This window comes from Trachinotus anak, unplaced genomic scaffold, assembly GCF_046630095.1.
Source record: "Trachinotus anak isolate AG129_WGS33_773 ecotype Australia unplaced genomic scaffold, CSIRO_AGI_Tana_v1 ptg000016l, whole genome shotgun sequence".
Classification (NCBI taxonomy): Eukaryota; Metazoa; Chordata; class Actinopteri; order Carangiformes; family Carangidae; genus Trachinotus; species Trachinotus anak.
In genome coordinates, this window is record NW_027273867.1 from 10,976,292 (window position 1) to 11,031,964 (window position 55,673).

General features: G+C 41.8%; 1 protein-coding gene across 3 annotated transcripts; it reads left to right on the forward strand.

Annotated features, from left to right (window-relative positions):
* Nucleotides 1–742: 742 nt before the first annotated feature.
* On the forward strand, nucleotides 743–46,438 carry kcnh8 (potassium voltage-gated channel, subfamily H (eag-related), member 8). Of its 3 annotated transcripts, none has more exons than XM_071500873.1 (16): nucleotides 743–860; nucleotides 10,236–10,469; nucleotides 13,291–13,422; nucleotides 16,373–16,500; nucleotides 17,672–17,909; nucleotides 18,097–18,254; nucleotides 21,980–22,184; nucleotides 25,682–25,891; nucleotides 27,220–27,419; nucleotides 29,553–29,802; nucleotides 35,048–35,262; nucleotides 36,533–36,571; nucleotides 37,625–37,905; nucleotides 38,882–38,997; nucleotides 39,272–39,351; nucleotides 44,198–46,438. In XM_071500873.1, exons 2-16 carry the CDS (start codon nucleotides 10,340–10,342, stop codon nucleotides 44,765–44,767), a joined length of 2,952 nt encoding a protein of 983 aa, XP_071356974.1. In that variant the 5' UTR covers nucleotides 743–860; nucleotides 10,236–10,339; the 3' UTR covers nucleotides 44,768–46,438. The 3 variants fall into 3 exon arrangements, with proteins under 3 accessions (XP_071356974.1, XP_071356973.1, XP_071356975.1); XM_071500872.1 differs by lacking the exon at nucleotides 743–860 and adding an exon at nucleotides 1,082–1,274; XM_071500874.1 differs by lacking the exons at nucleotides 743–860; nucleotides 10,236–10,469 and adding an exon at nucleotides 11,050–11,983.
* Nucleotides 46,439–55,673: the final 9,235 nt, after the last annotated feature.

Sequence of the window (55,673 nt, forward strand, 5' to 3'; positions counted from 1 at the left end):
GCTGTATTTAGCTTTTTGCTGCTCATTAGAATCACATATTGCCACTCAACTTACATTATATTATAGCAAACACAAAATCATGTTTTGTTTTGTTTTTCTTATGAAATACATGTTACTTTTACTTCTCCAAGCTACCAAAAATAATACCAGAAATGGGTCGTTGAAGGTGTGTTATCATTTTGATAACAAATTAAATTAAAGGTAGATGTTTGTTCTCATTTTGTATGCATGCAAGTCTAATCTTTTTAATTCAGTTCCTTCAGAATCGGCACCTAGAGTGTAGTTCATAAATGGTTATGTCACTAGATTAAACTGTAAAGGAGCTTTCTGTAAGATTTGCTACTGATACATAGCCAACATTAGCATTAACAGCTGTTTACTTACCAGTCTTGCCAATACCTTCAGCAATTGTCCTATTTACAGTACAAGAGGCTACTTCTACCAGGCAAACTAGACGCTACAGTGAAGGTGCTATTAGAGAGTGACTAGAAGTTAGCAACACCATGGCTCCCTCCACAAGGGGCCGATGGGATTTTTCTATTGGCTTTTAGATTATTGCTAAAAACGGCTTATGTGACAAAAAAAAGTTGATAATACATACACGTTTTGTTCGTCAAGATAATCTTAACAAATTAACACGATTTTTTAAATCTTAAACACAATCGCCAAAAGTGAAAAATTACGTAAGGTTTTAGAGAACTACACCACAAGTCACATGATTTCAACGTCACTGCCACTAAGCCTCCAACTTGTGCGATTTAGCGTACTCACCCTTTTTACACAAGCCCACCCTCTCAGAAAGTTAGTAAGAGTGTGAAAGAGCACAGAGACAAATACAACGAGGCTGTTAACGCCGACAGGTGAGTGCATCAGTTTCTCTGCCTCTGAGTCGCATTCAGCCACTTGTTAGCAACCAGTCTTTTTCTAAGACATGTAAAGCTTTAAAAAAAATAAGGAGTGGGTATTTACTGGTGTGTTTTACGTCGTAGAATAAAACGTGATATATATCCTTAGCTTGTGTTAACCACAGGTCCTTGTTTCAGGCATCCCATCAACTTTGGGATGAGGGAACCGGAAGTGCAAAAATGCCAACTTATTTCCGGTTGTCAGGTCTCATTCGTGCAGCTCTCAAGCAGCAGGCAGTTTGGTGGTAAAGTTGTTAGGGGGCCGTGTAAAGTCTCCCAGTGAGTGCTGGTGGCCCCCATCCTGCACCTTTCTTCTAGATCGCTATTTTCCAGCTCTCAGCGCACACTGACTCCACCTCCACTAGGCAGGTAATTACTGTCACAGCCACTGACATACAGACTTGGAACAGCTGTGTGTTGAGTCAGTACAGGGCGGCAGTGGTACCGTTTAAGTGTGTGTGTGTGTGTGAGAGAGAGAGAGAGAGAGAGAGAGAGTAACAGAGAGAGGAAGGGAGAGAGAGTCTGTAAAGAGAGATGAAGACATAAGAGAAAGTGAGCAAGAAGAAAAGGGAAAGTGTGGAGCATTCTCTGCACTTTGCCGGATTGTGTCCCATAACTTTATGTGTGAATGTGTGTGTAAGTGTGAAGCTCTGTCTGTGTGTGTTCAGCTGTGTCTGTCTTTGAACATAAGGGTAGTAAAAGCAGAAGTTCCCTCTCCACTGTAACTGCAGTAGCCTACATCTAATTAAGCTGTTAAAAAGCGGCTGTGGGATCCCAGGTCGTGAGTACCACTTGCTGCCAGGTGAATGTTTAAAAACTCATCGCAGTATCGCACAGAAGCTATCACTATCAGATTCTGCTGTCCAGAGACGACTCAGAATATGTTGCTGCTTGTCCCAATCGCTCAGTCTCATGAGCGACCTAATGACCTGCAGTAAGAGCTCGGGAGCTAATTACTGTTTTTGAAAGACCGCAGGCCACAAGCGTGCGCATAAATGTTTCAATAAGGTTTATTCAAATTGAGATAACCTGGATTATTTGTTGGGAAGACATCAGCAACTGTTTAATTTCCCTAAATAGATGCTTGATAAATTGTTATCTTACAATATGATTATGCCAACCTGTGAAAAGGCAGGGCTGATGTTGTCCTCAGCCAGAGGAAGACTGTGAAAGAAGTAATGAGTGCAGTTATGAGACTGTGAGGGAGTAATCAATCATCATTGACTGTAGTGCTGCAGGGTGCAGAGGGGCTCTCACTTACTGGCGGTGGATTGGCACTGCTGTTCCCATTTTCTCCAAAGCCCACTTAATATGGAGACGGTTTTATTTTAGGGTAAAAATAAACAGAAAGGATGGTGCTGTGTCCTAGTGAACAGTGTATAATATAGGGGGCCTTTTTTCCCCCCATGAAATCATACTGATGTACTGCCATAGCGCCCACTAATACAAGAAATCAGCACAATGAAATTGATTCATGTATCTTTGTGAAGTAGGTGGCGCTAAAGGTTTGTTAATATAGTGACTATTTTCAGGGCTGCAAGCTATGGCTGGCAAGCTTTAATCAGTGACATGTCAAGTATAGTAAGATACATAACCAAGCTAACTGGCTCGCTGCCATCTAGCTACCTGTTGATAAGATAGCTAACTCACCAGCTAGTTGTTGTACCGTTAACATTTGTTCTATTAATTCTAATTTTTCTATCATTAAAGTCTGTGTGATTCTTTGCCATTTGGTGTTGGTGCAACAAGCTGTAAACACAACATTCACACATTTTCTGCTTTTAAGTTGTTAAAGTGAACATGTTAGCAAACAGCTGCCTATTTACACAGCAAGCAGAGGCGAATAACATTTGCATTCGTTTGAAGTGTCTTGAAGTGACCTGACGAATCTAAGTGCAAGATTCACTGTCTCTCTAGCTCTTTGAGTTTCCACCAACTCTTAAGAAAAATATCTGGCGCTGTAAATGCTTCACCAGCTAGCCGCTTTTCTGTGTGCTGTTTGCCTCTCGGCAGGTAGCGTACATGGGGTTTATCAGAGTTGGTTTTTTTGCTGAAAATAGCTGCGTGCAGCTTCACTGCATATACTTTGTAAGAACAATTATGTGCCCCAAGACAACATGTTTTAACTTGTATTAATCAGACATAGGCTGTTTCCTGCAGCATCATCAGTTGCATGTCCTGTTAAATGCAACAAGATCCTGAGCGTCTGCCTTACTCATTCATTGTAAATCATCATGGCTCAAGGCATCAACTAAGTGTGGAAAATGTTAAATCAGTTTTGAATTAATAGCGACCTAGCAGTATCCACTGGCTTTAACAAGGCTTTGACAAAGTGTGCAGTTAAGAGGGCACAGCCACTATCATCAGTACAGACTCAGCAGGCAAACACTGTCCTCACGCTAAGGTCACTAGACTTGATTATTACTGTCTACTTAAAAAGGGCAAACACCTCGTCTGTTCCACCAAACTTCTAGGGACGTCTGCATGAGAGCTTTCCTCGTCACCGTGGCTGTTCTGCCTTGTTAACTCACCTAATGAGTGAGATTCCTCTCCTAATCACCGTCTCTAATGGACTGTCCAAAACGATCGACAAACGGGGTTTCACCAACGGAAGTCTGGGCCAAGTCGGCCATTTTTAGACTCAATTAATTTTTCAAATTAGAGCATTGGGCTTTGTTTGAAAGAGAGAGGGTATGACAGAAATTTTGAGGAAGCAGAGTTGGAGGCAGACAATTGGAGGGTGAAAGAGATATTGACCATGAGAGATAGAGAAAGAAAAGCAGAGAGGTGGGCTGGGAAATTAGAGGAATGTAATGACTGGTGTAATGTTTCAGTTGGTGAGAGCCTGGGGGAGGGCTGTATGATAAAGAGCACAGAAGTGATTAAGGCTGTGGATTTTCTAATGATTTTCTGTCTCCAGTTATACAGTGTGAGGGGATTACCACTGTTGGCTTGGCTGCATGAGTGCGAGCATGCACATATTGTGTGTGTGTGTGTGTGTGTGTGCATGTTTATTGATGTGTGTATGCTCTGACTTGATATTGATTAACACAACTTGCACTTAGTACATGAATTCATGTGACGAATCTCATAATCCCATGTGTTGACGAGATTCAGAATCTATTTCTAAGAAGAACTGTACAGTTGTAACCTTGGTTGCCATGGTGTGTGTCATTGGTAACTATGGCAACTCTAGAGGAACTTTATTGTGGCTACTTTATTGAGGCTGCTCTGTAGCAAGAGGCCTGTGTGAATTTTGGCAAAAAACAAGGTGAGGAGGTCTTTCCATCCATCTCTCCAGTCTCCTACCAATTTTTTACAACACTACATCTCCATCTTTCATCATTCCACCTCTCACAGCTCCATCTCACTTACTTTCAACTTTTCACATCACCTTTTTGCCCTCCGTCCCTTTCCCACCCTCATCTGTCTGCCTCGGTGTATTTCTCAGCCTCCCCTTCTCTTCCCCTTACCTGTCCACATCCCCCTCATCTTTCACTTTCTCTCCTGCCTCGTCATCCATCTTTTTCTCTGCCTGCTGTGTCTCTGTTAGTTTCCGCTTCTCTCGTTTTCTCCCTCTTTCTCGCTGCGTGCCTCCGTTGCTTCCTCATGCTTGCTCACCCATCATAGGAGTTGGGCCTGAAATAGCTCTGGGGTTGCTCTGCGTGGGGGCACGGGGCTGTCGAGGAGCTGGTGAGGGGCGCTTAGTTTGTTTAAAACCAGAAATCTGGGACAAGGCGGTGTGTAGACAACATTAACACAAACACACACTCCGCTTCCCCAACGCCATTTGCTTAGGAGAGTGTACTGAAAGGATGCATCCTCAGAAATTTTGACCTGGTGATGGAAGAGGGAAATGTACGGAAGGACCAAACTTTTTACAATTCAACCTGTTTGGAGGAATGTCTAAACCAAATTTAATGACAGTCCATCCAGTAGTTACTGATGTGTTTCACTGCCAGGGGAAAAGTTTAGGGATCACCATTGTCATCTGGGGACTGTGAATGTCTGTACCTAAATTTCATGGCAATACATCACTAGCTGCTGAGATATTTCAGTCTGAACCAAAGTCCAACCAGCCACACTGCTAGATTGGCTAGCAGTTTTTTTAATCTAAAACTAGATTAAGGTTAAAAAAACTGGTTATAAAAGAAAGCAGTGTTTCCTGTTTGTAGAGGATAGCATGCCATGTGTGATGCTATAACCAGTTCAGCTCAGGAGGTAGAGTAGAGCGTCCACAAGGTTGATGGTTTGATTCCCCGCTCCTCCAGTCTGCATGTATAAGTGTACTTGGGCAAGATACTGAACCAAAACTTGCCCCTGATGTACAATTAGTGTATGAGTGAATGTGTGATCAAGATGCGTGTGTGTGAATGTGTCTTGTACTGCAAAGCACTTCGAATGGTCGACAACACTAGAAAACTGCCATGTAAGTGCGGCCCATTTATCATTTACTGTAACAATTTTACTTCCACCTTTGCTTAAAACACTATTTGTGTGATCACAAGCGGTAGTTTGTCAGGAAAATGCTGTTTGAGAAGAGGAAACAACTTTATTACGCTGATGGCATGATGACACTCACAAGTATCTTTTATTAATAGCTCACACATGCTTGACAAATCATTCATTCACCAACAATTACAAGGCACTCCACTTGACTTCTATTGCATAAGAAGGCGCCGTAACCATCTCTCTTCTTCCGTCTTGCTCTCTTTCTTCTCTCCCTGCCCTCTTTTCTCTTTTGCCCTCCCCCTCTCTTTCTTTGTCTCAGTCTTTCCTCCCCTCTCTCCTCTATGTGTCCCTGTGGGGTTTCTCCAGCAGCTGTCATGCAGTAGCGTGAGCATGAAGGGAGATGATCTATGGGCTTCTACATCGAAGCAATTAGCCAAAAGAAATTCAGAATGGAGTGCGAGATACAGAAGAGAAATGGGAGGTGATGAAGAGGTTGAGAGTGGAAGAGTTGAAAGTAAAGGAACAAAAGAAAGACAAAGGGGAGGTGGGGAGGAGGGAAAAGAGAGAGATGAAATCTAAAAAGGAGATGAGGAGATGATTCCTTTAGCAGAGGAAAGATAGTAACAGAAGACAGATGATGTTCTTGTACAGGTGAGGGAGAAAAGGTGAATGTGTGCAAAGAGTGAAGGAAATTAATGAATTGGGGAAAAGAGGGATGGTCAGGCAGAATTCCAAGGGCAGAGAGGAAGATGAAGAGTAATTAGGCGGAAATCCAAAACGGTAGGAGGGACATAAAGAACAGCTGGGAGGAAACAAAGGAGGGAGCGAAGGTCAGTAGGGATAGAGCTAAGGGCAGTGGGAGAGATTGAGGGAAAAGGGAGATATTAAGAGAGAGAGGGAACAAAGGTAGGAAAATTAGAGGGTGGAGGGAGGCAAGAACAGGAGCGTGATGCTGGTGCTTTTGCAACAGAGGGAGGGAAGGAGCCAGGAAAAGTAGGACAGTAGGAGGGAGGTAAAGATGGAAAGGAATGGGAAAATGAGGAAATTTGGTGGAAAGGGCAAAGCAAAAAAAAACAAAAAAAAAAACAGGATAAAGGTTACGTAAATGGTCATCATGTTCTGTGTCAGCCTAAAATGAGTGTCAACCACTGACAGTAGTAGTAGCCAAGACTGCATGTGAAAAATGAATATACACAGTTCCAGTCAAAAGTTACTATTCACTTGAATGAGAATATGTGTCCAAACGTTTGACTGGTACTGTATCCTAACAAACACAGGGTGCCCCCCCCCCCCCCCTTAGATTATGAAAAAAGTGACAAAGACCAACAACAACAACAATTACAGCTCATAAAATTTTTCTGTGCTGAAATCTTTCATGTGAAATAACCAAAATTGGGTTCATACAGGGCCTAATCACTTGTAGTAAGATGCTGAGTGAGAAAATAGCTTTTCAGGGCCTTTAATGTGGCCAATGGTCACACTGGCCATTCTCAAAATATTTGTTTTTCTTGGTTACTTTGGATACTTGGATGCCACCTGTGCATAATTCTGAAAAAAAAAAAAACAGACTCCCACTATCTTGTTGTCCGTCTTTAATTTCTTAAAATTTGGTTTCAACACATGGGACCATGTTGGTGTGTAAAAACTTTCATGAACGAGGGATAGGTTAAACTGTTACACAATAATCTGCAGTATGGAAACATATCTATACAGCGAGTGCAGTGTGTCTTATTATGAGGACAGTGTCTTTTGCTTGAGTGTCCATTTGTGCAGCTTGCATACATCGTCCAGCGACATGCAACCAATAGACATCATATCTGCCAATTCTATTAAATCCACTCTCAGACGTAATATAGTGAGTGTTGCATGGTAAAGATAAGTTTTCTGTCAGCACCGTCCTCTCGTGCTCTGGGAGCTGCCACAAGACAAGCTGTAGACCTTTGCTTCGGGTCCCTGAGAAGCCAGCAGTCCTGTCACTCTCTCTCTCTTTTTTACTTACCACTGAGCCTGAGGGGTCTCACATCTGACAGCCGGTCCCAACGCTCAGACCCGCTCTGTCCATCTGTCTGGGCCACCAAGTCAGAGCATGACTGCTGACAAGAGATGTTCTCTGGGTGTTTTTCTCCTGCATGAGTGGGTATCACTGTCACTGCGCTTTATTTATCCATGTTGACCATCAGCTCATTGTATCTTGTCCATCATCTCAGTTGGTAATAGTAAGACCGTGCTAACCAGGTTCATTGCTGAGACAAACTTCTTTTGAAGATTCAGATTAAGATCAGGTTTCAGGATTTTATCCCCAAATAAAGGTGGATAATATGGATAAACTGTTTACAAGGCTTGTTTACAACATGTGTTTTTTTTCTCTATGTAGGGGTATTACTGTCCAGCATGTACAGCATGTAATAACCTATAGAATTAATATTCAAAAAGTAAAAAAATTTATAATAAACTGAATTTACCTTTTTTTTTAGGATAAAGTCTGGTGTTTATCTATATATTTTTTTTCCACATCTCAGCAAATACAACCCCAGAATTGTTCTATATTTACTATTACATAATCTTAGGGTTCCCTCCATATTCTTGAAAGAGACAAGAATCACAGTTTTTTAGCGAGTGCCAGCAGAAGCAGTTGCTGATTGGTGAATGGGTTTATATAGCGGTGCATGTTGCTCATTCCTCTTGACGGATGAATACAGGGGTTTTGTTCTGCGCTGTTGTATTCCCAGTTCAAATCGGAGGTGGTTTCCCTCAACAAAGCTTGACGTGCAACATAAAACAATTAAACATTGGGGTTGGTGGAAAAAGGAATTATCGATGCAGAAAATAGATTTTTGTAATGAAATGTAATTGAAACAAGTCACTTTGCAGGATGTCTCGAACAGTGATTATAAACACGCTCGACGTCACTATGTGTGTATGAGTGTGTGGCTTAACGTGTGTGTGTGTGTGTATTATTTACTGTTATAGGAATGTATGGGTATGATTTGTTAAAGCTACATTTACATGTATATGTGTGTATGAGGTTTGAGATTTGCATTTTATTATGCAACTTGGAGGCTAGTTTGAACAGGTTTGACTGCTTATCAAATTACAGCCACACTCACACACACACATTTTAGAATCTGCCAAACCGCCCTAGTCCATTGTCTCGTATAATAGGCATTGCACTGTAAACATTAGCTGTCTATCAGCAAAGCTCAGCATCATTCTGCACCACGTTGGCACTGTGGGTGTTTGTTTGTGTGGATGGGTGTTGTGTTTGTGTGCCATAATAGATGGATTCAGGTATAAACAGCTGGTCCACTTCAACTGGGTATTTAGAGCTCGGCACAAATAGGCTAATTAATTGTGATAGACTTCAGCACTAATGCGATTCTGTTTTCACTGTCATCACTCGAGCACAATCCCCACCGATCCCCCACTCTTGCTTCTTCTCTCACTGTTTCCTTTACTAAAATCTCCCCTTGACAAATAACCTCTCTTTACTGCAGCTCTCACTGAAAGGATTATGAATTCAGGGTCAGTTTCTCGACACTAGGGAATGAGTTTCAGGAGTAGCTCTTCAGTGTGCAGATAAATCAGTCATTTATTGAGGTAAACGACCTTCATATCGCAGCCCACACAGGCCTTCATCTACCTGAGGTGAGGATCCCATCAGTCTTTGTATCTGTGTGGTAAACGTTACATTTTGGCTTGTGTGCAGCAATTCAGTTAAACACCCAGAGTGGCACTCCTTGACCAGTTGAATTTGTTTCCATTTTTAATACCTGAAGTTTCAAGAGTGGGAGCTGAGAGGTTATAGTGGGGGTCTCACAACCAGAGTGTTGGTGATACAACATCCTAGATGAGCTGGTTAAATTTCAGCTGACTGTATTAATAAAGTCCAGTGTCTACATTGCTTTAAAAAATCTTTAAAGCTGCTCTTAATGATATTTATGATTACAATGGATGGATGTGTTATGTGAAGGGTGTCTCTAATACTGACCAAACCAAAGAGAATTAACACCTGTCTCTGCTCTTCCCCTCAGTTTTATAGAGCATTATAGCATATTTCAGGTCACTGTGTTTGGTTTTACAGCCCAAAAATTTACAGTTTGCTTCGCCCTAACTTCTCTCATTAGATTCAGCCATAGCAGACAGATGGTTTCTGCAAAAAGCACAGATAAACCCACTGTATGCTACCAGCTCAGCAGGAACAAAGACACAAAGACAGGAAAGTTTAGTGACAAGCTAGTGAACATGGTGGAGCATTAAGCAGCGAAAGATTGAGACATTTTTCCTCAGGAGCTGGTAGAGACCAAAAACAGAGCAGCTTGTTACACAGCTCCCAAGTGGCCATAACAAAAATATCAATCATTGCATGTTTCACTCAAGTTTACAAACTCAACCTCTCTTGATAATGTTTATATATATTACCAGTGTTAATTAATGATATTTATATTTTATTATTTGAGGTGCTGGTTGTGAAGGGATTGGTTTTGGAAACTCCAGGGATCCGTGAAGGAGCAAAATAATGAGTGGTTTATAACTATAGTTTGGTCTGTGGGAAGCTTTACCGTTTTTTTTCCTTTCAGCCTAGGGTCAGAAAAACACACTGGATGTTATTTTTCATGTCACTACATTCAGTGTGAAGATATGTTAAACAGCCTTTTTTAACAGCGCATTTCCTATTTTGTGATAGGAGCTGGGAATTGAACTAAGGTAGGCCAAACTCACTGCTCATTATTTCTTCAAATTAAATTGAGAAACATCAAAAAGACATCAATTAGTCTAAGTCTGGAGAATATTACAACTCCACCACAGCTCCAACCCCCTCACAACCTTAGCTCCTCATCCCTCTGCTCAACTCGCCTCTCCCTGCTCTTTCTCCTGCAGACAGCAACTTCATCCTGGCCAATGCTCAGGTGTCGAAGGGCTTCCCCATCGTCTACTGCTCTGATGGCTTCTGCGAGCTCACAGGATATTCCCGGGCCGAGGTCATGCAGAAGAGCTGTGCCTGTAAATTCCTTTACGGGCCTGAGACCAGCGAAAGCATCATCCTTAGCATCGACGACGCCTTGGAGGAACGCAAGGAGTTTAAGGATGAGATCATGTTCTACAAAAAGACAGGTGGGCCTTGGAGAGTGATTGGGAACGGGCAGATTTTAGTTTTGTTGCCGGTTGGGTGGTTGTCATCTTTGTCTCTTCATTTATCATTTAGTTTTGCTGCTCTTTTTGTGCTCATGCCTGGTCATGTTACCATAAAACAAGAACTCTGTGCCCCCCTCTAACATTTACCAATTAAGTGCTGGAACCAAGGCAAGCAGACGAGCACAGAAAGCCATTAGAGAGGGCACAGACAGAGTGATTACCATGTGGCACTTTTCCTGTATATTTCCATAAATGGATGGCAATTCTCTGCAGCTATTTCTAAAGAAGCTTCATTTAAATTGGCATAGATGGAACCATGGATAGATGAAGTGATGACTGGAGGAATGGATGGATAACTTTTTTTTCTTTTTTTTATTGGTCCATTCTCATTAAAAGGTGATTAAACCAAGAAATCCATCACAGAAGTCTCAGTTATTACTTAACACTGAGACACATTAAACTTTCGTAGCTGTCAGCTGGTGACTCTCTAACCCTGTCTCCTTCAAATACACTGAGCCTGATCGCTGGCTGTGGTGTGGTGTGGTTTGGTGTGTGCCTCACTGATTAGCCAGCTGGCCAGTGAGCAAAATGGAGTCAAAAATAATGAGCACATCCAGGCATCAGTGGATACTTGCTGGCTGTGATGTGGGATGGTGCCATGTGCCCTGGCATGTATTTATTACAGGGTTTCTTACTTTCATGCCTCTTGTTTTTGTTGTTTCTTGCAGTAGCTTAAGTTGTCTGCATCTACAAAAAAAATTATAATATATATATTTTTATTTTAATTATTTGTGGTAATGTGTGTTTGGTGTGGGTTTCTCACGAAACAGTTACATCAGTTCATGCATAAACTGTCCAGACTACCCATTTGTAGAGGTTTGGATTAAACATCTATTCTTGAGCTTGGAAACAAAACACTCTCACTGCAAGCTCCATTTAGTTGTGGTTCTGGAGCTTTTGATTGCAGTACATAATGAAGTTTGTCAGTTGTCATAAAAATATAGACATTTAAGTTTCCATTTTTCTGATCTTTTTTTTAAGTTGTTTTTTTTTTTTTTTGGCCATGATATGCCTTTATTATCTGATAGGACAAGTGTAGAGAGACAGGAAATGGGACAGGGACAAGGGGACACATGCTCAGAGCATTTGAGCCCTAGTAGCAACCACTGGGCTATCAGGTCCCCGTGTTTCTGATCATTTTAAAGTCTTCTCATCCAAAGCCAGCTGAGACAATGAGAGTAATGTTGATACCTGATTTTTGAAGGGTTTTTTTCCCTAACTATTTGTGATGTACGCTGACGTATCTGACATAATTTTCAGCTGACGTCGAGAGCGGTGGCTAGCAACAGTTAGCATTTTTCACATTGATCAAAGGAACACGTCGATTTACGAGTTGCCATTTCACAGTTGTGCAGCTGTGTTTATCTCATTCACTCTTGTCATCATTAGTTTTGTCACTATATTGCTGCTTCCTAGCTTCGTGAACAAGATGGGTAAGAAGGTTCTCATTCTTGATCCCACATAATACTCTGATTGTTCAATTGCTTCTCTAAAACCTGTGTGATAGGATTTAAAGCTCCAGAGCAGCCGTTAAATGCACCTTGTGGTGATATTGTTGTGACAACAATTGTAAGGATTGTTTATGATGCTCTTCATTTCTATACTCTTTTTCTTCGACTGATTCACAAAGCAGATTTAGCAGGCAGCCCAGTGAAGTTTGCACAGACACAGCTTTGCTAATACCACCACAGATGTGACTGTGTACGCCACTCTGTCTCTCGCTTGGTTGTCTTTTCTGTTATACTCCCCCCTTTCTCCTCTTCCCTTCTGTTCTCGTTTGCTGTCCCTTTAGGTACCTTTCACCTCCCTCCTGTCTTTCTCACAGCAATGCCATTTTATTTCCTCCCTCCTCTTTTACCATTTCTGCCCGTCTCCCGTGCTTATCTCGCTCCTCCTTTCCCTGCCTCAGCCTTTTTTTGTGTTGTCTTATTCCTCTCTTTGCGTCTGTCACAGCAGAGTCCTGAAAGTTAAGCGTAGCTGATTGACTCGGTTTGCCCTCCGCCTGTCTGCCTGAGAGAAGGGAAAGCTGCATGTTCGCAATCAGGGACGCTCTTTCTCTCACTGTGTGTGCTTGATAGTGCCGCCTTGTCTCGCGCGCACGCGCATATTCGCACGCACACAGACACACACTCACGCACAACCAGACAAAAACACTGTAATTGAGTCATCACCAGGCAAGGAAGATGTGGTGCGTGGGAGTGATGGGAGGGAACTCCGTGGGAAATCCCTCTTAATCAGCAATTCATTTGTACTCACTGAATAGACAAGAATGAGGGAGATTAAATTTTGAGGTTCCCCAATGTACAAAATTATAGTATACTTGGGCATTTTTTAAGCCAACACATAATCCTGTTTCTCCTATTACATGTTTTTGATAAACCCAATTTGAACAGAAGCACACTAACTCTGGTGCAGAAACTCACATGCTCACAGATGCTGACCTGCAGTTCCTCTGAAAAGCAATCTATTTAGCAGGAGATGGGGCCTCAGAGATGGGTTCATCTCTTGCTGTGCTTGGGAAAAAGGAGACTTGGTCTGTTTAAAGGCTCTGCTTCTCCTGAGGGACTTCCAGCTGTAGATAGGCTCACTAATAAGTCTGGGGTTCTGTCAGTCTGTTGCTCTATGCGCACTTATACACACTGGTATACACACACACACGCACACACACTTTGTGAATCCATTCTGACTATAATCAAAGATGGTGTTTAATAGTGTTAATAAGAGTGTCTTTCCCTTCTAGCGGTGCTGTTCTGGTGCCTGCTGGACATTGTGCCAATTAAGAACGAGAAGGGAGACGTGGTGCTCTTTCTGGCTTCGTTTAAAGACATCACCGACACTAAGGCTAAGGCCATCCAAGAGGACAAGAAGGAAGGTCAGTGTGTGTATGTGTGGGTGTTGGGGATGCCACTGAAATTCCACCATTCTCAAGGCCAAATTCGATACCATGCTGCACACACACCCCTCTATGTAGTGTGTGTGCAAGCAGTAGCTTAAATCAAATCAAAATCAAATCAAAGTACTTTAATGATCCCAAACTGGGAAATTGTCGAACTAATATGGTGACAGACCTACAGTGTTTAAAAAGTCAGGGTTATAATTTGACAGACTGAACAGTAATGACAGTTATGAGCACCCAGCTCATGTTATGTCAGCCTAAACAAGATGTTAGCCTTTGAGAACATTGCCTGTGGAGCATTGGATGCCAGATGTTAAAACTCGCAAACAATAACAGTAACATTTCAGGACACAAACATCTTGACAACATGTTTTTAATATAAAGTAACTCACAGAATTCAGTGCACAGATACAGATCCGTGTCTTTGAAGAGCTCAGATAAGTTTGTGGTGTTTCCTCCTTTCATTTGAAATGCTCTGTGGCACTGTTTGCATACTAGCTTTTGGTTGTCTACAACTTCTCCCTGATAGAACGCGTTAAGGGTCAATTAGTCCGGTGTTGTAAATGTTTACCATTCATTTAGCATGTGGATTTTTCTTTAAGCCGGTGGCTAACTGAAGTATTTGTCATTCATCCATCAAACCAAACTTCCAGTAACATGACACCTGCTTTTACGGTGTAAACAAATCCTCGACTTACGTTGTAAAGCAAAATGTGTATGATTGTGTTGAAGGTGAGCGCAAGTTTGTTTCCTCCAGTAAAAGGTGGCGAGATCATTATACCATCCCTTTTATTCACCCTTCAAGTTATTTTGGCACCACGGTTCAGTATGAAACCAGTGCCCACACGCTATAGGTATATAGGTCAACATGGGTGGAGGACTGCAGAGTACCGAACATATAGACTGGGAGTTAGGTTTTGACAACAAAAACACTTTGAAGACTCCAGCTCACTAATGACCCCGACACCTTTGTCAGGACTTCACCTCATGTTTGCCCTTCCTTAAATGATATTCATCATCGTAAATACGAACAACAACTAAAGGAAACAAAGTTGCAAATTTCGCTCTCAAAATTATTTTCCTCAAAGGATTAGCTTAAGGGCAACATCTAAGCTAAGGCTAAAGGCAACCTACAAAGCAAGAGAGAAGGTCAGTGTGTGTCTGTGAAGTCAGCAAAGTGACTTGTCTCATCTCAGGCCTGCCTCCCATGGAGTTGCCTAATTACTCTTATTACTGTAAATAAGAGAGAACAGGAAGCAGAAAGCACAGTTATTTTTGCTCACATAATGAAATGCTTTTCATAGAGAGGGAAAGAGGCTGATGCAGCATGCTGTCACACAGAGACAAACACCTCACTATAATGGGCTCGGGTCTGACAAGCTCGTTTAAATGAGAATATGCCCGGTGAGCCTCACAGAACATTTGCATTTTGCCATTCTCAGTGCAAACGTAGCAGGGGTGCGCTTGTTTTTGCGTGTTTAAGCCCGTGCAGAGGAGTTGGTGAGTTAACATGAGTGTAAGTAAACTTGGTTTGTTTAAGAGAATGGGAGAGAACAATAATGATTACAGGCAAAAATCAAATTGTTAAAAGTGTTTTAAAAAGAGAAATATTAACAACCAGGAGATACACACACACACACACACACACACTGTGACATCAGAGGGGTTTTTCCATCCATGCCGAGGAAGCCTTTACAAAGACGGACAGACACTTTGGATGTGACCCAGTTAGCTCTCTGTCCTGCACGCCGACTGGACAATGTGTGCAAAAGAGGGAAACCCAGTCTCTGGCGTCAACAGTCTCCTCTCTCCTCACCTTCTCTATTTTTTGCTTTTCTATTTTAAATTTTCACCCTTGGTAAAAATCGCACTTGTTTCTATCTTTCTGGTGTCCTTTCCTCACCCTTCTCTCCCCATCACTTCTATTTTCGCATCTATTCCACAAACTATTACAGTATTCCCACCTCCCCTATCTGCCCTACATGGCACCCCCCCCCCTTATACACGACACCCACCCCCTCCCACCTATACTCCCCCTCTACCCCTCACATGAATGGCTATAAAAGCGCAGGGAAATTCATTAGATCTAAAAATAAGCATGTCTCTGTCTCTGTGCTCCTGCCGTGTCGCGTCCCCCAAGGCTGCACCGTGTTATGGATGGGCCCTGTCTGTTCGCCTCGTCTGGGGTCCGCGCGCACACTCGCAACACACACCACACAGCACACACATTCTCCAAAGGACACTCAGAAGCAGCTATCACTTCTATTCTCCAGCTTTGTTATTACCGTTATCTGCCCTCGAGCCAATCTGGCTTTAGTCCTTTCCTGTGGGTTCACAGCAATGAGAGTGGGGCTCAGAGCCCATGAGCAATAAAGTGCCTTCTCCTATTACTTGACTCCTTAATCTGAGCACATCACTCCTGCACTGCAGATCTACTTTATCTACTACTACAATAAACTTGGAAGGAGCACAAATATAAGCGCACCTGCAAGTGCACAAACCTACTGCTGTAACAATCTACCATAACAAATCTACCACACTATATTTAACTACCTCTCTGGCCTAGTACTGACTTATCAAAGCTGAAAATTACAGTATTTCTTTTAGAGATAGTGTGCACACAATAAGACTTCCTCATCCAATATTTATGGCTGAATAATGTGAATCAAAGCAGGTAACAAATGTCTGACATTTACAAAAGCAAAATGACAGTAAATACCCAGGTTTTTTTTTTTTAACTTCACTCATTGTGCAGTTTGCTCCGAAATGACACATGTTGCATATTCATTTTCTGAACAGGACAGAATGTTATGTATTTCATCAAGCATAATGACTGATTCAGTCATCAGGAGATAACCTTAGGGGGTAAAGTATTGTAAGGGGGGTGTGTGTACTAATTTTTGTGTGTCTGTGTGTATATTTACAGAGCGACGGCGCGGCAGGGTGAAAACAGGCTCTCCATTCAGCTCAGCTCGTCTGCGGAGCAGTACAGTGCTCTACCACATCTCTGGTCACCTCCACAGCAGAGAGAAGAGCAAGATTAAACTCAACAAGGTATCATCGGACACTTCAAACAACGGGGCAGGATGTAACATGATGCAGGGTCTTTCAAAAGTGGCTGGGGGTGGACTGTAAAACATGGGGAGTGAGATGATAACTGCTGTTGCTGAAGCACAGGAGACAAAATCAAAGGGCAGGGAGCTGAAGAGATATATTGTCTCCAGGTGGAGAGTGGCTCTCCAGTAAACAAATCTCTCAGTAAACACTGTGTTGCATTAGCTGATGCTCTGCTTCACAGATTACTTTGGATGAACAAGAGTATTATTTATTTGTAGCATCAATTTAGTCCCTGCTAATCTAAGCACGAGCATCATGCTTTGTCAAAGATCAGAAGAAAAGCAGACATTACATAAGGCTCAGAACAATTGTCTTTGTATAGTGTTTTGAAGACATAATGATTCCAGCTGGTGAGCTAACCAGTGTTACTCACCACTAACTTAAGACAACCAGTATCTTAAATCTGTATTAACTGATTAGCAAGATTAGCAACGAACTCTGAACACAGCATTTCTACATTATTATTATAGTTGTTTATTTATCAATAGTTGTCTATTTACGCATCCAGAGGACAAGTGAACATGCTCATGTTTTTGTGGAACAGTGAACGGAATTTATCCATTTGCAACTAATGACCATGAATGCACCACCAGAAGGTGGCAGTTATAATGAAAAATAAAGTCAGCACAGAAGTGCTAAAAACTGCAGTTCTTCAAATGGCTGCTTGAGTCTGGCTCCAGAAGAAAGTCAATCCCCATAGACTCCAGTGTTAAAATGCCCAACTTTACAGCAGAAATAAACATGTTTACAGCCTGGTACAAAACACGGTTTCGGTCTCTATATGTAATTTCCTCCTTCATGACAACTGCACAGGAATTTTTATATAATTCACCTGTTTAAGTTTAATCAAGGCTTAAAGTTCAGTTCAGTAATTGAGGGAGTGCCGCTTTGAGTGACAGGTGGGTGAGCATATGGTCACCAAAAACCAACATGCACAAAATCTTGGTTTCACACACACCCCACCTCTTTGCCTAATTCTGTTTTCCATGTAATGGTCCCATCTTGATTTAGCCTGCACATACAAGCACCATGGTTAGTTGGTCAAACGTGGAAGTAACAGGTTGTTGCTACTGTTATCATGTCTGCCCTCTTATCCTGTTCTGTCCAGAATGTGTTTGGCGACCCGCCCGCTCTGCCAGAGTACAAGGTAGCAGATGCCAAGAAGTCCAAATTCATATTACTGCACTACAGCACCTTCAAGGCCGGCTGGGATTGGTTGATTCTTCTTGCCACTTTCTACGTTGCTGTGACAGTGCCATACAACGTGTGTTTCATCGGTGATGATGATGACCTGACCCGCAGCACGACTGTCAGTGACATCGCAGTGGAGATACTGTTCATTATAGGTTTGTTGTACAGTTGGTGGGAGTGGCTGCAAGAACAGTTTCTATGACACCAATCAATAGAAAAGAACATAAAAGTGAAACAAAATCTCTACTAATTGATTTAAATTAAAATTTGTGAATGAGTGCACCAGCGTTTACAACAAGCAAACTTCCAACTCAACTTTGTGTTTTTCTTTCTATTTTTCAGACATTGTTTTCAATTTTCGCACCACTTATGTCAGCAAGTCGGGCCAGGTGATCTTTGACGCTCGACAGATCTGCATCCACTACCTGACCACATGGTTCATCATTGACCTGGTGGCCGCATTGCCCTTTGACCTGCTCTACGCCTTCAAAGTCAGCGTGGTGAGTAGCCATTGGCTTGTTTCTTTACCGGCCCCCTTTTTGAGGTTTAAAATGGAACATAATCAATGATCTACTGTTTGTCTACATTGTAAATTGTTAGTTTTTGTTTGTCACTCATGCTGTTGACTTTCAAGAAATCTTTAATATAGAATATAACTTTTAATGATCAAATAAAAATGTTGGGTTCAAACAATATTTTATATCTAATACCACAACAGAATAATTATATGAAAAGATAAATAAATACAGAAAATAAAGATGAAAAAATAAAAAGAAACATGGAAGGATGGGAAAATTGGTGATATAGACTCAAACTAATAGAACATGACTTTGAATGCTATTGTAAAAATCTAATTTTCATGATTGATGTCTAGTAGTGGAAACCCTGTGTGTAATCCTGTCACCACAGCGGTGCACTGTGGAAGTGCAACACCTGCAGCACATTTGACATTTCATAAGAATAGATCACATGGATTGTTTCCAGCGCTGCTCCAGTGCTTCTTTGTTTCTGTGTATTGATTACACAAACTGTACAAGTGCTGGGAAAACAATCAAACCCGTATCATTAAAACCTTTTCCTGTTCTGCTTGAGTCGAATACATGACCCCCTTAAGAATAGTTGAGTGGAGGAGGAAACAGAGATCTGGAGCAATTAGGTAGACTGTCTTGTCTTGTCTCTGGCTGAATGATATCACCCATAGGAAGCGCTGCACTAAAGGGAGGCTTTGATTGGTTGCTTATGGAAGTTTTTTGCTTTCTGGCTTTTGATTTAGAGAAAGAGATGCTTTGACTGCTGTTTATTCTTTCTCAACCACTTTTACCTGAATCAAAAGGTGCAGTATACAATATGGGATGGATGCATAGTGGGGTTCATTGTAAGTTGACTGTGAAGGGAAAACAAAGAAAGGATGCATGTAAGGTAATATAATAAAAAAAAATATTACAAGATGAGATATTGTGAGGAAAGCTGTGTGAGCAAAAAAAAAAGACTAGATGTCTTTTATACTGTGAAGGGGAGGGGTGGTGGAGGGGTGGGCACAGCTCCAGGCGAAGGTGCCTGCTTGGTTCCAGACTCTATTAATGGAAATACCACACGCTCCCAGTAGGTTGGGATTTAGGTGTGGGCTACTGGGCCACAAGTTCCCCCGCTGCCGTTGGGGAGAGCAGGAATGGCCGGTAATTGCAGAGCGTTCTGCGTGATGTCCCCTCTAAGGACGGAGCATTCAGGCTGATGTCCCCTTTGAGCACCAAGGCCATCTTTCACCAGAATGAGCCAGGGGGCCTCAGCAGTGTCCCTCCCTGGTGTTGTCCTTTCTTTCGTTTTTGTCAAGTGTCTCCAGTTGTTCCAGCTTTTTTGGCTTGTTTGATAGTCTGTCAAATGTCTCTATTACACACCGACTTTTCTTTTCTTTTCTTTTCTTTTCTTTTCTTTTCTTTTTTTCTTTTCTTTTCTTTTTTCTTTTCTTTTCTTTTCTTTTCTTCATACTGTTCTTCATACTTTTTTCATTTTCTTGGAGTATGTTCTTGATTTCCTTTATATTTTCCTATTTCCCACGATCATCCACTCTACACTTGATGATCACCTCTCTCAGGTTTCTTCCTTTTTGTGTGAACAGCTGCACAAAAATGATCCAAGGGCTGATTTGAACAAATATATCCCTTTGACAAAAATTTAAGAAAACCAAAAATACTCAACATCGATTGTTTGTTTTGTTTATGGTGCTGAAGATGATGACATGAGCCTCTGCTGGTGATAGTATCTTTACACCATCACGAAGACAGCAATTTGTTATTACTACTTTACTGCTACAGTTATTATTAAAACTCCTGGGCTTCTGTGTTTCCTGAGCCTGGAGGTCTAGATGGTATTGGAGAATCGCATTATTCTCGCCCATTGGCCCGATACTGCTGCATCAATAAAACTACACATGGCTAGTCATGCTGTTGTGATTGGCTTGTAGGGCTAAAGGCGTGGCTGCAGGAAGAAACACTGAGCATTTCTGTTTATTATAGTTATAGTCTAATGTGCACAAATGCAGCAGCAAAGTAAGCAATCAGGCAGCTAAATGTAAATTTCACACCTGAAGAGCAGAGGAAATGAAGCTGTGAATGGCGAGTGGGAGAGGGAAAAGTTAAAGGGGAAAGTGGCAGGAGGTGGGTATGCATTGTTGGGTACATTGTATTGCTTACTGTTCATGCTGCTGGAGGAGAATGGGATGTGGCGCAGCCTGCTCTCTCCATAGGTGGGATGCAGGGTGGTGATAGATGATGGAGAAGAGATGGAGCTTCTCCCCAGGGCTCGGTAGGAGGCTTCATTACCACTCGTGCTGCACCAGTTCTCTATTTCTCACAGCAAGTGAGTGTGGAAAAACCACCATAAAACATACTGGCGAGACATGCAGGAGCAGCTCTGATAGGGACTGGCCACACATCTCCTCTTACTGTAGCTTGTAAAAACACTCTGATCTTAAAATTCTCTCTCTCTCTCTTGCACACACCCATTTTCTCTCTCTTCTTTTTTCACCAATCCTTTGTTGCTTATGTCCCACGTCCTCCATGAGTCCTGCATTATATATATATATATATATATATATATATATATATATATATATATATCTGACCCACTTTGTCAGTCTGCACCCTTCCCCAGTCACCCCCCTACACACACACATCCAACATACATCCTCACAGAAAGGCTACATATGTCCTCCTTGACCTATATCCTTCTAAATAATAGTTTGTGTGTGTGTGTGTGTGTGTGTGTGTGTGTGTGTGTCTCCAATGGGCAGCAATGCCCAAATGATAGACTGCTGGTGGAGATTGCCTGAGGAGCAGGTGCACAATGGATGACATTCACATCACATCTACAGCACACGAGTGTGGGAAAGGTGTGAGAGGAACTTAACACTGTGTGTGTAAGTCAGTAGAGGCAGGCAGACGCCTTGTGGCAAAGGTAGTTTAGTTTGTGAGGGATTGATGGAGTGACAGAGCAAAAGACAGAAAATAAGAAAAGCTGTTGCAGAGAAATACTGTATGGTGATGGTGAGGATTGGAGGTTAAAAAACAACAACAGCAGCACAACAAACACACCTGCCAACAAGCGCCTGATTGCTCTAGTTGGTAGTTTTATATTCAAGGATCCTTCATCAGGAAACATTCATATAGATCATATTGTTGGCGTGTTTACAAGCGTTTGTCATGTGCTAATTATAGACTATGAGAGTGTTTGAGCAGCCTCTAATGTTTGAGAGGACATGAAGCATGGGTTAGAGCTTTTTGCCACTTCAACCAGTGTTGTGTATCCAATTGTATATTAGAATGTGTGTGTGTGTGTGTGTGTTTGTGTGTTTGTGTGTATGAAGCTGGTTTATCAATCATCTCGTGAGATTTACTGTGTCCAAAAGGGAGACGATTGCAGTCTGCTCCTCACTTTGATGGCGTCTGTTTCACTCCGTGTGTGTTTGTCTGACTTTGCCCCTGAGCGGGACACCAGGAAGTGAATGAATAGGGGGGTTCTGTATTTGTGGTTCTTGATCACACTGAAACTCATGTTGCCTTCAGGAGCAATAGTTGTGGAAAGAGAGGTGATTATGGTATAGCATTGATTTATGGTGTGTGTGAGACACTTCCATGTAGGTTTGACACATGATGAACTGTGACACCCGTCCTGTTGAGGAAATCCTGAAAACAAACTCACCTCAGGTCTCTTGTTCTTCATCCCCCAGGTGTCAGTGGTCCACCTGCTAAAAACGGTGCGTCTGCTCCGTTTGCTGCGGCTCCTCCAGAAGATGGACCGCTACTCGCAGCACAGCACGGTGGTCCTCACCCTGCTGATGTCCATGTTCGCCCTGCTGGCCCACTGGATGGCCTGCATCTGGTACATCATCGGCAAGATGGAGATGGAGGCCAACACGTACAACTGGGATATTGGTGAGTACTGGGAAAATGATGCCAAGTAGTGGCCCTTAAATCCAAAAAGACCTCCCTGCTCTCTTGTTGTTGATGTTTTAAAACTAAGTGGAGAAATGTCGTGTCGTGAGTTTCATAGCATCATTCCTTTCAGCTCACTGGGGGTGCTAGTGGGCACCATACCAAAGAGGAAGTGTATCTTCACACGCGGTTGGAGCTCAGATTAGTGTTACTGGGGAATGTAATATGATACGAAGTGGACCCACACGTAAATGTTATATATCACATACGTGTCCCTATATCAAGAGTGATGTTGCCTGGGCGGCTCGATGGCGGAGTGGTTAGGGCGCGTACCATATGAACGGATGCTCTCAGCAGTCGAGCGTCGGTTTGACTCTCGACTCTTTCCTACGTGTCATTCCCCCTCTCTCTCTGCCGCTTTCCTCACTCTCTACTGTCCTGTCAAGAAAGGCAAAAAATGCCCCCCCCCCCCAAAAAAAAACTATTTAAAAAAAAAAAAAAAAAAAAGAGTGATGTTGCCATATATGTCCCCTAAATTATTATCACATATCTGAATATCTGAATATATAGGTTTATAACATATATGAAATACCCATACTAAAAATTGTATATGTGCATATATTAAAAAATATATATAATGAATATTTTCATGGTTGCAATCATATATGCAAATGATATATTTTTAATTTATATATGCAAGTTTATTAAAAATAGCATACATATAAAAATTCTATATGCTCATATATTGGGTTTTTTTAATTTCTCATTCAGTTTAAACATGTCTATGTTCCCAGTTCCAGGAAAGTGGTCTTTTACAGCCCACTGTGTATAACATCAACATAAAGAGACAGGCTTTGGGATGGATATATATGTATGTAACATATAGTATGTCTACAATATAAGCTTACATAAACCTACATATTTATATGAGCTAGACATATATGTCAATATCTGAAATTATTCAAATTTCTAAGAGCTTTCATATATAATTTTTATATCTGTGCTTTTATTTTATATGTACATATTCATATATATTCAATATATGTACATATATTACATTTGCGAATGGGTATGTGTGTAATATCACAGACCTTTAGTATTCTTCTATCATAAAACATTTATGTAACTTTATTGCTTATTGCTGTGATGTAAAAGAGAATATTTTGTCTTTGTTAGCTTGACGCCTGAATCTGCTGAGTCATCACAGAACATAATAACACTGTGGAGATTCAGATTTAGTAAATGAAACTCATTGATATTATGATTTTACCACTACAAGACCTCCCCTGGTGGAAAAACAAGTTTGAACAGAGATTCAGCTGCTGTTAATAAAAAAAGAGAAGGAAAACAGTACTGAGTTCTCTTCATAGAACAATGAAGAAGAAGTATCAAACCTAATGTTTGTGTGTAATGAAAGGACTAAATGAATGAGGGAGTGGGACATTAAAACCTCAAAATCTCTCCGGTGTTGAGGGCTGAGTGGTATGTGAAGTGTGCCTGCAGCAGGCCATTGTCCACTATGTTTCAAGAGGCTAATGGGATGTGAACAATGGTGGTGTCAAACACTGGCCTGGGACGGGAGGCACTGAAACCCAGTCGTAGATTGGGGGTTTAAATCAGTAGAAATGAGAGAATAGTTTTTGTGTGGGTCGAGGAGCCAGGCCAGATGAAGTGTTTTCATTTTATCTGCATTTTTCTAGCGTTGGGAGCCATTATCCAGCTTCGTCAAGCTCTGTACTAAGTCAGTATAAAGGGAACACAGGACTTTTCTGGATAAAACTCTGTGGAATAAATGGCTCATCGCCTGTGGCTCAGAGTAAAGGCTATAAAGCTTAAATGATAAATTCTTTATTGATAATCAGGCTTTAATAAAAGAAGCCATTTTTCACTTTTTTGTTCACATAAATCTCACATATATTCTATATAGGAGACTTCTGTTCCCCGCCTTTTTTCTTCCAACTCTTTTTGTCTCAGATTTAACTTCCAATTTATCTCAAGTCTCACGTTATGAATGGCGCTTGGTGAAAGTGTCAGTACTCTGGTGCATTGCAGTTTCATCGCTCATTATTTCCAAATCTAACTTGGTTCTGTAAAGCTTGACGCAGGAAAGATGGAGTTTAATTTATTTCAGCAAGTAGGATCTGATATTCACCCGTAGATGTGTTTTATCAAGATCCTCCTACGTGGGTATTTACAACCAGGATTAAAAACCACTCAGCATAGTGAAGCACTTCACACAAGTATTGATGCAGTGTTTGGTGTTAAAGCACCGCAGTAATATGACGATCTTCATAGATCATTTCAAAAGACAACACAAGCCAGTGGGTTTGAAGGGCATATTGAACTGAGAGGTCCTTGCCAATAATTGTACTATGGACTCATCATGCTGTTATATTATAGAGTGGGTGTTTGCAGGACATAGACAGCCCTGCATGTTTGTCTGGTTCTCTTAATGTGTCCGTAATCAGTGTATTTTAGCAGCTAAATTAAGTTTATGATTTCCTCATCAATTTGTTGATTCCTAAGTCTGCTGTGAAGAATTTATTGAATGGAAAGTATGAGAGTAACAATCCTATTAGTTTGTGTGATTGGTGTGATTCTTCTCGTAATTAATGATGGAGCCCCCGCAGGTTTCCCCCTCAGCCTCCAGGTCCCTCATATAATGAGGCCCCCAGGGCTGATCTCTGGTCAGTATCGATGAGCTGCGCTGCTTGCAGTTACCTCGCTTTGGCGTCTTCATAACTGGTTCTGGGTCAGCATTGACTGGGTCATGAGAACGATGCAGATTTCTCTTCACCAATTACCGCATCTCAGTGTCACAAGATAACAGGTCGGTACACGAGGCAGGATTAATGTGTTGTATCCTAATTATGCGTTTCTGATGCTGAACTGAGTGTTGAAGTCAGGCAGCTATGAGGGGCTTCCATCCAATTACCATTCATCAGTGTCTGTAGGAGACTCTCCTGGGATCAACCGCACATCTCCACACTGTACTGACCAGAGATCAGTTCAGGTTCCCAAGCATCTGATCTGTTTCTACTGTTATTGTTCTGGCTGTAGCATAGAGGGGACCTCCGCTCACAGCAGTTTCCATCCAGAACATAGTGCTGTCAGCTTTGTCTGTGTGGACATGCTTCACTGCACAGAGCTTCAGATAACCACTGCAGCTCTTTGTATTTTAATAAACTACAGACAAGCACATGGTGCATTTATGGTGATAACATCTAGTTCCTTAAGATTATAAGAAGAATATTCATAGTTTTGTAAAAGACTTCTTTTGATCCTTTTAATAATAACAGTACACTGTTCAGAACAGATAAGGTTTCTTGAAAATAGTTCTACCTAGATTTGCCTCTTAATGACGATGCTGTTGTGACAGACAGAGTCAGTGGTTTTTAGCTCGGAAAACACAATGAAAGTGCATTTGTTTAATTAGCTATGACCATCCATTTGTCCTTATATCCATCAACATCCAAACTCTCCCCATTTAAATCCAGGATGGCTTCATGAGCTGGGGAAGCGCCTGGAGTCACCGTACTACACCATAGGAGGTGTGAATGGGACCGGCAGCGGTCCCTCCATCCGGAGCGTCTACATCGCCTCACTCTACTTCACCCTCAGCAGTCTGACCAGCGTGGGCTTTGGCAACGTGTCGGCCAACACTGACGCTGAAAAGATCTTCTCTATTTGTGTGATGCTGATAGGAGGTACACAGAACACAAACATCAGCGATCACATGAAAGTAGCGGCCAAAGAACACGTGCACATTTTGATATGCATGCAGTTATATATTATAATCACACACACACAAGCATGATGTTCAGTCCTTTGCAGGATGGTCTGATCCAGTTTGAACTGGATCGTTACACAAGGTTTGTTTTTTGGGGATGAAGAGAGGTCACCATGGTGGGGTTTTCCCTGTGGACACTCCTCTCTCTGGTTCGGCTAAACGTTAAATGTCCCTGACTGCCTGGGGGCAGTAGCCGTCACAGACACACACCACATATACGCATGCTTGCACACACGTACACACACACACATATCCATACCATCCCTTGTGTGTTAATGCAAAATGAAAACTAACACAAAGCACCTGTTCATATTTATAGCAGACCATAGGTCAAATGTGGTGAGTTTGTGGAGGAAATTGGATTATTGCCTCATTAGAATGAATTGAATAGCAACCCACCCTTGAGCCTGCTACACGGCACACAGAAGAAGCATGAGCTTGAAATGAACTTCTTTAAACTGTTTTCAATGCTTCCACTGAGAGCTCTTTTATTTTTCATCAATGGCAGAAACAGGAGTCAGAGGCCACAACAGTCACACGAGACATGTAGTCTGTGCTCGGTGCTTTCATGTCTCGAGGTGTGTGACACACACCTGCGGCCCAGTTGAAAACTGAATGAGATTAGGAGAATACATTTATCTGTGGGCGTATAAAGGGCAGGTATGTGTCATTCCAATCAAATCAGCTCCTCTCAGCTCTGACACCGGTGTTCCTGTCCGGGAGGAGGACATGAATGTAAATATAATATTTGCTGGTTGACCGGGTTTTCTGTTTATTTGATCACATAAATTGACAGTTTCCACCCAGATTCATGCTTCATCATATTTATAGGACAGAAACATTTGATTTGATTATTCATAGTTGCAGCAACAGAGATTTCTGTCATTGCTGTAGGGATTTAATCAAAACTGGAGACCTGCCTGTGAAAACTGGGTTTTTGTTCAAATACATACATCTTTTTTTTTTCATTATTCTCATGTGTTACTTTGGAGAGGTGTATTTGTAATGTAATCCCATTATTGTTGAACTGCTCTCCACTGTTACTGAAAAAGCTCCTGCTGTCTCTCTTTATGTTTACAATGGGGTGCACACAAAAATAATACTTTTCTGGCACCAAGCCTCCAATATGTTTTCTGTTTTGGTTCCTTGTCTTGACAGACCATTGTCGGTCTGATCTATTTCATTCATTGCCTCTTTTTTTTCTGCTGTCTAACTCTCCTTTATCCCTTCCTCTCCTCCCTGCAGCACTGATGCATGCCTTGGTCTTTGGTAATGTGACAGCCATTATCCAGAGGATGTACTCGCGCTGGTCCCAGTATCACACCAGAACCAAAGACCTCAAGGACTTCATACGTGTCCATCATCTGCCACAGAGCCTCAAGCAGCGGATGCTGGAGTATTTTCAGACGACCTGGTCGGTGAACAACGGCATCGACTGTAACGAGGTACAAAATGAGGCTAACCTGACCTAAGCTGGTATAAATCTTTATCCTCCTTTTTCACTTAACTTTTATTTTGAAACCCAACAGCACAGCATATAGGGATCAATACTTCATTTGAAAGGTCACGTTTCTTACCCCACACTTATCAGCCACATTTAAACTCATTGTGAACGTGGTGATACGATCAATAGTACGTAATCCCCCACAGTGTAAGAACATGTTGTTTTCCTCCCCACTGACATGCTCATTTGTGGATGACAGAATATTTTGTGAGCTTGAGATTCAGGGATTTAAACCACTCTTTTCTTGGCTGTTTCTAGTTGATGCCAAACTCATGTTACGTACCAAGTACAAGGAATGCAGAAATTTGAGATGTGGGGAATCTCAGTGACATGATTGTACCGTAGGTCCATGAAACTGGAGCTAAAGCATTGTACTTTTTTGGGGTACTTGTGCTTTACTGAAGGGTTTGTTTCTACTTTATACTACTGTTAATATTGGATTTTTGTACACCACTTAATTTATTTGAGTGCTCTTGTCATCGGTTTCTTTGCAAAGTTCAAAATGTAAAAACTAAAATGCTGTATAATATGCAATGAATGCAGGACTTATTTATTTATGTATTTGTATAGTATAGTTCCAGAACAGAGCATGAAACTAATGTGCTGCATGAAGAGTTTACAGCTATTGTTAATTCTGAACTCCTGTCGCTAGTTTGGCTTTTACCTGCACAATTCAACCAAAACAGTCAATAAAACTACAAAACACTACAGATATATAAGTAAAATAAAATACTACATTGAAATTCATTGCCTGTGATCTATAGTCTAAGAAGAGACAACACTATTGATATTATACAATTAGCTAAAATATACAGATGTACAGTCTAAAAAGAGACAACAATAGATACAATTACCTAGAAAAGGGAATTTTGCAGTTGCCATTCACCAAACTCCTAGTTACTTTGACTTGTAATAGAGTATTACAACTCTAATGGTCGAAGGAGACAGTAGATATTACATCATACACACACCAACAAACAGTGTGGATCATGTAATGTTGACAATCTTGGAATTCAAGTTTATGTTTTGGTGACACTTACTGCACGCTGTGCCAGACAGAGAAGTCGGCTAAATGCCTCAAAGCAAAACAGATTAACATTAACATAAAGTGAAAAATGGAGACAGGTGGAGACAGAGCTCGGTTTGCCAGTGTTGTGTGAGGACAGCTTAGAGAAAACACAAACAGAGAAGGCGGGTGAACAGCACCTTTTCTTGACAAGCCCAGGGAAACAGAGGCAGCCAGTCAGTAGTCAAATAGCAGCTCGTCCCTCCAGGCTGTGAAGGCCTGCGAGACAGCTGTCAGAGCCCAGACCAGAGCTTAGATGGAGTGATGATGATGATGAATTCCAGACAGATGAATTATAGATGGGCCTGTTGATTAAAGTCAGCCTGGCTCTGATGACTCATTGATCGACTGTATGTGACGGTGAGCCCCAGATCTTTGTCCTGACAGGGAGACGGGGAGACAGATAAATGACATACACTGTTCTGTTTTTTTTTTTTTTTAAACATGAGAGGGTTATTCCAGATTGTATTTGAGTGTTTTTGTTGTGTGTATATTGTGTTGATTTATACAGTAATGTATGGTTAATATTAGTGCTTCATATTGCTTTTTTTCATATTAGGCAGATGTTTCTTTCGTAGGTCCATAATTAAATATCTATCAGTCATGTTAGACTAGTTCTTAAATGTATTACATTCCCTGTGGCAAATAGAAAACTGAAGTTGTTTATTGCCCGCCCTGAAAATGACATCACATATATAAAATAATTTAAAATAAAATAAGATTTATTTATTTATTTATTTGATGGTGGTTTTCCAACTGTTGTACAGATTGTGAAACCCTGTGGCTCAAACTATTGATCCTGGGCCATATAAAAAAACTTAACCTGACTTGACAATAATACTTCCTGTAGTACAACAGCTTAGGAATCAAATAAAAGGCAACCAAGGCTGGGAATTTAATCACTGAGCTGCAGCATGAGATATTTTCCCAGCTGTCATGCTCTCCTCACTCTTGCCTGCCTCCTCTGTCTCTCATTCCCCGCCTCGCTCCCTCTCATCATCTCCACAGCTGCTGAAGGACTTCCCGGACGAGCTGCGCTCCGACATCACCATGCACCTTAACAAGGAGATCCTGGAGCTGTCGTTGTTCGCCTCTGCGAGTCGTGGCTGCCTGCGCTCTCTGTCTCTGCACATCAAGACCTCCTTCTGCGCTCCCGGAGAGTACCTCCTCCGGCAGGGCGACGCACTCCAGGCCATCTTCTTCGTCTGCTCGGGGTCCATGGAGGTGCTGAAAGATGGCATGGTGCTAGCCATCCTGGGTACGTTTAAAAGATAGGGGAGGGTGTTGGTGGTGAGAGGAGGGAGCAGAAATCCCTTTGTGTCATTATTATAGTTTTACAAAGAAAGCCTCATCATAAAGCTGCGTGTGGCTCATTGTGATAAAGCTGGATCCTGTAAATGAGCCCATTGTTTAGACTTAGGAGCTTTACAGTGTCCTATAGACTACAGCTCATTCTCAGAGCCTGCTGTAATTAAAATCAGCTTTAGTTAGACGTCATTTTTTCAATATACGTTCTAGCAGTAAGAGCCGAAGAAGGATTTCTCTATAGCGGTTTGTACATAACGGGGGAGATGGATTCTTAATTTTCAAAGCCTTACTTAGAGTTGGGCAACATAACTGTTTAATTTTTGACTGGTCCAGCGAAGGTGAGCAGAGCTGATGTTGAAACAGACTCATAGACTCACCCACTGCAGACCATATTACTTTATGAACCAGTAATCCATCCGGAGCAATCATCCAATTTCATGTACGTTCAACCACTTCAGCCCAGTAATGTCAAGCTGAGTATGGTCAACTCTGTTCTATAGCATTGTAATTTAGTGCTGTCCACTTTAATCTGTGTTGTCCAGTTCAACTCAGGCCATTTCATCAGTCCAATTCACCAGAGTCAGGTAATTTCAGTTCCATCTAGTTGAAGCCAGTTAATCTCTGTCCAGCTCTGTCCCTTGTAGGTAGATGAAATCAGTCTGTATATGGCACCCAGGGCCAAATTTGAATGCTTTGTTTTTTTTTTATTTGCAGTGTTCAATTAATGTTTGATTTGCTAAGGCAGCAGCTAATTACAATTTCAGCTGCCAGCATTGCTCCCTGTGCCTTCAACAACAGGAAACACAGTGATATAAAAAGGAGCATTTCAGTGGTGGCGCAACACTGAAAACAGCAATTCCAGAAAAATAAAATGCAGTGATGCTAAAATAGAAACTGGCCGCTCATTAATGAGGGAACGAGATTCCAAAACATTCGCTAAAGCTGCAAATCAGCTCAAACTAAGAAAATATATTTGGTGTCTTTGTTCATAAGTTATAAAAATAATCATTTTTGTTGTGCTATTTATGCAGAAGGATTCATTATGTGTAGTTCTGATAAAAAAGGAAATAGATTAAATTATATGACAAAATCAAAAGTGTACAAGCCATCGCAACCAGTGGCAGGACACCTCTGGTGAACAAACTGACCCCGATGAAGAAACTGGTCCAGCAGATGTTTAGTGCCCATCAGATATATATAGATAGATATATATTATTCATGTGATTGCTGCCCTCCTGTAAAAATCTAGTGAAATTACCACAGTTCATGAGCAGCTCAGTTAACATCAAGATAAAGCTCAAAGTCACTTTTTCCCCATTTCCTCCTGAGCATCTCACAAATGTACCTCATAATATCCTTTGCTTGTATTTCAACAATGAAATTCATATGACAGAAGTATTTACCGTTCTCATTTTTGTGAAAAAGCCACTTGTAGAAATGGTTTTGGAACTCGTTCCCTGCAGCTCAGGTGGATAGATGGCTACGTGCTCTTTTCACCATCACAACTTCCCTTTCAATAGATCAAAATTTACACCTGCTCTTGTTTGTGCTGGAGATCTTCCCAAGCAAAACCCGGTGCTCAGAAATTGTGTGGAAGTTTGGAGCTGTGGTGAAAATCACCATCGACGCCGTTCATGTCTCTGTGTGCAGAACAGATCTGGAACAAGATGCAAACAGGCCTGTATTCCCAACCACGCACATCTGCTGCGTAACACGACCTCTTGTCCCGAGCGACCCCAATGACTGCTTCCATCTGACCCTCATGACACAGAGTTATGGACCAATCTGCCACAAGTGCGTGCGTGTGTGTGAGTGCCAGGAAAGTGTGTGTGTGTGTGTGTGTGTGTGTGTGTGTGTGTGTGTGTGTGTGTGTGTGTGTGTGTGTGTGTGTGTGTGTGTGTGTGTGTGTGTGTGTGTGTGAGTGAGTGAGTCAGTGAGAGAAAGCGAGTTCCAGATCTGAATCTGAAACTTCACGTTGTCTCTGTAGGTCTCTGTTCAAATCTTTATCTCAGTCTTTATTGTTGTTTTTTTTCTGTGTGCGTGCAAGTTGTGTTTACCTGTTGTTTGCCTCAGTTCCTGCATGCAAGCGCTCCTGCTGAAGAAAGTTAGTTTGGGCATGTTTGTGTCGAGTAGGTGGAATTGTTTACCGGTGCACAGAATGGCACACGTGTGGGTGTGTGTGGGTGGGTGGATGTGTGTTTGTGTGTAGGCTTGACAGGCGGAGAGCATTGTCTCTGCTTGCCTGCTGACTGTGCAGAAGGTCAGGCTGACATTGAGCGTCTGACTGAAGGGGATAAAAGCTTCTCACTCTTTTTCTCTTTCTTGATATGTCTCTCTCTATCTCGCTCTCTCTCGCTCTCCCTGTCTTCCTAGCCCATAGCAACATCTGAGCACGACGTAATAGAGAGCGGGAGAGTCTGAGAGAGGCCACGGTGAGAGACATGAAACAGAGAGGATGAGAGGATGAGGAGAAAGTAAGGGTGATGGAGAGAGGAAAGAGAGATAATGTGTGTAGTGTAATGTCTAAACAAACGTCAGAGGGGCAATAGAAAAACAGATTCAGCTGAAACTGTGAAAAAACAGCTGAGCTGAGGTAAGGTGAGGTAAAGAAGGGAAGGAAGGAAGTAAAACTTGAAGAAATAAACAAAATAAGAACAACATGGAGGAAAAGAGAAAAAGGAGAGGGGAAAAATGAAGAAGGGGAAAAGGATGGAGAGAAAATAGGAAGGAAGGAAGAAGACGTTTGACTCTAACCACTGTAACATCAGACCAACGTTAAATTTTGTTTGGAAATGAAAATTGGGTTGACGTCACATTCACAAACTGGCATTGTGGTGTTTAGCTGATGTTTAGTAGAGGTTGGGTTTTGCTCATAACCGGAATGTCGATATTTTTGTGTCAAGATTACCTTGACATGAGACATTTGGAAGATTTTGGTTACTTAACAACACAATTTAAAACTATCAAAATATCAACGTCAGCTGTCGTCAGTGTTCTGTTCAAATTACCGTTGGCATTAGACGTTGTCCTGACATTGAATTTTGGTCACGCAACGTCACAGCCTACATTCAACCAAATACCAACATCTAATGACGTAGTTGGCCAGTCCTTCCTTCCTGCAAGGAAGGAAGGAAACAAGGAAGGAAGTAAAATTGAGAAATAAAGGACAGAAGAAAACACAGGGAAAAGTGGAAACATGGAGATAGGAAGAACAGAAGTAGGACAGGGAGGAAGAAAGGAAGAGAAGAAGGAGAACAGGGAGGAGAGGAAAAAGGGAACAAGGAATAAGACAGAGGAAAGGAAACAGGGAAGAAGGAAGAAATAAAGTAAGGATAATTGAAAGGAAAAACAAGGAAAAGTGGGGAGAAAGGAAGAGAGGTAGGAAAACACCAAGAATGGAAGGGAGCGAGGACAGAAGAAAAGGAAACGGGTTAAAAGCCTAAAGAAGGAATGACTGAAAACAGGAATTGAGTTAGACAAGAGGGAAAAAAGGAAGAAAAAAGAAGGAAGAAAACAGGGAAGAGAGAAGATAGGGAACGCGAAAGAGAAAGAGGCAGGAAAGAAAAAGACAACAGAGAGAACAGAGAGGAGAAATACAGAGAGGGAGGCAGCAGGGAAAATAAAAGACAATGACAAAGGGTTTTGATAAAGCAGGAGTGAGAAATCTGGAAACAGAGAGAGTGAAAGAGAGAGAGGGAGAGAAGTAATGACTGAAATAAGGAGGAGAGGGAGTGGACTGAGAGACAGTAGGAGAGACAGAGTTGGAGAGGATGAGAGTAAGAACAGTCACGACTGCCGCTCCATCAGCTGCGGTTTAATTGAGCAGCGTTCACAGTTCACAATGACCATAATGAATATTTTATCACTGCTTAAGGGGCATTAACACTGATGGGGTACTTAGCTTGGTCCTGTATGTATTAGGGGAACAGGAAACAGCAGCTGTCACAGCCGCTTCACTCAAACCACACCATGTACTAAAAGCAGTGAGGGTGATTATGTTTCATAAATAATAATCATAGACTGTAAACAGCACTGTGCTGTTTATTCACTGTCTGTTCCCACTGTTTAACGTTAGTCATTACTGATTAGCTTTTAAACCATCTCGAGCTCCATCCCTCCTCACTTTGTGGTCTGCACAGTCCATGCCTTCACAGATGACCAGTGCGCTTAACATTTTCATTTTAATGTCGTCTGACAAGTAAGTGGCAACAGTTAATTAGCAAGAGACGTTGAGGTTAATGTAAAAGAAAAATGAATAGAGAAGCTTGTTGTGTTGTTGTGTTTATTTCCGGCCGCCCTGCTGTTCTTCGTTGTAATGTACGGTGAAAGGAGCTGCGAGATGTCGATGAAGCAGGGGGTTGCCAACAGCCTCACTTGGCAAAAGCCTGAATTACAGCGATGTTTAACGGTGGTGGAGTGACAGCTTTGATGCCAGTTTCATTTGTTCTTCATGTCGGCCTCTGTTGCGGCTCCCTGGACCTGGTTAAAGACTGAGTCAGGTTAAGAATGTGGCAACAGTTCAAACCACACTATTAGTCATAGTGGTGAGAGGATGATCACATCAATATTGGTCGTATATCCATGCTTAATATAACATTTATTAATGCTATATCAATCATTTTAAAGCCATTTATGAGAACTGTTTTTGGGTTGCCAGGTTGTGAAAAACCATTTGGTTTTGTCTTTATTACTCAAGCATGAAACTTACTCTTTTTAGCTTTGTGGTTCTTCAGTACATCGTTTACAGAAGAGAACTACAGCGGCACATTTGAACCAATGTCCATTTCTCTATTAACATTTACAACGGCAGACTTGGTAGATTATCTTTTAATGACATTAGTTACAACTTCTTTTTCTGCTTTGTGGCTCCAGAGTGAGACCAGGGTCAAGCACCTCTGGGGATGGTAGGGATTCAGTCTAGATTATAGACACGTCGGCAGCACAGATGTATGCTGACATGAGGGCTTTAAATAAGTCTTTAATAGGCAGGTGGTCTTCCTAATGCCTCAGCATCATACTGCTCCAAAACCTCTCACACACTCCAAACTGGCTACTCCCCCAGAGACCCTTCAGTAAATGGAGGATCTGATGTTGCAGAGTCTGCATTAGCGAATCAACCCCTTTTACCAGCGTCTGAACATTATGCCGTGACCCTGTCTCTCACCTCCTGAATCCATATCTCTCTCTCTGAGCAGGTAAGGGTGACCTGATCGGGGCGAACCTGTCCTTAGATGACCGGGTGATAAAAACCAATGCAGACGTGAAAGCCCTGACCTACTGTGACCTGCAGTGTATCAACCTGAAGGGGCTGTACGAGGTGTTGGACCTGTACCCTGAGTATTCCCACCACTTCGTCCAGGACATCCAGCAGGACCTCACATACAACCTGAGGGAGGGGCATGAGACACACGTGAGTCCATCCAAGTGGTTTTAACACTTACACATGTGAGATGATGTTTTCATGTCAAAACTATAGAATTGACTTTAGTGTGATATGGGAACTTGAAATCATTATTCAAAGCAATGTAGTGTATATCTGTATGTCTTTTAAGAAGTTCTCCCACATACTGATTTATTATATAATAATAAAAGCTTGTCATTTTCAGTTTTTTCTCATTTTCACCCCAAAAAATTGCAGCTTTTTTAAAAATTGGCAGTTTTAAACATATTTTCCTCCCAATTAAAAGATCACAATCACTGTAGTTTCCATTTATGAAGTTGTCATGTAATGTTGACAATGTTGGCAGTAATAGAAGGTGGAGAGTAAAATGTGGTGGGAATGCAAATGATTTTGCATCTATGTGTCTCAAAGTCACTAAAACAAAGTAACAATAAATGGTTGAACTAAACAGTTTTTTTCCTTAAAATTGTACTTTAAAATCATACTCTGCTCTCAAATTTTCATAACACTGATTGTCCCTTATGTCTTGATTATCTAAATAAGTTTCTCTCTATGATGAATTAAGGTACTGTAATAGTGTGTGAGGATGAGTGATGGGTTGAGAGAGAGGGCTGGAGTTTGGAGGGAAAGAGTTGGACTTTGAGGGCGGCTGGAGAAAGCAAGAGAGGAAAAGCTCTGAATTAAGAAATGTGTTTGTGTGTCTGTGAGTGTGTGTGTGTGTGCGTGTGTGTGTTTGAGGTAGAGAGAGAGAGAAAGAGAGAGGGAGAGAAAGAGGGCAAAAATAGCTGTGGCACTTGGAGGAGCTCTGCTGCTGTAATTACAGTCAGGTGTTTCTGTCTCTCCTGCCCAAACACCACTGGCCCACTTACACACACACACACACACACATGCACACTACCTGCTGCAGGGCTTTTAGGTGAAACTAATGTGCAGCCCAAACCACAGGACTGAGCAGAGCTTGACTGAAGACAGAGGGAAGGAGGCAGCTCAGGGTGAGATCGTGGCTGAGATGTTGAGATTGCTGTTTGGACATTACTGTACTGTATATGAGCACAGCACTAGAGCCTCAGTGTATTAGGGTGAATTATCCATCACTGCATCACCGCAAGCCATACAGTCATGTGTTATTTTCTTGTGCTCACGTTACAAAATAATTTACTGCCGAGCCTTTTTGAAATCGCTCCTCTGCAAATTAAAACTGAGAAAATAAAGGGCCTCATCTTGATTGCTCTTTCTTGCAGTTCATTTACTGTGCGTTTCCTCTCTGGCTCTCTTCCAGGTTAAGGCCAGACTGTCCACAACGGCTCTGGATGCTCAGGTACCAAACCACAAGCACTGTTACACACACAAACACTGATGATTGGTGATTTACAATCTAAAGGCAATATTCGCCTACTTTGAGACAGGTCCCATTTCCTCAAAAGACTTGTCTGATAAAACCCATCCACACAACGTTTAAATCAGCCCGTAATCAAAAATGATGAAACTCAAATTAATGTTCAGCTGTGGATCAATTTTTCTTTTCCATGAAAAGTCCGCAGGGCGAGACCCAGCAGTAGACCTCCATCATTGATAATGGACTCAATCCCTCTTTTAAGACTTAATGATTCTGATGAAGAGATTTTTTTTTTATCTTTGTTAGAGAGGTTGAGGGAGGAGAAAGATCAATTCTCACAGAATGTGTTAGCAGTCATTAAATCATGGGTAACCCTGAATGGATTGTGATGAAATGCTGTCAAGCTGCTCTTTCATTGATGAGAATCTGCACAGCTAACGTAAATTAAAAAATCTGTGGTCAGATATTTTACAGCAGAATCAATTCAGCCGCCGGAGCCATTAACCTCACGCTGGCGTCATTTTCCTCAGAGAGAGTTGGGTCATAGGCTGCTGATCAATAGGTTACTGTTGACCTTATTTCTGGTGTTACCTCATTGTATCATCTTCTTGCAGTTGCTCAGCATCATAGAAATTTAGCACAACTGCAGGCCTTTGACAAAAGAGGACACAGGCCTCCGTGTTTATTAGGACAGATGTCAAAGTTCACTAACGTTGCCTTTATTATTCTGCAGGTCACATGTGGAGCCTGAACTGTTGATCCACGGCTTTTTGGTCAACACCGTCGTGCCCTTTGCACTTACAAGTCATTAGTACATATATATATATATATATATATATATATATGTGTGTATTAATAGCCCCCTTGTGTATCTCAGGGTCATGGTGATAATTGTTTCAAATACAACTTCAGTTTCAGCTTGGTTGTCGTGAGATCTGTTTTTTTCATACTTATGTAATCTGCAAAAGTTCTCTTAGCATCCACTCTCCAAATGAAAATTCTTTCTGACTTCAACATCTCCTTTCACATTTCCAGTCAGGGGTGAGAAGGAACGGGCGAGTGGTTCAGGGTTATCCGTCCATCATCGAGGCTCAGGAGGAACATGAGGATGATGAGGAGGAGGAAGAGGAAGACGAGGCCATGTCTGTGTCGTCGTCGTCGGAGCGGAACCGAGCGGCGAACCTCAGGGACAACGGTGGGAAGTCTCTACTGAGCCGACCCGGCCAGAAGACCACGGGACAGAACTCCAGGAGGTCTCGGAGGAAGATCCAGGAAATGACTCTCACCACTTTAGACCCCTCCAACCTCAGCCCCAGGTGAGTTTGATCACCATTGATTTGTCTGTCTGCCTGTGTGGGACTGTATCTCGATGTGTTATCGATTCAGTGCGTTATGTCTATTTTTGTCATTCTTTTGCAGAGTGCATGTCGTCCAAAGACGGCCACATACGCCACATGTGCAGCACTGTATGGCCTTTCAGTGTTTACTAAACATGGTTGCAGTGAAAGAGAAGTTAAAGCTTCTGTATCCACTGTAATGTGATCTATTGGGCAGGGTATAGTTACAATGGGGGATTTAAATCACTCAAAGGTGGACTGCTAACCACCACCCACACATTCCTGATGAGGATGATGATGAGATGAATAAATTGGACCATACTCTTGAAAATATAAAGTTTTGCCGATATCCAAATATTCACCTCTGACCCATGATATTGCATTGCAGTGGTAATATGTGTGGAGCTTTGGCTGAATTTGGATAAATTTCTGCCCCTGAATCCAAGATGACTGGTGGAATGTTATAATGTTTTAAAAGGAGAAGATTTAGCATTTTGATTTGAAAATACTCTTTGCTTGACACCTATTTGTCAACTAATGATATTAACTGAACAACTGACACGTGTGGTAAAAGTTTTGTTGTTTTAAAAGTACAAATAGTTGTTTTTACACTTTACACATTAGTGAGTTGTGCTGTAGTGGTATGTGGACTTTTTTGCTCTTGGTCAGAGCCAAGCACACCACGTCCCCTTGTTTCCAGTCTTTATGCTAAGCTAAGATAGCAGTCTCCTGGCTCTAGCTTCATAGTTAGAGTACTGACATTTCCCAAAACTACTCCCTTAAGGCCATGAAAACACATTTTTTAAAGAATATCATAATGTTACAAAGATCAAAATCTAAGTTATAGTGTCACATCAGAATATTAATATCATTGATGTGTATTACTAATATATTTCATATCGATATTGTATTTAATATCCAACAGCGATGACATACTCTTTTCTCCCCCCTGCAGGATCGTGGATGGTACTGAGGACAGTGAGGGGACAGAGAGCTCCCTGGCCTTCTCCTTCTCCACTACCCGAGGTTGTCCTGTCAATGAACCAACCAGTGCCTCGGCATCTGCCACAGGTCCTTCCATCCCAGTGCATATCAGTTTACCTCTCAAGTGCCGCCTAATAACATTTACAACCCCTCCAACTTCCTAAATCCTGGGTAGTGAGAAATGTTCACGTCCAAAACCCTGCAAAACAGTTGTGTAACGAGGAGGATTAATGTGAATTTGCACTTCCTGCCAATGCCTAGAGTAGTTATCAGCTGCCTTGATGCAATAACTTCTGGTTGCAAATTTGTACTGCTTGTTCGGCGCGTGAAGTGATTTGTAACTTGCTAATTTGTGTCACAGATATGCTGCAGATCAGCACAGCAGAATTAGCAGCAAAAGCAGAAGAGACCAGGGGACAACTGCGACATCTTGACCAGCAGGTAGGACTATTTGTGTATATGTTTGTTCTGTTTGTGTTTGCTGAGAGAGACAGAGAGACAGACAGGTGGGCCCAGGTAAGCACAAACCATATGGCCATGTCAGCATGTCAGGCACAAGACAGGTGATGGGACTGAGAGCAGCAATAAAAAAAAGGCTGAGGAAATCCTGATCTTCAGGGTTTCTTTTGTATTTTTTTCACCAGGATCTCATAGATCTGCTGTGCTTTGTCAGTGGCATTCTCAAGTATCATATTTGGATGTTTTATAGACTGTGAGAGTCCATTACCCTGCTTGAAATAATCTGTTCGTACACACACATACACACACAGTCTCTCGTGCGGTATCCCATGGTTTTGACTGGCGGGCTGCTAAATTGACATTAGACTTTTGGCAGGTGAGGAGGAGTGTTTGCTTCCTCCCGCTGAGCCCCAGTCTGTAGGAGGATCAGAAAAAGAAACATGAAATAAGAGGGGAAAGAAAAAGAGTGAAAGGAGAAAAGGCAGAGGACAAAAAAAAGAGGGATAAAAGAGAGGAGTGTGAAAGACAGTGGCTCAGCACCTACACAGTTATGCACATTGGCTCTGTTGTCCTCTCTCTGTCTCTGTGGGTTACCGGTGTTTGACAGGAAGTCTCTCAGCATGGTCTTGTAGGTTGTTAATCCTCACTTGCATCTATCCACATCGATCACCATAGGAGATGAAAAGGGGAGGGTGTTGTTTAAAACCTATCTGCTCTCCACAAACACATACACAAACACAAATGACAAGCGAGGACATTGTATGTTGTGTAGCACATACAGGGTGCTACCAAGGTGTGTTTGTTTGCGGTTGTGTGTATTTGTTAAAGAAAAACCACATTCCTTTTAATCTGCTTAGTGTTCAGTCTGCGACATACAGACAGTCGGTCACACTTCCCCAGTGATTTAACAATAGTCAGTTTCATATGTAGTGTGATGTAGAATTAACAAATGATCCCCTGCTGTTTCCCGGTTTTATTTTCAATCTATTTTTTCAATCCAATAATCAACGACAACATCACCAATTTTTTTTTATCAAATTCAAAGATCGAAGGCCTCTTGGGAACTAACGCTGTGCACAGTGTAGCGCAGTAAACCAAGGGCTGCAGTTTTCACCTTGTGTCTGTCTCAGCTCATAGGTGACGATACCTCTGAATAGCAAAACTGACAAGGTTAATATTTGTGCTGACTCCATCCAGAACCACACAGGCAACATTTTAATGAATTACAACTTGTGTGAACGCAGCAGCGAGCCAGCTCTGCCTCGATCTGTGACCTCTTACCTTTGCCCTTTGACTTTAAGCTGTGTCTGTACATCTGAGTGGTTTATTCTAGTGGGAGATGAGTAAGGCATTAATAGTATTGAACAGAGGCCTAAACTGGTGACCTTTGTTCTGTGTCATTGCACTTATAATCACGAGAAGAGGCTAGAAACACACTGCTACATGATACACACATAAACCACAGACACACTTGAGAATGAGACTTGCATACACACATGCAAGCACAGCAGTGGTGACCTACTTTAGTAAATGAACAGTGAGTAACAAAACCAAATAGGAAAAGCTTGGAATAAAAATTATTTTATGAACTTCAAGCAGCAGTAATTGATTTTTTTTCTGGCCACTTTAGGGAAGTGGAACAACCTGTTAACACAACATTGACATATGTTATGAAGTTGTTTTCTCAAATGTGTCAGCAAACAGTTGAATAATTACACATCCAGCAGATGCAGCCAAACATTAGCATATTCAGAGTCGTGTTTCACTCTCTTTTGGCTCTGTCTTGGTGTCCACCAACTCCTGTGTGAAATATGAGGCTGTTTAGCTGCTAAATGCTCCAAGTTCACAAGCTAGTCGCTAACTTAGTCAGTCTGCTGTTTGGTGCTGGGCAGGTGGTGCACACTACATGTATGTTTGTTTGTAAACAAGGTTCATGAATGTGGTGAGACTGAACCAAAACACAGAGAGCTCTGTTTTAACAGTCCAGAGTGAGTGGCCTGAAGCGCATGGTGTGTGCATTCAGGGCATGTCTATATCTCTTTTGATATTTTAATGTTGGAAAACACAGTTGCACCAGATGCATGTTTTTCAAAAGGGTTGCACCAAGTAACATGCAATAAACCAATCAGAATGCCATGTCCCATTCCCTTTCAAACCCAGGCACGCTCACTTTGCTTATACATAACGGGCACGTTGTACGCCCGCCTATGTAGGCACATACTACTCTCTTGACAGCACGCAGGTACCGGGTGTAGCAATTGTGTGACTGACCGGGTTTTAACTGGTCAGTTGCACAATTGCTTTCCTCCACAACCAACACGCCCATGGGCGCTCAGATGGGCACAAGTGTATTGGCTTTTTAAACAACATGAGCGCTGGACAGCAAAATGACAAGTGCATCGTTCTGAAACTAGCAAAGACACTTGTGTTATGTTTTGCACTGCTTTGTGTTTGGTATAAGAACCTAAGGTCCCAAAGCTGCCGACCACGAAACCAAAACAAAGAGCTGAAAGACACTGAAACATTCTGCAGAGCTGAGAAAACCCGCAGAGTCAGGTGATTATCTGTAGGTGGGTCACTCCGACCTTTCACATTACATGTGGTCATTTGATGCATTGTAAATATAAAAATATGGATTAGTGGAACTTTAAGGCAAAGAAATAATGCTTAATTAAATAAACTATGGAGTTAAGTATCTATGAAACACATAACACATGAAACACATTTGAATAACTGAATGTAAATAATCCCTCAAGCGAAACTGAAGTGAATATGCATCATGTGTATGTGAAGCAGCAAACAAAAGAGAGAACAAAGGAAGGCATAAAGCATTTATTTATTGTATCATCAACCAGGCAGGCTAGTGGGCAATCAGGATTTCTCACTTGTCAGTATCATAGTGCTGTAGTATAAAAGAGCTACTCAGACCAAGATGATTGTTTGTATAACTGCTATAATCGTGGTAGAGTTAGCATAAGAAGGAGCATTAGTCACATCTTTACTCTGGCATGTACCTGTGGGCTGCAGTGGGTTCTGGTCGTCCATTGCTGCTGTTTTGTCTGATGGTTGTCTCTGAGGTGGGAGCACTGGAATCATGTTGACAGCGTGTCAGATTGGACTGTCCTGTCGCTCTCAGCTTTTCTATTTTTATCAGAGCCTTTTATCAGCCACTCCAGAGATGGGAGAGAAGGGAGAATTGTGAAAGAGGAGAGAGAATATTTTATTCTCCTAAAACTATTACTGCTACTAAACAGGCATGTGGTAGATCAGAGTTACAAAAAATGCAATTAAATGTGCATTTGTGCTAATAGCTTAAATCTACATACTATACATACACAGGTATGTACAGTATTCATGCTGTAAAATATGTGTCCATGTAACTGTGAGAGCAAGAGGGAGCTCCCAGGCTGATCTGGTCGGTCATGATCACAACATATTTATGCGCACTGCCTGATCATCTCTTGATGTTTTCACACAGTGACTGGAGCAGCTCCCACCTGGAGTTGTGTGTCCTGCTGAGGGCAGATGTGCATCCAGTAGCAGTGATGTATGTGATGAATGGTCATGAGCACTTTGACTGGCAGAAGCAGATGGCACGTTGGCAGGGCTTCATGGTCATGCCCACTGTGGACATGCCACGTGCAGAGAGCAACTAATCACCAGCCCCACCTCCCTCATCAGTGTAATGACCAATTATAGCAGCACGATGTTACATGGAAGACAGCAGGCAGGGGACGCAAATGTTTTGACCCAAAATGACTGACCTGAAAATACCGAATTCATAACAATGCACTGTATATCCTGGGGGGGTTTTGTTCTGTTTAATTAGCAGCCAAAGTTTGTCTTTATTACGAAACCAAAAAAGTCAGCTACATGGCAGTGACTCCGCTTTGTGAATTGTAGCCATACAATCTGTAGATTTGAATGCAAGAAATGGTGACACAGTCAAACGCCTCAAGCAACAAGAGGCATATTGGATCTTCAGTCTCAAAGCCACAAGTCAACCAGGCCTGAATGAGGAACTTGACTTTCTTATAGTGAGTAATAGGTGGAAAGTGTGGCTCATAGATTTCTGCACTGTATGCTCAGAGATTTACCATTATACTAGTAGCAGCTAATGTAGCCTCAGGCCACTAGCCTCTGGTAAACTCACTTCTTTCTAACACCACAACCCCACATTTTGTATCAGATGATGTATGTGATGTATCAGACTTGATGCTGCTCCATCTGGAATCTTTTTACACATTTGATGTGTAAAAATCGGTGGACTTCCCCTTTAAAAGACTTCCCCTTTAAAAGATCCCTGCCTCACAGAGTTAATGAGATTCAGCAGTCTGTTGAATTTTAACTTGAGATAGACTATTTTTGTAAAAATAGTGGAAGCAAGCAAGGAAGGGATCCTTTAATGTCCACTATGAACAGTAGGACTGATTATAGCACACATGTTCATATGGGCATGTGACTAATCAACATATCTTTTCATGCTGAGACACATTATGAGCTGCATGTGTCAGTGTAGCAAACCAAGTTTTTTTGACTCTGCCTAAAGTGTTTATGTGTCATTTGTTAAAATAACCCCTTGTGGTCTAATATGAATGTACTGTACTTTAATACGGGTGTGTGTGATTAAATTATTGTGTGTCAAGGAGGGCAAGTAAGCCAATACCCATTATTGTATTTTTATAATGTACTAGCCCAGATTTATTAGGCTTTTCATTTTTTCTTGAGTGCCAGAATTTGGATTTTTATGCCACACCGCAAACATGAATAAGGGAAGGGGCATTTTTTCCTTTTTGAAATTAAATATCACCTGTGTTTCTGTCTGCAGGTGAGCACCCTGGGAAGGGAAGTGGCTGACCTCGGACGAGTCATGAGGAGAATGGCTCAACTCATGGAGACCCTCATGTCATCAGTGCCACCACCTTCGGTGGACTGCCCAGCACACTACTCGCCGGCACACCACACATTCCTGCCCCATCCTAACCCTCCTCAGTCTTACCCTTCACCCTCTCAGACTGCCTCCATCTGGACAGACACACCCATGTCATTGCCCTCAGCTCCTCTCACAATCCCCCAGCAACATGGTGCCATGTGCCACATGGACTCCCTCACACATAGACCCCAGGATCTCCATTTGGGGTACCCTGCTATCCCCAGCTCAACTCCACCTCCGACCCCCAACTCATCAGCCCTTCAATTACAGCCTCACATGCCTTCCTCGCCGCACAGCTCACCGGAGATTTCCCACTACAAAGACGGGGCTTGTAGCTCCATCAGGTCAAGGGTACACAGTCCACCTCCGCAGGACGGGGGAGATGAGGACCCTCATCAGAGTTCTGGGTGTTCTCCTCAAACTGGTTTAGGGGGGGCTTGCCACAAGCCAGCCAAGGGTTTGTAGCAGCCCTCCATCTGAACTCTGCAGGATTTTTTTCCAGGACATTTTTTTGGGATATGTTCCTGAACTGATCAACTGGGGCCACCCCATATCACTGCAGGACATTTGCAGGGACGCAACTCAGATTGCTTTTGTTTTAAAGGCACGTGTTGTTTAAAAATCCAGTTGCATGAAAACAAGTAAAGAAGGTTTAGGTGTGTTAGCTTTACCTTATAGAAGTGTAGTGTTGTTAGACAGGATATAGAGGTTTGGATCAGTTGAGGAGCTGCATGATGGCAGCTGTCTGGGTACAGCTCACCCCCAACTCGCAGCCCATCCACCTTGAGGCTCCTTCAGAGAGCAACAACAGGATTGTGCCATAATGGAGGAGAAGATGCATATGGTGGAGGAGGCAGAGAGAGTCCTTTCTGTCCTCTCTTTTCTCGCTCCTGGCTACAGATGGTTTTAAGGTTGGCTGGGTTGGTCAGAGGAAGCGAAAGCATCCTGAATGGTGATGTTGGGCTCTGGAGACAAGAAGGGAAGGGGAGGGGGCAGTTAACATCATTCCCCCAACCCCCTTATCTCTGCCATTTCATCTCCTTTTAACCCTTCTTTCCTTGCTCACTCAACCCAAAGCCTGATCCTCTGGATTGCCTGGACCAGTGCGGGGCTGGTTGGAGCTGGTTGTACTGGGAGCACAGGCTGGTGCAAGGAGAGAGATGGGATGTATTGTGTTCTTTACCACTGGCCCTCGAGGAAGAGGGCGGGTGGAGGACAGAAGAAGTTGGTTATGGAAGTGATGGTAGTGAGGGGGGGGAGTTGATGTTATGCCTCGGGCACAACAGCCCCTGCTGTCGTCTGTCACACTGTGCACAGGGACTCTTTCTCCCTCTCTGTTTCTCTTTTCCACTGTTTCTCTCAATACACCTAACACTCTCTCTCTTCCTCCTTCTTTCTCTTTCTCTCTGCATGCCTTTCCGAGCCTCTTGAGTAGTGCCTGTAGAGACATTAACATGCTGCATGTCACCATGTGGAAATCCAGCTTGCCATTTATCTATCTATTTAAAGGAAACACGGTTCATTCTTTTAATAGCTGAACCTGGCATTTACTGATGCATATTTATCAGATGTGGGCTCGGTTTTAAACAACTGGCTACTTTTAGGAACAAGGTAGTCACCCCCTGTTGTGAAGTGGCCCGGAGCACTCCACCAATATTAAATTGGCTCATGATCCACATTGAAGATCATTGCCCTGATGTTCACCCAGGGTTACCAACTCTTGAGATCGATTTTCTCAGCTGTTCAGAGTGAAGGCAATATTCCCAAATAAAAGCACAATAAGGAGATAAAGACGCTTTTATATTTCTATGAATGTATCAATACTAAAGATGTATTTTTTTACCTCAAAGAATGCAAGAGTGTGGGGTGGCAGTAAATGATGCTACTGTGTCTGAGGTTATGGCAGTGCTGTTTGCTGGTACCAGCCAATGCAATCCTTTCCAAACCAGGAAAACTGTCATAACTCTCGGCCCGACAGATCTACTGTTCTCTTTTGAATTCATGTAGGTTTGACTCTGCTTCTCTGCAAATGGAATGTACTGTAATCAAACTTCTTTTTTTCCCTTAACATTTTGATATTTATTAGATACAAAAAAAGAGACCTGTTATGCTAATAAACGACAAATATGACTGTTATGTCCTGACTTTTTGTTTTTGTTAGGTTTGTTCATTAAAGCTGGAAAGACAGTCAAAAACACACATCATAATGAATAATAATTACACAACAGAAAAGCTCAGGCAGACATCTTTAAGCATCTAACACTGGTGCAAGTGTCTAAAATGTCCAAAACATAACTTGTTGTTTGGTTCATACAATCAAAAATAAGAGCTGACTTAGGAACTGTTGTTCCACTGGCATGCATATTGGCTAGCATTGTTGCCAAGACAATACAACCTTATATTCATGTCACCGATGTGAAACTGGCATGTCGAGTGACTGAGTTGTTCCTGAGCTCTTCCTGCATCAGCACATGCTGTATATTCATGTTCATAAAAACACAAAAGCCAGATCTCTGTCATGCAAGACTGTTGTTTGTCCACACACACTCTGTTTATAATAGTAGTGTGTATTTGTTTTGTGTACACATGTATGTATGTGTGTGTTTGTGTGTGTGTGTGTGTGTGTGTGTGTGTGTGTGTCTTTTGTTAGCTGCTGTTACGGTTCATCTGAGGTGAAAGCTCAGCAATCGTCATGTCCCACTGGTGACGTAGCCGGGGGATGAAAACTGAGTAAGTATGCGTGCAGGGGATCACAGTGACACACCTGTCACAGGTCCAGCTGCTCTGACCTGTGGAGGTACTGCTCTACTGTGTGTGTGTGTGTCCGTGCTTGTGTGTTAGGAAGTGATGACATACTTGGGTTCAGCAGGGATGCAGGTGATATAGTGCCAGTGTTACTCTTATTTATGATGCAGATAACAGTGCAACCATGTCAAGGTGTGTATATTTTTGAATGTGTGTGTGTGTAAATGCATTTAGATGGGGCAGTGATGAGTGTAAGTTAAAATATCTGTGGTCAAAATATTCCCCACTTAGACAGTTTCTTGTGTGTTTTACTGAGAGGGCTCTTGCAGGTGGGTGGGGTGTGTTTGAAAATGATTATTTGTGTATTTAGCAGCGCCTTCAGCACATCTGTGAAAACGCTCTTCTTTAGCCCTGGGTCTTGAAGGCCCATCCATATTTAATGGTGTACAGACAATCCCATCCTGGCTGTTTATGCATCATTTTATCCACCTGCTAGCAAACTCATCTTTTATTCACTGCTTTCCCACTTTATCTGTCATTAGTGAACTGAGTCCCATCTGCCTTCCTCCTTTGCACCCATGCTTTTTTTCTTTCCCACCACTTGTGGTTTTTGATTAGTTGAGTCTGACTCAGAGGATAAGAGAGAAAGTGGGAAAGCTCTATAGAAATGCTAAAAGGAGAAATTGATTGTGATGGGATGTGGACTGGTTTGATATCCAAGCATTCGTTTTTATACCTAACGTACACTTAACTCTGTGTTGCGTGTTCACTCTCTTGCTGTGGGTCTGTGTATGTGTCTGTTTCCACACGATTCACATTGTTTGATGATGGCCCTGACCCAAATACAGCAACTATTCATCCCTGTCCACTCTTTTCATCTGAAAACACACAAAAAATGCAGTGCGAGCATAAACACACACATACACACACACACACACACACACCTAAGCATTCACTCTTCCATTCAAATGAGCACTTTATCCCAGTGAAAAGAGCCTCTTCACTTGTCCCTCGCCCCAGATTTCAGCACTAAAACACATCATGGCTGTGCAGGAGGTGAGAACTTCTCTCAGGTAATAAAAACCTGTCCATTTCTCTCCTTTCATTTCTGCCGACATAATGGAGATATGTTGAAATCTGCCAGCTGTCGGTGTGGTCTTTCCATTCAGCCCTGTCTGAGCTCTGATAGGCTGGTTCCCCAGGAACAGAGGCCGAGCTGTGTGCTGAACCAAAGAGACATTATGTTTGTGTTTGGATGTGTGTGGTCTGACTTGTGTGTTTGCGTGTGGCTCTGGTTAGGTGTACGTCCATGTACACTAAGTGTCTGTGCCTTTATGCATATATATAAGAGCGCACATCCACATGTAAAATATGGAAGAAGCTCTCCACACAGGGGCTTTGCATTTATCTGTTCCACTCTGGGGGAGACAGTGGCTGCTGTTGCACTTCCAAACAGTTATATTTGCATTGGTATAAAGCAGGAAGGGAGGGGGGGGGGGGCTTGCAGGACATCTTGTGTGTTTGATAAATGAGCCTGAGCTGCTCCCTTGGGTACTATGGAACAAGTGGTGGTGGTGGGATGGGTGGCAGAACAATGTGCATGTCAGAAGTAGAGATTAATGGTGGCTTCTTCTCTTAGAGGTGTAGGTCTGGCTATGCTCATCAAGCGAGGATACTGTAGCGGCTGTTAAATTACCTCTTTTGTTGCTCACCTGTCAGAGAGTAGTCTGGCATTTATAAGCAGGAGATAGGAGGATCATCAGCATGTAAAGCTCTTGGTAAATAGTTGTCTTCCATTGTGTTGATGTAACTGTGATGTAAGGGTCCCTGTTGGAAAGTCTGAACAGACGTTTATAGAAGAAGACAGAATGCATTCCTCTGCCTGTGAACACCTGGCAGCAATTTATCCTTTAAAACACTGTTAGGCAACTGTACATAATGTACCTTTCCATTCAGTTGTGTGTTGGTGTGTTTTTCTCAGATAATTAGCCAAAAATGAAGCTTTTCTTTTTACCCATCTACCTAACTATTTCTTAAGCTGAGATGCCAGCTAAAACATCAAACGACCTGGTAAGATAGGCAGTAGAGCTCTGTCTGTTCTGTCTCAGCATGTGTTTCCTGTCTGTGAGGTATAATTAGAAGTATAATTGCCATCTCATTTTATGGCTGATTCATGAACACCTTTTTAGAGAGACCTACATTTTTACAAATGATTTAAAATTCTATAATTTTATAAGTATACGTCATACGACTGTTTGTCTAGAATAGTGTACAAACTTAACCTTATTTACTCTTGCCCAGAAGCCTGGCCAGCAGTGGCCCACCTCTGTTGATGGATTATCAGCACTTTCAAGAACCTTACATCTGTGTATTTAAAACCATTGAAATGTTTTAATGTCTTTACTTTGAGTAAAACTTTTGTTGCCATGCTAACTTTTGGGTTTTACATCCACTTTATCTCAAGAGTTCCTCCTCAAAAGAGCTATTTGTAAGTTTTACTTTGGCTATATAGCCAGTGTTAGCATTAACAGCTGTTTACTTGCCAAGAGCTTCAGCCATTGTTGCATTTTCAAGAGGTTATAATATCCACTCTTAGCAGCACTACTTCTTCAGGGCGCTACAGTACTGAGCTATTTAAGCTTTTTTTTTTTTTTTATTCTCTCAAGCACACTAATGGCTAAGTATATTTTTCTGGTGTGTGTTAGTTCTGTTTGTCACCCACATGAACAAAAATGTGAATCGTTCTACTTTTTGTCATCTTTGACAGGTTTATATAACATTTCTTTCTGTGTAACATGCAAGGTAAATCATCAAATTTTAAATTTAATCTGTGCTCATTGTGCATGATAGTTGACTTTGTCAGTCAGCATAATAATGTAGTGATAGTAACGTAGGGTCAGTAAGTTGGATTGAAGCCCATGAAAAGAAAGACCAGACTGTTCGTAAATGAATAAATAATTTACTTTAAACAGACTTCATTTGAAAAAGAGCAGAGGTGCAAATTAAAACAGACTTTATATTGCTGCATATAACAGTATCTTATGATGAGTTTCACTGTTACAGTGAGTGAGAAAACCGAGCCACCAGGACAAACACTGGATTGTTGTTGTAGCTGATGTAGAGGCCAAAGCTGGAATTGCAGTTCACATGATGCTCTGCAGACTTGGAAATACTTAACCTGCAGCTGCTGTGGTCAAGGTGCTTTATGCATCCAGCACAAAATAAGTGTTTGTCAGTGTAAGTTCAAGAGGCAATATCCAAGGTCAGGCTTCAGGATTTACCATGAGAGGAGAGTCCAGCGCTTCTGTGAGGGATCTAGACAGTCATGATACTTTAGATAAAGTCAAAATGTTTCTTATTAATGTAAATCATTCATGTTTTCATCATGTTTTAAATGCAAGGGAAAAACGTATAGCTTAGTTATATTTTCATTATCTGTGTTTATGTTTATCTGACCTCAGATAAAATCCTGTATGCATCCATAAAAAGATAGACTATAACATCTATCCTGCTTTTGTGCAGGATATGTGCATGACTGCTGCTTATATTTTCTCAAGAGAGCAATTTCTAATATATTATTTGACCTGAAAGAGCAGTTTTATACTATGTAACAAGTTACAGAAATAAAGGTGTTATTGGAACATTGACTGAGAATTTAAAGGTTGCCCTCATAAAGTGTTTGTGTCACCAGGAACTTTCTAAATGAGACGTTCAAAAGCCGTTTTTGTCTCTGACCTTAATTACTGCTCCAAGCCAAGATTTTGTCACATTTTAATGCCCTTAATCTTTGCTCAGTGTCAGCGCTGGCTCCTGAGGCCTATCCACATAGACCTAATTGCACAACAAGCACATTACGAATCACTGGAAACAACAGTGTCTGTGTAAAGAAGACCCAAGGCTCTTTGAGGCGTGCACAGTAAGTACAGCGACCGCTGTCCTGGGTGAAATAGCCCCATGGATCTTTATAAAGAGGCCAGAGTTTCCAGCACCGCAGCAGCTGACATCCATATGAGTCACCCTGGTTCTTTGGAAGATGTGTGTGTTTATGTGTGTATTGGAGGTGGGGTGGGGGTTGGGGGGGGGGGGGGATGTGACAGGGATAGAAAAAACAGTAATACAATGGCTCACACTCACCTCAGCATGGAGGAGGGATGGAAGATGCAAGTGATAGGAGACAGCAGGGGGGCAAGGGGAAGGAAAAAGGTCACATACAGCAACAGAAGGGGAGGGCAGTTTCAGAACAGGAAGTAGTCCAGGAGAAAAAAAGTGTCAGGCGGAGAATGTGACAGTCAAAAGAAGATATTAAGATATACAATAAATGAGTAGGTGAGAGAATACTTGAAAAAAATGAAAAACACCTGCTATGTGTATTTACAAAAATGAATAGAGATGGCATAATATTGTGTCACAACATTTCTTGAAACTTAAAACAAACCAGATACTTAGATACATTGGTTTAAAAAAAAAATTCAAAAAGCTGGGGCAGGGTTCCCTCCCAGACTCCTCCACAACTGGAAAAACACAGGTGTAGTCAGAGGATAGTATGTTGGTGTGATTTATTTGCTGGCGTCTGAAACAATGAAAAAAAATGCAGAATAACAAAAAGTATTTTATATGCAAGAGTATAAATAACTTAAAAACCTCATAATTCAACAGATGTTACCTTCTCCGTAACCAAATCAAGACTGACTCCACTAGGGCCAAGGCAGCCCAATTTCAAACCCCGCCCATAGGCCTAATTTTTATATTTATATATATATACATATATATGTTACGTTTTCTTACTAGATAAAGCTTCTTAAACCCAAATATTATTTAACCAGAGCTTTCTTAAACATTTCCCCCTTCAGCAAAACAAGCTTTTTACAGCAAAATTCAATATGACAAGAAGGAAACTCACAGTTAACAGAGGAAAATGTCATGAACCGTTTCATGAACCACACACTGGTGGGAGACGGTGAGGTGAGTATGTCGCCCACTTAAACAAAAAGTAAGCAACATAACGATTGTGTGAATGTAACAGAACTACCAAGTGTGCAGCCCCGGTCGTGCTGCTGACAGAGGCTAATGGAGAGTACTGTGTGTGTGTGTGTGTGTGTGTGTGTGTGTGTCACCCACAGTCAGCTGTGTCTCATGCGCTAACACTCTTGAAGTTTCCTCTTTATTTCTGATTATTACAGCTGCTGTCCCTCTGTGGCATGATTTACCCAAATGTTCTCCAATTTTACTCAACAATTTACAGTTTACTAAAATTGTGATTCTCAAAAATACATGCTAGCTTTCAAAGAAATTTAACAGCTCCTATTGAATAAGATATTTGTTTGACAGCACCTCATGTTGCCATATGTTATAATGATGAACCATACTGTGTTGTATTAAGGCTGTTGATTTTCCAGTGTGTTTAACATATTATAACCTGTTTTGGGAAATGTGTCACACACCTTCTCATGCACTATAGGCTAAAGTCATTTATCAAGAAGGAACAAGATTTATTAAAATCAGGGTTATCAGAGGTAGGTCGTAGGCCCAATCCCAATGCCCCCCATAAAGCCTAGCCTTAAATCCTCACAGACTTAATTGGAGTGGCGAGGGGCTGCGAGGAAAGGGACAGCACTTTGTGACATATCACCTTGTTACCTTGACAACATCAAAACATGTTACGTAGCCTACAACTGTGGGTGTGGGACTTTTGATCTTATGTTTTTTTTATGTCTATGTTATTCTTGTAATATTGAGGACTTACTGGGAACACGCCTCAAAGTGTGTGAGTCCATGAGGGTGGACACTGGGATTGAGCCAGAGTCTCAAGTCCTTTCTCAAAATGTTAAATAATTATAAATCCTGTCCGTATATGTTTTTTTTTTTTCTTTTTACCCATAGCCCAACAAGAATAAAGACAATTAATTTGAAAACATAAATATTCGACTAATTAAACTGTAATGACAGGTCCATATTAAAAAATGGGATCATTGTCATGTTGGAAACTTCCTCTCCTGCCAGACTGGGAGTCATTTTTTCATTCAGTATTTGATTCGTTAGAATTTGCATTCATAGTGACATCTATAAATGTCATCTCTTTTACATCTTTTACTCTCATACAGCCACATATCTCTCACACTCCCACCTCCACGTTTAAACTGTCAGCACTGTCTAGTAACTGTGATGATCCTGGCCGGGTCCACACTAAACACGCTGGACCCCATCTGATCCAAATTAATTTATTTTGGTTTCATCAGGCCAAACAATGTGCTGCCAATATTCATCAGGCCTCTTTTCACGCTCCTTGGCAAAGTTTCATCTTACAGTTTTGTGAGTATTGATTTTCTTCTTGGATGAGGTCCATAGGCGTTTGGACTGATCAGTCACTGAAACACCAGTTTCCACAGATAATCCTTATCAGAAGCACTTACACCTCTGTTTTTTTATTGCAATCAATGCAGAGCTTCTGTTATTGTTATTATGGCTCTTCCTATACCTCCTAACCACTGCTGCAACAGTGTTTGAGCTTATGTTCAGTCACCTGCTGATGCTCTTGTACCTTCTCCCATCGTCATACAATCTGGCCTCTCACGTAATCAGTTCTTACCATGTGGAGCTGTGTTGCATTAGACACAACCGAGGCCAAAACTGAGAAAGCTGTGGGTCTTTTATAACCTTGTTCATGCAATTGACCTCAATCAGAAACCACAGGTGAAATCAAATTTGTTGCATTGGTCACAGCTGTACTCACTCTTGTTGCATTGAGGTTGAACTTTGGGGACAGAAGTTTCAATGTCGTAGGTCTATGTCTAACCTGTGTGCTTCAAATGATGATTTCAAAGATGACAGTGTTCTCAGTTTTGTTGTATATTGTACTTGTGATTTAGGATGGGTAATGCTGTGTAAAAAGTATTAAATTAAACTCTATTTAACCATGTTTTACACCTCTGTAAAAATCCAAGCTGTAAGAAATTAAACATTTTTGTAATGCACTTCTGAAACATGCCATCAGTTCAAAATCATATTTATTATCAGTTCTCATAAATTGGTATAAGTCACCAAGCCTGGAGGCTTTATCTTTTCCTTTCTTTTACATTATACTTACAGGATGTCTTGCAAACCTTTAGCTTCTTGGCAAACATGCTGCTTTTCACAATGAAATCAGCCATGCACTGAGTCTGTGACCTCTTGCCATCCTCTGAAGACCCACAACAGAGAGATGTTGTCCTTCCTTTACAGCAGCTCAGCAGCCAATAGTTATGTAACTGAGAGAGAAAACATGCTAATCAACAACATGTTGTTTGTCCAAGTCTTTGACCCATGCCTCGAAGCTGCAGACATACCGCATGACTGTTTTTTATTGAAAAGGTGCTGCGGACTTGACTGGGCTAAGTGTACCGTAGGTTGAAGAAGAGCATCACTGTGTGACAGAGTATAGGCAGTTATTAGCACTCAGTGCCCGGGGGCAAGGAGATATTTACTGAGGGCGAGCTCAGGGTCTCCACTGTAACACATGACACTGTTCTCTGGAGGTCGATCACAGGTTTGCCTGTTAAAGAAAACATCCACTCCTCTCAGTAACACATCAGCACATCACTGCCGCCAGGTAGGCTCAACGTATGGCATAATTATGTTAGCTCTAACCATAGAAGATTTATATGAGAACATATTTATAGAAATTCTCATAAGTAAGTCATAATGGGAGGGTATTCATGTGTCACAGTAACAAGTGAGCAGTCAGGGCTGTAGATTATGAAAGCAGAAGGCTCCCTCTGCTGTCGACAGTGGATAAGGTATGAGAATACTTTTTTATTTTGGTCAGAGACACGTGGTGTATCAGTGTCCACTACACACATTGAGAAAGAATACAACATCGTGGGAGTAGTAAATTGATCTGAAAGTACTGAATTGATCCTGTAAGACTCTACACCCCTCAGGCGTTTATCTTTTCATTTATTTATCTGTTTGGCCTCATTTGACCTCTTCCCAAGACTGCGTGGGTGTGTACAGTGTGCTTGATTGACATGCTTCTCAACCTCCTCTAAACATATGTGGCCAGCTGAATATTATTGACTCTATATGATACTGCTCTAACAGACTCCTCAGGGAAGGCTCTCAACAACCTTTTGAAACATGGCTGCAGGGATTCACTCCCATTCAGCCACATGAGAGTCCGTAAGGGTGGAGCTCTGTGCAGATTGTGACCCTCACTTCTATCCTGTAATACACAAGTGCATACACACTAACTAACTGTGGCACCTTTACAATGACTGTCATCTGGTTTTTAATCTCATGGAATGGACTCTAAGATACACACCATTCTTTTTCACTGTTGATTTAAATAGGTTTTACCTGTTCCTTGTCAGCAGTTGAGGAACCATTCAGAAAATAGGCCCTATTTTGTCTTATCACCTCTTATTCTGAGTGTGTAACAGATTTTGAAAGATAGGTTTTGAGATAAAGAGATGTGAATGGTGAGAGGAAGGGCACACTGGTGGTGTAGGGATTAAAGTTTTATTTCAGAAACAAACTCTTTTTAATCATCTAAAATCTACCATGGGCAAGGCGAAGGAAATGTGGGGGAATCTTCTCACAACACAACTTTACAGACTGATTTTTGATTGATGTTTTCCTTACAGCCTGAGCC

Bases quoted from the DNA above. Each gene is read 5' to 3' on its own strand.
- kcnh8 (XM_071500873.1), top strand. From the start codon at position 10,340: ATGCAGAAGAGCTGTGCCTGTAAATTCCTTTACGGGCCTGAGACCAGC. The intron at 22,185-25,681 runs GTGAGTACTGGG...ATTTAAATCCAG, and splicing joins CACGTACAACTGGGATATTG to GATGGCTTCATGAGCTGGGG. The intron at 38,998-39,271 runs GTCCTTCCATCC...TTTGTGTCACAG, and splicing joins TGCCTCGGCATCTGCCACAG to ATATGCTGCAGATCAGCACA.